The sequence below is a fragment of the Protopterus annectens genome, chromosome 7.part0 (genome assembly GCF_019279795.1).
Source record: "Protopterus annectens isolate FY-2018-M chromosome 7.part0, PAN1.0, whole genome shotgun sequence".
Classification (NCBI taxonomy): domain Eukaryota; kingdom Metazoa; phylum Chordata; order Ceratodontiformes; family Protopteridae; genus Protopterus; species Protopterus annectens.
This window is the reverse complement of record NC_056739.1, coordinates 1,343,999,145-1,344,071,233: the sequence shown is the minus strand read 5'-3', so window position 1 is coordinate 1,344,071,233 and position 72,089 is coordinate 1,343,999,145.

Below are 72,089 nucleotides of genomic sequence, written 5' to 3'. Positions count from 1 at the left end.
AGTACATGCAGAATAATGATTTTGTGGAGGAGTGAGAATTAATGGAAGGCAGGAATTGAGCAGTTTATGTAATGATGGATTGTTGATGGTTACACAAAAAACATATGTGATGTGTAATGTTTGTAACTAGGGACATGTTAATATGGTTTGTTTGCTTTTATATAAACATATACTTGACTATGACTTGGGTGATAATTCATTATAGGTGTTAAAATGTTATGAATTTGACAATTTACTCCCAAACTTTGCTTAGAATTTATTACTACATTTTTCCATAAATGTTGTTACTGGTAAATTTATGTATAACCTGGTGCCTTCAACTGTAGTAGAAGTCCAATAGTGAGCAACTTGCCTCTGTTTGAGTTCATGCTTCATTGCTTTTATATTCTGCTTATCATTTTCCTGCTTAAAATTATATTATGTGTCTGCCCCATCCCACAATAACTCATTAAGTTAAAGTTTCTTATAGAGCTCCAATATTCATTATTTGATTGGATGGCTCTGTAACTAGCCTTTTTGCTTTTCTCTAGCTAGCCTGCTTGAAAAATGTTCCTAATGCTCTCATGCTTTTGTTGTGATGGTTTTATATGGCTGTGTCTCTGGCTTCCACCTCTTATGGCAATCTGGTTTCCAAAGTTCCTCCCTCCCCTCTTTCATTGCTATTCTCTGTTGTATAAGTTATTTATGTACTCTTCCCACCCACTGTTTTCCATAGATCTATGATACTGAGTGCCCACCCAGGAAACCAGTATTACTCTTGAGAAAACCTCCTTTACTTACATATTGTCTCTTGTTCATTTTCCTAGAGCTTAGCAAAGCTTGGAGTCCTAGCCTGTGTTTCAGAAGTGTTTTACTTGTATCCAGTGCCATCCAAACAAAGTTAAATACCTTTGACTGCTAAATTGTACTTGTTTAAGTTATTTTGAGTAATTTCTTCTGTTTCTTGCTTTTATGTGTGCATTTCACTGTATTTTTTGTAAACAATTGCTCTTTCTCTGTACTGCTGTAAAACTGTATTGAAACCACCTTCAGCAAGGTATTTCCAGCTAGCTGTTTAACTGGTTTGTGGTAGCACTGCACTCATAGGTCTCTTCTACTGTTAGAAGGACTGGGTTTTTTCATGTTGTGGTAGGAGGTGTTTGCCTTTTCTATCTAAGTTGGAAAATACACAAAAAGACTCATAGTGTAGAAATTTTCTAGGCCAGAAGGCTCATTAGTTACTTTTCATTTTTTCTGTACTGCTATAAATGTTGCACGTTTGCATAGGTCAGTGGTGGCCTGTATAGTAGCAAACACCTAGAAAGCAAATGTTCCCTGTAGAACATGCCATAAAACTGTTCTATGTCAAACAAAAATATAGAGCAAATACAGCAAGAGGTTCTCCTGTTCGATTCTCGGCTGGAGTGCCTTCTGTGTGGAGTCTGCATGTCCTCCCCACAGTCGAATGGAGTTCGAAAGACATGCGTGAATGGGCATGCCTTCACTGAAGGGTGGGCGCTGAGCTGGCAAATCGGCACCATAAAAATCTACTGCCAATCATTAGTGGACCGGAGTTCCGCTGTGGCGACCCCTAACATGGAAAAGCCGAAAAGACAAACAACAACCTTGGGCATCAATAAACTTAAAGCAGCTAGGTAGGCATTGAGTGACGATACTTACAGATTTAGTAGAATTCAGTATTCTGTAAGCATTAAAGGTAGTAGAATTTTAGTAATTTTAAGCATAATCTGCCCCAAGAAAGCACCCTTAGTAGCCTTCTAACTACAATACACCATCCCCTTTTAGCTCACCCTCAAAGGACTGGACAGGATGGATATGCAATTTTTTAACTTTTCTGTAGCCAGCTTGGTGGATATGGGCATTTTGAGACAATCTGAGTGCAGGAGTAATCACGACAAATGGAAAGAAGTATGTGAGATGTAAAAAAGTTTAATATCCCTTTGAAACAAGTATAGCTTAGTTAATAAACAACATGTAAGCACTTTCGTTTTGTGAAATATAAGACTTCATTAGACAAATTAAATCAATTAATTAAAACATTTAAATACTTCATTCAAAAAATTGTCAAACAAAAAACAACTGAAGCTGAATTTTTGTCTGAATGCGAGAACCTTACAGCAATGTTTTTAAGGCGAGAGTATCCCCTTGAACTAGTTTGTATCTTAAAAGAAGAGGTGGTATGGAAGAGAGAATGTGGGTTCTATAAACCAGTTCTGGATCAGAAATGGAATAATTCATTTAACATAGTATTAAAAGTTAGTGATGGAGAATGTTTTGGGCACTCTTTTGTGACAACATTTAATATGGAAAGTGACACCATAAAATGTATAATTTTTAAAAACTGGGAAATTATTAGGAATGACTTGGAATTAAGGGACAAAATGGATATTAGACCCAGCATTATTTATGGAAAGGGTATAACTCTAAAAACTATATTAGAGCGTCCTATCCCACATAAGAAAAGTATAGTAATTAGAGCTATGCAAAATGGGGCCATTGTGGGTATTGTAAATATATTTTAGTATGTGAAAATCTAACTATCTGTGATAACACTGTATTGAAAAATAGACATAATTGTTTAACCAAGGAATTGTATATACTGCAGTCTGTCAACAGTGCGCTGCCTTTTATATTGGAAAGACAGAGCACATGTTAAAAGAATGTATATATGAACAGATGTATGACATAAGAAAGCAAAAAAAAACTAATGCCCTAGCGAAGCACATTTTAAAGTATAACCAAAACACCAAACAGGAGACAAATTCACCCTAAACGCACTACTAATAACTTGTAAAAACAGGGTGAAGAGAGTACAAAAATGCAGGCTGTAATCAAAATGCTTTATTCACACCACTAACTCATTAGTTAGTGGTATAAATAAAGCATTTTGATTACAGCCTGCATTTGTTGACTCTCTTCACCCCTGTTTTTACACATTTTAAAGTAGACAGACCATCATTTTAAATTTACTGTAATTCAAAAAATTGACCATAGTATAAGGGGAGGCCCTTGGACAATTTTTTTTTTTTTTTTAGAAAGAGAGGAATTATTTTGGCAGTTAGCATTGAACACAACTGAATACCCAGGCTTAAATGAACATTGTTCTATAAATAGTATTTTGAAGTTAAAAGCATTAAAGAGATGAAAATAGTCTTAATTTGTACCCCTTATTTTTATTGCATCAAATTAGTAACCTTAGTTGTGCTATGTATTGTGTCTGTAGGTGACTGGGTAAAAGTTGGGGGTTTGGCTTTTATAATGTTTTATGACTGGCTAATATAGTGGACTTGTCTGTTTAGTTTGGTTTTACTTGATCTGATGGGTTGTTTTTTGTTTGATGATTTTTGAATGAAGTATTTAAATGTTTTAATTAATTGATTTAATTTGTCTGATGAAATCGTGTATTTCACAAGATGAAAGCACTTACATATTGTTTTTTAGCTAAGCTGTACTTGTTTCGAATGGATATTACACTTTTTTATGTCTCACACAGTTCCTTCCATTCTGCGTGATTACTCCTGCATTCTAATTGTGTTTTAGCAGTTTGTGGTGTGTTGCTTCTTGGTTTCATCGGTAGTATTGTACTTGAGGTTATCATCAGTTCATTTCAAGCAGAAGTGGGTGTGTCACGAATTGAGTGACACATGCAGTGGACCCGGGCTGTGCAATAGTCTGTAAATTACGAAAAACTGGCCTGTGATGGTCCTATTCTCAAAACAATTATTTCACTGTGCGTTGAGTCAAACAGAACTAATTCAGGAAGTTTTATGAAACATCAATACTCGGTGGCTTTTACAAGTATAGCTGTATTAATCGCTATCATAAATAAGCCAGAGTTCATGCTACATTTTCAAAAGTCTTATCTATTACAGTTACCTTTATATATATGTTCCGGTCTGGTCTCAAAAGAAAAAAAAAGGTACGAATGTGTGTGTGTGTGTGTGTGTGTGTGTGTGTGTGTGTGTGTGTGTGTGTGTGTGTGTAAGCTGAAATAACCAGCAAAAAAAGAAGTGGACATAAGAGTGTGAAAGAAAGTACCACAGTCTTACCTAAAGCTTCTTCCTTGGGGTCACAACGTGGAGCACAGTGTGCTAATAAAATAACTGTATTCAGAATAAGCACAGATGTAATCATTTTTTGGTGGTATTGTACTTGTAAGGACTGCCCTTGTGAAAGTATTGTTTTCTTTTTACATTTTGTTGTATGTTCAGAGGGAATGCATATTCATGAATGACATATCACGGGGGTGGGTTTTGGGTGGGGCTGGCTACTGCGCATCTGGTGAGGCCCTCAAGTACAATATCGCCGTTTCATCTTGAGACAATGTAGCAATTATCTTATGCTTATCAACAACCACTTAATCCTTAAAGAAAAAGACACAGTATGCAAGCGGTGTACTTATATAATGACACTGGAGGCTAAACTCTCGGACACAAGAGTATATCAGGTTGTTGAAATCACATGCAAAGCCCTGCATCACAAAGCACACAACACACACACACATAGACTAAAGTATGCTCAGGCACTGAAAAGCAATCTTTCTAAACAGCAAAGATCACCTAAGCCCCATTGTCAAAGCTATTCCTCAGCAAAGACACTCAGAAAAAACAAAAGCACACATACTGTAACTCTCAGCATAGCCTCAAACACTAAGCCCCTAAATAACACACTTCAAAGGACACTTTTCATAGGGACCTTCATTGTAGAGTATACTAATGCCTTCTAACCAGGCTGAACAAGGAGAAGATACTGTTAGTTCTTTATCCAGAGCCAGGATCCTCCAAATCATGCATGAACTGAAGTCATTACACCGCAGGTACCAGTATGATTCCATCATAGACCGTGTAGGTGTGAATGACCTGACATGTACCTCCCTGGACTATATGAAGAGAGATATTATGGAGCTTTCAGGCTATGTGTCGCAGGCTGGTATGAGCCTATCACTGAGCAGCATACTACCATCACCGAGGATGATGCCACAATATGATCAAAGCATGATTGATTTCAATAACTAGCTGTCTTTATGGTGTCATTCTAAGAGGATCTAGTCTTTGTCAGATTGGGAAGACATGGTTAACAGAGCACATTGCTTTGGCAAGGATGGTCTGCATTGTATCCCCCCCCCTAGGATTTCAATTACTGGCTAAAACATTATCCAGCTCCATAGTGCCTCCTTTAGGTAATGCCTAATTGACAAACCTACCAACACAGCAAAATCCACTCAACCACACCTCAAGGTGTTGCTACTCGATGCCAAGAGCCTAAATAAAAAAACATCACTCCATCCAAGTCCTTCTCAAACTCAAGAATATAGATATCTGTGCAGTTACTGAGACATGGCTTAAAACATCAGAGAATACCCTGGGTAGTGCAAGGTTTCAGTGCCTTCCACACTTTTAGACCAGTAGCTGCACAAACAAGGGCTAAAGGTGGAGATGCTTCAATATACATCAGTAACAAGCAAACCTTTAAGGTGGTCAAGCAGGATGACATGCTGGAGTTCCTCCACATGCAGATCACCATAGACAAAATCCTGTATCATATGCTAGCTGGCTGTAGGTCATCCTCCATATGCCAAGAAGCTCACAATGCATACTTGGACCAACTGGATACGCTTACCATCCAACCTAACACCCTACTCATAGAAGACTTTAATTACTCCTGTATAGAGTGGGAATCTTACATGGCCATAGCTCTAAAGGTACAGAGATTCCTGGATTTTGTAAATACAAACACCCTTGACCAAATAGTGAATACACCAACAAGAGGGTCCAACATACTGGACCATGTGTTCACAAATGTGGAAGAATGCTGCCCCCCATGCCTCATCATCCTTGACAATGTCCAATCATAAAGCTGCCTCCTTCAAAATCAGAATCAACTTCATAATCCCATTAAAGCCTGTAACAGTTAGGAACTATTCCAAGGCAAATTACCTTTTATTTAGTGATGGTTTGTCAAAATTCAGTGCTCTTCCAAACCCCACGAACATAGCAGCCTATGCTGAATTCTTCTCACAAACTCTGTACAACATGTCAATGGCTGTGTAGAAGCTGCTGTACTGACCAGAAGTGAGCCCAGGACTAGTCCCAGAAACAAACCATCCTAGTGGCATCCCAAATGAAACAGGATATACAACAAAAGGAAAATAATTATAGTAAAAATCAGGAGGAGCAATTTCAATAAAGATAAAAACTCTCTTATCAAATGAAATAGGCAACTAAGAGGGATAATTAGGTTACACAAAGCCAGTTTTGAGGTTAAGATAGTCTCCCAGGTGAACGATTACCATAAAGGCCTTCTTTAGCTATCTTAGGAACCTCAAGGGCAGTGCACAGCAATGTGCTGAAATGGGGGTTAATAGTGCCACATTCAATGAGCTAGATGAAATAGAAAACCTGTTAATGGACAAATCCACTTCCAACTTTAACCTCCCACCCCCAACCATCCCGTCAAAAATACCTTCAACCACAACTCCACCAGCTTTAACTAGAGAGCATGTACTGGCTGTGCACATTAAAGCCATGAACACAGCTTAAATGAGCACCGATAACATCCCATGATGCCTTCTGAACAGTCCAAAATATGACTTATCAGAACCCCTGGAGTCATTGTTTAACTATAGTGTTAAAAGAGGCTTTATGCCATGTGAATGGAGGACTGTGATGTCATCCCCCTTCATAAGGAAGGACCTTCAACAGATCACAGAAACTACAGACCCATTACTCTGATTAGTGTTATTTGCAAAGCCATGGAAAGAATTATCATGGAAATGATCAACAAGGACATAGGAGACCTCCAGTCACTGGATGCATCTCAGTTTTGCTTTGTTAAAGGAAGCTCACGCTTACTAAATCTGGTGGACTTCTTTGAAAAGGTCACTAAGGTAATGGATAAGGGGAAAACTATGGTTACTGCCTGTCTAGATCTGGCTAAAGGATTTGATGCAAGAACTAGTTATGAACCCCTTTCTAACACACTGGATGGCTATCTGCCTCACTGATATGACCCAAGAGGATAGAAACAGTGAGGCCACCTCCACAAACAGGCCAGTCAACAGTGGAGTCCTCCAGGACTCTGTGCTATGCCCACTCCTGTTTGGCATCTACTTCTTGAATGTTAAAGCCAATGTCAAAAGCCTCTGGCTAACCAAGTTCGGAAATAATTACAAACTGGGAGCAATCATTGAATCCCCCCAAGATGAGAACACCCTTCAGGAAGGTCTAACAGACAAATGCTTGGTGCCAAAGCCACTGCTTAAAACTCAATACCAAGACCACAGTACCTTTTGGGAAGTTGGTCATCCAGGGTAACTATGTCACAGATAAAACACCCTTAAAAGTTGATTCACTAGTCAGGGATCTGGGAACTCATGTATATAGTAGATATAATTCATGTAGATAACCATTGGATAGTAAGAGAATCATTTTATGTTGATCAACTTATAAGCAAAGGGCATGGTATCTAAGTGCAAACAGGTCATCATAACACTATACTCAGCCCTCATCAGACCCATCATAAAATATAATTCCACCCTCAGTATGTACCTGGCCAGACATATGCAGCAACTGGAATGTCCACAAAGGTTGCTTACAGAAAGAATACAGAGAGAAAAAACAAGGTCCTACGTTTATCACCTCTTTACTTGGTATCATATAGACTTCTGAGAGGTGATCTTTGCCTGGCATACAAGGCATCTCAGGACCCTGTTTTATGAACGTTTTTGCATATCTGCAAAACAAACAGCATCAGAACTACTAGATTAAAAGACTTAAATTTTACTTGCAACATAGATAGGACATGTTGGGCAGCCAGATATGTTTCTTAGAGAATTCCCATTCTCTGCAACTGTCTCCCCCCTCCATTTGAAGCAGAGTTCCTCATTATCACTATTTAAGTGCAACTTAGACCAATGGATAGGTAACCAGAAATTAACCCCTGGTCTGGTGCCTATGTCTCTGATGGACACAGGCAGGCAGAAAATCACCCCTTATATAAAGCAAATTTGTGAGTCACATTTGGGTTACACGATTAGACTTATAAAGGCCCTTGAGGTCATTAGCTTAGTATATAGCTATGAACCAATGAACCAGACTGCTAGTAATGAGTCCAAATGTCCATCGGAATAGTGAGACAGAATATATGCTGGACAAATGTGTAGGAAGGGCAGTTTTAGTATTTACCCTTTCCAGCCAAATATTTACCTCATTCCCAAAAGCTAAACTGGTATTCCTGAAAACATTTTATCTTTCTTCCAAACCATATTAGTCTCTACTGCCCAAGGAATTCCTTAATCCTTGACATTTTCTCTTTATAACTCCCAAATTTTCTATCCTACATTTTTGACTTCCTTACCCAGTCACGTGTATCTTCTCACTTTTAGCTGTGGTAGGACACCTGCTGTTTCCTTATAATCACCTATTTGATCAGCACATCAGTAAGCTCTTGTTTAGGGAAATGGATAGCATGTTAGGGTTAGGTGCAGGGACTGGGTTAGGAACCTGTTTCTTCTCCGAATTTACAAAGCACCCAATAAGTTATCATCTCTGCCTTGTATAACAAAAGCAAGTGCTGTCTGAGTGAAGGACAGACGTTCATTACTTGATCCCATTGCCATCATATATGCAAATGTTTCCCCTTTCCTATACCACAGTTCCAGCAAACCTCTTCTTCCTATTAATCATCTTCCTTCATTTTCCAGAAAGTTCTATATCATCTATGTATCAACCTTATGTAAAAATGAATGATCATTCCCAACTTACGTTTTGAAGCCATCTAACTGCTTGCCACCATTCTTCCCACCACTCTTGCTTATGTTAGTCCTCACTTTCTTTAAACTATCTTTCAACATTTGCATAGTCGTGCAACTTCTTATAAAGTAAATTGAGTTGAGGAAAAGCCCCCTGCCCACCTGGGTAATGCTTTCTAACCCTAACCCTAACCTTATTCTTATCCCTCTGCCTAACCCTAACATGCAGCTTACCTGCAAAAACCCTTGCCATAACACTATCACTATTCAGACACATTTGAGCTGAATGTGGTCAGGTTATGGATAGTACATCAGAAAAGGAAATCTGTTTCCTTTTTTAGGGTACTGAGTGTTGATCTTTTGTACTGTTAATATAATGAATGGCTGACATGCTTTTTTCAATGTTTTTTGAGTCAATCATTTAACATGTTGACTATTCATTATATATATATATATATATATATATATATATATATATATATATATATATATATATAGGAGCAGCACAGTGATGCAGTGGATAGTGCTGTTGCCTCAAAGCAAGTGGTTTCCAGCTTTGATTCTTGTCTGCGGTGCCTTCTGTGAACAGTCTACATGCCACCGCTGTGTTCATGTGGATTTCCTCCCACATTCCAAAGACATGCAATAGGGGTATTAGACACTCTAAATTGGCTATAGGTGTGACTGTGTGTCTGTGTGCAGGTATGTGGTATAGAAGAACTATCGTGGCAGGGCTAGCCACGCGGCGGTGTAAACTTTGGTTCTAGATAATTGTCACTGTTGAAGTGACATCCCAATCCCATGTGCAAAATGGGAAAAAGGGTAGTATTTGCAACAGCATTATTTACATTATTTTATGTCAATTGCACCTCATTTTGATTAAGTACTTAGGATCCTTATTGTAAAGAGTCAAGCTTAGTCTATGGCGTACTATGAATTTGAAACTTTGCAGTGAGAGCACTGATCTATACAGCTTTTTATTTCAATTTACTGTTACCACTGTGAACTCCTACATGAGGAAGTACGATTTTAAATAAAGAGGGCACTCATCTGATCTCTAAGCATTCTCCCTCAGGAATTGAATGCATAGCTTTTGCTATAGTTAACTCAGAAAACATATTGAGTGCTGTTCCCCAGCAAAAGCCTGTGATACTACTGACCATTGGCTTTCCTTGGATGCATCAACATAAACTATAAAAGGCCTATTAAAATACAGAGATACTAAGAAAGTGTCTGAATACAACATTTCCATTAACAACTTGGAGGCATTGTCTGTCTCAAGGGCCCAAGTTTTTTAAGGGATCTTTCCTTTAGTCAGATCTATAAGAAGGCATACTATTGATATAAAACGGGATACCAACTTTTGATACCACCCAGCTAATTTCAGGAATACCTCACCTACTTCCTTGTACCTGGGATAGGCTACTTTCTCACTGCTTCTATTTTTTTTTTTCTAGAGCCTAACCATCTCACTACTTATTACATATCCTAAATATGGCACCTCTCTCATTTCCAGCTTGCTCTTGGAGGCATTAACATTTAACCTGGTTTGTCTCAGGGAGGCTGTTATATTATACACCTTAGTTAGATGGAAACCCTGGTTCTCAGTTTCTATTATGACATCATCTTGTTAAGCAGCAGCATATTTGTCATTTAACTTTTGGCTTCTGCTTATTAATCTTACTGAAATGTGCCTCCTTAAAATTCTGCCTTTCCCATGGCTTCAGCTGCTAGAGGGATTTGCCAGTATCCCATTGTTAGATCCAATGTTGTCAACCACCTTGCCTTTCTCAGCCTTTCTCTTATAGTTTCATAGGTTTTTATTAGGCTAGTTAACTGTGAGTATCATAAGAAGCCTAATATTACATTCCCATGTTAGCTTTTTGGCCCTTGTGTTTTGTGTATGAGTAATCCAGATGTGGGCAGAACAATGATATTTTGGGACATTTACTTGTTGCCCTTATCCATGCTATAGGTGGATTGAACACTCTAAATTTCCCCTAGGTGTGAGTGTGTGCATGTGTGTGCCTTCTGTGGAAGGTTGGGTGCCGGGCTGGCAACTCGACACTGCAAAACTCCACTGCCAATCATGAGCAGACAGGTGATCCACTGTGGTGACCCCTAACTGGGAAAAGCCGAAAGAAGAAGAAGAAGACTTGTTGCCCCTATCCATGAAGGACATGGGTGCTAAACCCTCAAGAGGAGTGAATCTGTGTTTTCAGATCCATTCATCCAAACAAAATTAATTCATCAGTCCCAGGTATTCAGTAGCTATCAAATTTTGAAATTTGTTTTGCTTTTTAAAAGCATTACAGAGCCTGATTTTCCATCAGGTCTTGGAACTAACACTATGGGGCTTTCCATTCACTTTTTGATTTCTCTGTCACTCACTTCTTAAGCACTTTTTTTACTTCCTCTTACACTGTCTTCCTCTGTAACTCTAATACTTTGTATGGCTCTAACTTGACCTTTCTACCTGGAACGGTCTCAATATGGTGCTTAATCAGGTTTGTTCTGCCAAATATCCCTGAAAACACTTTTTCTTAACAGAGCTTCCCTTACTTCTTTAATGAAGTGAAACAGTCCTTCCCACACCTTTCCATAAGTTCATGCACTTATATTGCTTCACTTAATTTTGACTTCAATGTCATTGTTTACTTTCCAGTTTGAGCAAGAAAGAGTGCAGTAATTGTAAGTCTCTGGACAGTCCTGCTACAATCACTCTATGGTATAATAGTTTCTGTCGTTGTTGCCCCAACGTAATGCCTATCTCCTGTAGTTTCTGATTTCCAGTGTTGTCTAACAGTTGCATCTTGACTATTTAAATGCCCCAATACACAGTGCACTATGGAAGTTAAAACCTCCAGAGTGTGGCAGATTGTTTTTATATCCTTCACAGTTGCAGAAGCGTCTTCTGCCATCTTGAATTCAAACCCATGAGGAGGAAAGGTCAGAAATGTTAAGGTACATAGAATACCTATTGTACCTCAAAAGTTCCCCAAACTGACATTTGTCAGCAGTCTGGGAATTTGTGTACAAAATCTACCCTAAGTAAACTCCATCCTGCAAATTAAGAGCAGGTTTTAGACAGTGTATTGTTCAGAGTGAATAGAACAAATCTGTTGCCTTGGACATTCTCTTGTGCAACCAGCCACCCATATCCCCAAATAAACATTTTCATAGATGTTAGTAGAAAGATTTAAATACTTTTTGAGTCAATCACTATCTGATTTTTAACTTTAGTATGATCAGTAATATTTTGGGGCTTATCCTGTTTGAGAAAACTGACTAAAAGTTTGGAAGACTTTTGACCCATTCCCCAAAATTTGAAAACATCTTTTGTTTGAAATGTGAAAGATGGGTAATATGAATGAATGAATATCCATTTAATAGGCATATTATTGATATTATTTAATTATGTAATTAAAATTTGAACTGAATATTGGAAATAAGCAGCTGAATCTTATTTCTATATTTAGAATCTTCTTAATTCTACTCTTGGATTTATATGAGGCAAAACCAATTAGATGACTTTGATTGTGTCTTTTAATGCAGCCCATTTGATGTCAAAATGTAGGTGTGTATCTAAGGCAGTGATATGAAGTAGATTTAGATGATTCTATGTATTCTGAATAACTCTGTGATCTTTTAGTAGGGATGCATTTGTGTGCCATCTGCTGCTGTTCTCCTGTTTTGAATTTAACTTGATATGTAAATAAGGTAGCAGTGTGAGAAGGTCCTGAATTCTAGTTTGATCTCATGTATCCCTGGAACAAAGGGGGTTCAGCAGAAGGAAAATGTCTACTGTTGACCAAGACTTACATAACACTGTAAAGAAAGCAAATTATTTGTTTGTGAGAAATTTAGCCCAGAACATGTGACCTGAAGTGTGAGCTGTCATGAGTTTCCTTCAATGTTATTGAATCTAAATTTTGTGAAATTACATCCAATAAAATAAAATATTCTAATGAAATATACCTAATGTTGATTAAGAGTCATGTAGTCTCAAACCAACATGAAAAGATGTTAATCAAATGTTTCAAGTAGTGAATCCAGCTAACATAAAAACTTTTGTGGGATTCATAACAGTTAACACAATGTGTACACACAACCCTAAAACAATGCTTTTGTGGTTTATTCAGTCAGAAAGGTTGCACAAAGTGTGCATGTAGTGTACACCTTGTGATAACCTTTATGCATGATAATTGTACGACGGGATACACAGTAGAACATCAATGTGTATTGTTTATGTAGCCATAAGGATATACATTCAACACAAATCAGTCTGTCTTCTTTGACATTGTAGATTATTAGTTATGCATTAAGAAATTTCTTAGCTATAATTATCACCCATTATAAATTACTGTTGGTTAAAAAGAACATTTGACTTATTCATTTCTTATTCCATTTTTTACTGCAGTCCAAATTACTTTATGTCTGTTTCATATAAGTAATATCAAGTTTTACATTAAAGAGAAGATACATGGAAAGTATTTTTTTGAGTAAATGAAAATCATTAAGGTAAAAGCATATAAACCTAATTTCTGTCATCAAATTTTTCAAACACATGAGAAATAAAATTAAAAATATTCAAGACACATTAAAAAGCGAATGAATGAGCACGCAATTGCTAATATTTGTAAATGTCATAACTCTAATAATTTGCTCATACAAAATGAATTGTGATGCTTGCATAAATATAAATGAACCATATAAAGACACAATGCTGACTTTATGCTAATGTAACAGATTTCATGCAAGACAAAACCATGGTGCTTAATGCTTTTTTCCTTTTTATTTCTATTCTATATGGTGCTGTATGTTTCATAGCTCTCATTTTGTCCTACCTATTTTTTAGGTTTCCACATATTCACTCATCTAAAATTTGTTAAACTTGCACTCATTTTTTGTATGCTTTCCATCTCTTATTATGCCCTTTCTAAATTAATATTCAATCATTTATTTTCTCACTCTGACTGACTTATCTAGCCTCAGTTTACTACCTCTCCTAGATTTTAACTCCTCTTTTGCCCTTTAATAAGCCATCTTTCTTATTTCTATTTTTTCTTCTTATATTTTTTCCTCATGTTTATGCTTCAGCTGAGGACTCTTTTCTCATTTACTTTCATCAACTCTACTGCTATATAAGCAGATACAAAATCCAAGATAGTTCCCGGGGTCAGTGGTGGCTCCCCCTTTGTGGAGTGGGATAACTGTTGCTGTGCACCATTCAGTGCGCACAAAGCCTGATGAGGGGCTATTATTGAACATGGTGCTTAAGTGGGAAGCCAGTTCATTCTGAAGTTCGTGTAAAACTCAGCCTGGAATGTTGTCCGGTCCCATGGATGCTGTGTTTTTGGCTTTAGAGGGTGCAGCTTTTACCTGCGTAGTTGTGATTACAGGGACTCTGCATTCTTCCTCTATAGATATGGACCCTTTAGGGGGTGATGGGGCAGTAAAGTTTGCACTGAACCTATCTGCCAGGATGTTGGCAATATCAGTTGTTTCTGTAATTTTCATGCCATTGTGCTGTAATTCAGAACAGATCTGGGTGGTGCCATCGAGATTCTTGACATAGCTATAGAATGATGTTTTTGGTTGTCCTTAGAATTAGTGGCAATTTTGTTTTCATAGCTAGCTTTGAAGGATCTTATAAAGGATCTCAGCTTCTTACTGAGGCTGACCAAGGAGCTCCTCAACTCATGGGATTTTACTCTCTTTTGCAACAGTTTCTTCTTTCTGTTGTACAGTTTGTTTATGGCAAGAGACCACCAGATTGGCTTCCTTTTTTTGGAGGATAGTGTCTTGGTTCTGTTTGGGATAGCACAATCCATGCACTTGTGTAAGTGCTTATAGAGTGCATTTGTGTAGGATTCAGCAGTTGTAACTGTATTGTCCATCTGCATGGGTGTCATGAAGTTTACTACTTCTGTCTTAAGAAGCATGAAGTTGGCTTTGGAGAAATCTTTTACCGTGGTTTCCTTAATGGGGGTGGGGGCGGGATGTGGATATCAAGGGTGGTTAGCTTATGGTTGGATCGGACCAATAAGGAGCTGACTTCAGGTGTGGAACACCGGTCACTCATGTTGGTAATGACTAGGTCTAGGATATTGTTGCCCATGGTGGGGATGTGGATAAGTTGATCCAGGGCATTGGAGTTTATAAATTCCAGAAAGCGTTGAGCTAAGGAGTTGGTACACAAGTAGTTTTCCCAGTTAATGGTGGGGTAGTTGAAGTCACCCATTATTAGGGTGTTTGGTAACTGTTGGTCCTGTGCCCTTCCCCAAATATGTGCTCATTACCATTATGTGGTGTGTCACTTTTCACCTGTGCAAATGCTGATGGCTGGTCACTATGCCACTTTTATGTTTGCACTGCTGTGTGATCAGACTGTGCACTATGCTGCATAACCTTCAGTGGTTCTTCAATGGCATTTTTGATAATGCACACATCATTTTGTTTGGTATGATTATCTCTTTGTTGATATCATGATACATTGCTGTTCTAACAGAGTTAAGGCAGCCATGTAGGAGTGTGTGTGTGTGTGTGTGTGTGTGTGTGTGTGTGTGTGTGTGTGTGTGTGTGTGTGTGTGTGTGTGGGGGGGGGTGTTGTCTATCTCTGATGTGATCTTCGTGGTGGCTGTGAGGCCAATGACCTGCATGACTATGAGTAGCATACCTCTCAATAGTCCAGATTTTCATGAATGTTCAGATTTCTGCCTCATATTTTTGGTCTGTTTCTCATACAAATGTGTTATTTTCTATCAAATCACCAAGGATTGAAGTCACTAAAGGACTTTTAGACTTCATAGCCTTCAGAAAATGCATGCCAACACAGCAAAATTTATTCTAGTGACCTTCTAAGTTTAAAAGAACAATATTTAAAATCTATCCCTACTTTTGGGCCTTTGTCCCCCTATTATTTTAGGCTTTGTCCAGAGTTCTTGTACTAAGAGGTTGAGAGGTATAGGGTGTAGCTATATGTCCACAACCTGTTTGAATTGCATTTTAATAGCCATGTTGTAGATCATGGACTACCAACAAATATCTTCCTTGGCTTTTGAGCCCAAATACATATTCATCCTCAGCATGTGTCTTAGGATGGGTAGCACTATGTTGAAATCAAGCTTCAGGATGCTGATCTAGTATCATCAACCAAGGCTACAGGACACATCCATTATCAACTGAATGCAGTAAATTTTGCAGAAGATAGTTAATATAACTATATCTCAGGCATATGGGGGTGACTTTGTGGATTACTAGACACTATGATTCCAACACTTATCAACAAAATACATCCCTGATAAAACCTTCCTGCTAGCAGCAAACATGGAGGCTGTGCACTTACCAGATATGGGTGTCTTGCATGCTATTAACATATCATGTAAATGCAGTTGTTCCAATACCATCTACACTAAATACCACCTGGATGTTCAAGCAATTGTAGTATTTTCTGTTGACATGCACATTGTGACAGGGTCCATATGTTGCTTTAATTGTAACGTGCAATCACAGTGAAAATGGCTACAAGGGGAATGGTTCACTCTCTTGGGCTACCCCAGGAAATTACATTTACTGCTGTAAGTGCTACAGTAGACCATCCAGGAATATATCCATGATATTCAAGTCAAAAAACTCAAAAAGCAACTGTGCACCTCCTTTTGGATGCTGAAGAGTCCTTCTAGCCAGAATGGTTAAAGCAACATGTTCCATGGTGCCCGACAGAGTAAGGGAGCTACATAGATCCTGTGGGGTGACATATGTGGTCCTCTTACATTGCAGATGCTGTGTATAAATAATAGTCAATCCAGTAGCGCTTTATAAACTGCTGCTCTGACAAATATTAGTATTATTTTAGCTGTGCTAACCGCTGCAGACAGTGCTGTTGTGCTTCTCTGTTTCTAACAATTCTCTGGATTTCCAACATTGTAAGCAATGGGGTCATGTGAGCTTCTCCCACTGTTACTCTAATATTTCTTCTCTGCACATTAATCATTTTCCATGTGCTGTGCCAGTTTATACCTGTACATTAATGCAGAGAAATTTAATTCTGGGATGTTTCTATATCATCACACTTAGGTTCATAGGTTCATAGGTTTGTACTAGGCTAATGGCCCTGGAGCCTTTACAAGCCTAGCCCATAGAATTACCATGGCATCGTGCCACCCGACCTTAGTTTCCAGTGCCTCTGTCAAGTAGAGCCACTGGAGTGATCCCCGGGGTGAATTTTCTATTTCCCTTCCACTCATCAAGATTTCTCTTGATCAGGGCCAGTGAGGTGCTCTGTTTGACATGTATGGGAAGTCTATTCCATACCATGGGCAGTCTCTGGGTTATGAACCTGTCCCTCCAGCACTTTCTGTTGATTGTGATAATGAGGTTGAGGTCTCTGGAGCATGTGGTGCGGAGGGATTGGGATTTCTTTAGATGTAGCATTTCTAACAGAGCTGGGTCAAACATGGCTTTGTAAGTCAAGCAGAGATCCCCTCTAAGTAGGCGATATGAGACAGAGAATAGTTGGGTTTTTTTGAGTCTGTTCATATAGGACAAATGTTTAAGACCTAGAATCCTCTTTGTGAAGTAGTTTTGCAGCCTCTCCAGTTGTTACAGGTGTCTAGTGAGGTACATGCCAAATGGGGCATTGTACTCGATGATTTGCCTAATGAGGGAAGAGTAGAGGGAGACAATGACCTCTTTCTTCCTGGATGCAAAACCCTTAGTAATGAGATGTGCCACATAGAAGGACTTTCTCACCACAGTGGCAATGTGGTGGTCAAAAGAGAGGTTCCTGTCAATCTGTGTTCCCAGATCTCTTATAACGCCTTCTGTGTTCAGTGGACTACCATCGATGTGGTAAATTATGGGAACCGGTTTTTCCCAAAGGGGATGATGGCACATTTTTTGGCATTGAGCTTAAGGCCATGTGTTATGTCACTCATTTGCATGAGAATTATTTTGCGCTGCTCATGACCTAGATATCATGCAAAAAACACCTACATATACCTTGTTACCGAATCATCAAAATTCTGTGCATATTAACAAACTACAGAGATACAGCTTATATATTATAGGTTCATAGGTTCATAGGTTCATACTAGGCTATCTGCCCAAGGGCATTTATAAGCCTAGCCCAGAGTTTTGTGGCTTTCGCCACCCCTTTAGTTTGAAGGATACTATGCCCATTATTTTGCTGTGCCTCTGTCAAGCAGTGACACTAAGGTAATCCCTGGGGTATATCTGCGATCTCCCATCCATTGGTCAAGATTTCTCTTGAACAAGGCCAGCGAGGTGCTCTGCCTCACATGTACTGGGATTTTGTTCCACAGCATAGGGAGTCTCTGAGTGATGAATCTGTCCCTCCAGCACGTCCTATTAATAACCGTGTCAAGGTTTAAGTCTCCCGCCCTTGTAGTTCTGAGTGATCTAGATTTTTTGAGGTGAAGCATGTTCATCAATTCCGGGTTGGACATGGCCTTGTATGTCAGGCACAGGTCACGTCTGAGCAGACGGTAAGTGACTGAATAGAGCTGGAGTTCCTTCAGTCGGGCAGCATAAGACATATTTTTGAGACCCTTTATCCTTTTGGTGAGGAACTTTTGGGGCCTTTCCAGTTGCTGCAGGTGTCGGGTCAGATACATCCCGAATGGGGCATTGTACTCAATCATTGGTCTGATGAGTGATGAGTACAGGGGGATGATGACCTCCCTTGATCTAGATGTAAATCCCTTCATGATCAGGTGGGCAATGTAGAAGGTCTTCCTAACTACTTTGGCAATGTGAGTGTCAAACGAAAGGTTACTGTCAACCTGGGTCCCCAGATCCCTGATAACCTCTTCTGTGCTTAGTGGGTTGCCACCTATATGGTAGCTGGGGGTAACCTTGTTTTTCCCGAAGGGTATGACTATGCATTTTTTGGCGTTTAACTTTAGGCCATGGCTCTGGCACCAGTTATCCATTTCTATGAGACCCTTCTGAAGGATATCTGTGTCAGATGTGTTCTCGACTATGGCGCCCAGTTTGCAGTCATCTGCAAACTTTGTCAGCCATAACCCTCCTGTGTTTGCTTGTACTTCTGAGAAGTAGATGCTGAACAAGAGTGGGCCCAGGACTGAGCCCTTTGGGACACCACTTGTGACAGGCTTTGAGTCTGACATGGCGTCAGCAACTCTGACCCTGTGGGTTCTGTCACTTAGCCAGTTTGCAACCCATCTTGTGACGTATGAGTTTACATTTAAGCTGATGAGTTTTTCAATGATACCTGAGTGGGGTATTGTGTCGAAAGCCTTTGCCAGGTCGAGGTAGGCTGTGTGGACTGCCTTTCCCTCATCAATGGCCTTGATGACTGTTTCGAAAAAGTCAACCAAGTTTAAAAGGCATGATCTGCCTTTGACGAATCCAAACTGGGTTGGATCCAAAGTCTGCAAGTCCCCTATGTCTTTATTTATGAGTTCCATTATGATCCTCTCCATAGCTTTGCAGATCAGGCTTGTCAAGCTGATGGGATGGTAATTTCCAGGGTCAGTGGAGGCACCGCCTTTGTAAAGTGGGACCACAGTTGCCGTACGCCACTCCTTGGGTACATATTTATTTATTTATTTTTATTTTATTTAATTTATTTAACATTTGTTGACCGGGAATGTCCAACTAGGTTCCACAGATCCTGTTTTCAGCGGAGGCCCGGGGAGAAATGCTCCAAATGCATGTCTTTGGAATGTGGGAGGAAACAGGAGTACCCGGAGGAAACCCACGCGAACACAGGGAGAACATGCAAAATCCACACAGAAGGCACCCCAGCCGAGAATCGAACCGGAGAACCTCTTGCTGTGAGGCGACAACGTTAACCGCTGCACCACTGTGCCACCACATATCCTGAGGTGAGGCTAAGATTAAACAGCTGCCCTAACTGTGGGTTTAATTCCTCATTGAGTTCATGGAGCACACAACCGGGGACACCATCTTGTCCCATGGATGCTGTGTTTTTCGCCTTGGAGAGAGCAGTTCTCACCTGAGCTTTAGAGATGTTTGGGGGGCTACAATCCTCTGGTATAGATATCTCTCCTTTTGGGGGGGGGGGGAGTTTGCACTGAACCTGTCAGCCAGTATGTTGGCAATGTCTGTAGGTTCAGTGATTTTTACATCATTTTGAACTAATTCTGAGCATATCTGGGAGTTTCTTCCCAGGTTCCTAACATAGCTAAAGAAGGCCTTATGATTGTCTTTTGAGTCCTTAGCGACTTTTCTCTCAAAATTTGCCTTGGATGATTTTATGAGAGATCTTAGTTTTTTACTTATAATGATCAAAGGTGTCTTCCCTTTTAAGGATTTTGCTCTATCTTGTAGTAGCTTCCTCCTTTTGTTGTAGAGCTTGTTTATGGCTGGGGTCCACCAGACTGGACGCTTGCCTTTGGTACAAAGAGTCTTTGTTTTGTTTGGGATTGCCTGATCCATGCAGTCCTGTAGGTGCTGGTAGAAGGCATTTGTAAGTGATTCAGCAGCTTGAGTAATGGTTTCCGCAGGCTCGGGGGCCTTAAAAGAGTCCACACTAGTCTTTAGAAGTGTGAAGTCGGCTTTTGAGAAGTTCTTCACTGTGGTCTTTTGTATCTCAGGTGGGGGCGGGATGTGGACTTCCAGTGAGATTAGTTTATGATCTGATCTCACCAGTGAGGGGTATACTTCCGGTGTTGAACATTGTGACCCCATGTTCATGATGATGAGATCTAGTATGTTTTCTCCTCTTGTGGGGATGGTGACTAGTTGTTCCATGGCATTTCAGTTTATGAACTCTAGGAACCTTTGGGATAGAGTGTTGGGGCTTGAGTAGTGATCCCAGTCTATATTCGGGTAGTTGAAGTCACCTAGTATGATGGTGTTTGGAGATACATTTATCCCCTCCAGTGTTTTCAGGAAAGCTATGTGAGGTTCCTGAGTTTGAGAGGGTGGCCTGTAACATGCTACAAATTGCAGAGCTGTCTTGCCTATGGTTAATTGCCCCTGGATGGTCTCCGATGCATCGTGAGTTGCCACCAGCCTTGAGGTGTGGGTGTCCTTGATGAATATGGACACCCCCCCCTCCTTTCTTGGTGGTGTCTGGATTTTGGGGCTGGAACGCATGATATGAGGTAAAACCTGATAGTGCCGGGGTGCTCTCATGAGCCTTGAACCAGGTTTCAGTCACAGCACAGACATCGATGTTCTCCATACTGAGAAGGGCCTCGAGTGCGTGCATCTTGAGGTTGAGACTTCTGGCATTGAGCAGCATTACCCTTAGTTTTTTTCCTTTTTTGTGTTCTAGGGTGGTAGGTTTAGAATTTGAGCCTTGCCTAAAAAAGGCACTATGGGGGTGGCAAGAGCCTTTGCATCAACTTCTTCTGAATCCCACCAATGTTTTACTCAGATTATAGTTTTATGTTATAATTAGCCACTGTATTTGTGTTTTATAAATGCATATTTTTTTTAGTTTTGATAAATATGTTTTTGTGTACTGCTGAAATATGCAGCAATACATAAAACATATTTGTGTATTGTACACTGCTGAGATCTGCAGTTCAATTGGCACTAAAGGAAAAAGTGAAGGTCTTGATGTCACATGTCATACCCTAATGATTTGTTGCAAGTTTATAATTAAGATATGTATCTTATACACAATGATTTGCATAAACACACACACACACTCTATATGTATATATATATATATATATATATATATATATATATATATATATATATATATATATATAATTTATATAGTGCACTATTCACTCCTCTTAGTTTAGACAAAGAAGTAAAATATTATAACTGATAAGGCTGATTCAGGGTCAGATATGCAGTAACAGTCTGGTAGTGCTGGCATGTCACATGCATATTTGACTTACCTGCTGAGTACCTTTTCATTTTTCATTTGGTACACAGTGGGGTTCAAACACAGTTTTTTTCTATTGATGCTATTATTTATATTTAATTAGCATACTCATAGCTCTGTTTGCCTGGTGAAATGTTTAGAGAGAACTGTATTTTAAATTGTATTACTTGTATGTTGCACCACCAAGGGTCATTGCACCGCCTTTCTCTCAGAACCATGAACCGCTATTAATATGTATTGGGGATACAGCTGAGTGACGTCTCCAGGCGTTTCTGCAGTTACACCCTACTGCTCCTCTAGGCGTCAAATATTGCCTGTTTATATTTGCATTAATAATTCCAAAACCATGTTACATACAAGGTATCAGAAAATTTTATCTTGAAGCATACATGATAGCAAACACAATTGTTTTGATATATGACCTTTGTCAATGGGTATTTGTTAAAAATGTAAGGTGCTAACTTAAATTTTTAAATGTTGAAGCCACGCCCACTAGGAGTTAAAGGTACACACTCAAAAGAGCTCTACTGGAGGGAATGAGTTACTTTCCTCAAGTTCTGCAAATGCTAAATACAGAGGCACCTTAGCTATCACAGGGGAGGGGGAGTGCAGACGACGATTGAGCTACATAGAGTCATTAGCTTTGTATTAACACAGGCTGTAATGCTTTAGGCCCTAATTTATTACATAAATAGTCATAATGAAGATACCATTATAATATCTAAGACATACATTAAATGTTAAACAGTAAAGACAATAGTTACTTGCAACTTAGACTGGACACTTGAAAGTTGTTTGCAGCCAAAGCAACAACTGGAAGAATCTTCTCTTCCTAAAAGTGACTATTTGCTGTGGTTGCCATGATAACTACATTTGCATCAATCAGTAGTTACTTATTACATAGTTATTATAGTTGTGTAGAAAGATGTGAGATACCAGCCACGAAATATGAATACAAATGTTCTCAATGCAGAAACACGTAGTATATACTAGTAAAATCCAACTGCTGCAGAGTATCCAATACGTTTTATTGAAAAAACAGAAATGAGCGCTTTCGCGTGGTCCATCCACGCTTCATCAGATAACAATCATTAATTAACTATTATGCATTTATATATCCGCTAGCACGGGAAAACTCTCAATTAAAATAATCAATTAAAATATTTCATTGTTACAATTTGAAACTTCATTAAAATATGCATTCATCATGTGTCATATGTTTGTTAAAGCTTTTACCGCTAAATATAAAAAGCTTATATGCACCATAAAAAAGCGAATGCTTAATTCAAAATTTATTATCAAATCGCTCCGTATATATCAAGCTGCCTGAGTGAAGTCTCCTAGTAGATCTACATCTGTATCTAATTAATTTGCAATGTATCTATGTAGTTATTTATGTCAGTATCTTGTATATACATATAATAGATGTTATATATTCATCTTAAAATATTGGATGAATATATACATATATTCTTACGCGATGTATATTCATTTGCATATATTACTATGTCTATTTGCTATCGGATATGTATTCACATAGTTACTCTGATGTGCTACATACATAACTGAAAATACAAATGAAATATTCAAGACATAAGTTATGTACAATTTATGCAAGATGTATTTTAAAAAATGTTTTTAAATAATAAATATGTGATATGTTCATATCTTGCTGAGAATATATCTAAACTAGAGATAATGTATTACTGATGTGTGTAATATGTAAATAGAATTTTTCATTTAAATCATCATAAATCAGTGAATTAATAATCTAATAGTTATGTTAAAGTTAAAATTATAAATTCAATATGAATAATATATATTATATCAAATTATTCTAATTATGTATAATAAATAAATAAGTATAGTTTAAATATCTAACTTGAAAAGTATATAAATTAAACATTATATGTTCTGAATAATGTAAATATATGTGTAAAATAATGGCATACAATTGCATAAAAATAAGATACATTCAATATTATTATTTTCTGCCCAATAATGCCGGCTTAATTGATAGGTAGTTATTGATGCCTGGGGGGAGATGTGCTCCTAGTTTTAATATCCAATTCAATTCTGCTAATGCTAAGTCATTTTCTAAATCTCCACCTCTGGTATTCTGTGGTACTACTTGTAACACTCTGAAGCAAAATTGGTGTGTGGGATAATCAATAATATGTCTGGCTAATGCATTAGTTTCTACAGCCTTGCGGATGTCATACAAATGATTGTAGATTCTATCTTGCAATCTTCTTTTTGTTAACCCTACATAAAAAACTTGGCAGACTGTACACGTGGCAAGATAAATGAGATTGCGTGTATTGCAATTAGCATAGAACCTAGGAGTGAAGATGAAATCAGTAGTCGGATGTTTAAATGGCTGAATTTCTGTAATGTAATTACATCTATTGCACTGTTGGCATGCAAATGTGCCCTTATTTGATGATTCAGTGATATCTATATTGTTTTTATTCGTCACTGTGTGATGATCATTACATAGAATCCTTTTTAGATTCCTACTATTTTTGTATAGGAATCTGGGTCTGCTGCCTATAATTTCTTTTGTTCGTATATCCATAGTTAAGATGTTCCAATTGTTTTGGATAATTTGTTGTATATTATTAATGTTGCTAGTACATGTAATAATATAGTCTACCTTATTATTGGTTCTATTTGGCCTCTTATAACTTTTATGAATATAGTTGTTTTTGTATTCGGCTACATATTTATTCTCAATGAAATCTTTATCTCCCAAAACTTCATGTCTAATGCTCTTTACCATTTCTGGTTCGTAACCTCTATTAATAAATAAAATCTCCATAGAGTTAGCTTCTTTTAATAAGTCTTCAGATTTAGAACAGAGTCTAGATATTCTTGTAAATTGACTCTTGACTATGCCATAAAATGTGTGTCTCGGATGCATACTATCAAAGGTCAAGATAGCATTTTTCCAGACTGGTTTTCTATATAGGGAGGAGGTAATGATGCCCCCTGTTGTTAGATTAAGGGTAACATCAAGAAAGTGTATTTCCTTTGATGAGCTTTCTTTAGTAAATTTTAAAAAGGTAGTGGTAGTTTCAAGATATTGCAAAATGATTCAAAAGAATGTGAAGTACCCTCCCAGATGATTAATATGTCGTCCACAAAATGCTTATAAAATCTGACAGACTTAAACATGTCGTTGCTGAACAGATATAACTTTTCCCACCAAAGTACCACCAGGTTGGCATAAGTATTCGCACAGGGGGTGCCCATAGCCACCCCCCATTGCTGTAGATAGTGTGTGTTGCCAAATAGGAATACATTATTTGTGAGTACTAGTTCAAGCAACTGACATATCAAAATGACTCTATCGTTGGTAAATGTTGTCTCATTTGTCAGAAGTTCCCTTATGTATTGTATACTGATGTCATTTGGTATTGATGTAAAAAGATTTTTTACATCCAGTGTTATTAATAAACTTTGTCGTGTATTATTTAATTCTAAAGTTTTTAGACTATTTAATAGGTCATATGTATCCTTTAGAATGGTAGGAAATTGATTCACTATTGGTCTCAGAGTATCTTCTAAGAAAGCTGAGATATGAGCAGTGGCCCAATTGTCTCCTGATACAATGGGCCTTAAAGGAATAGGAAAAATGTCCTTGTGTATTTTAGGTATCCCTTTAATTAATGGTACAGTGGGATACTGTATGGAAAAATACTCAAAAATTTCTAGACTGATTTGACGACACATGAGGAGGTCATATAAAACGTCCTTAACTGTTTGTATAATTTTAGTTACCTCTTTAGAAGTTATTTGAATATATGTGTCATCTCCTGACAACATATTAAGCATATTAGTTGTATATTCAAATGTATCTAGTACTACTACTCCTCCCCCTTTGTCTGCAGGTTTTACAACTATATCTTGATTCTGAATTAGGTTAGATAGGGAAAGTGATTCTACTTATGTGAGATTATAAAATCTTCCCTTCTTCACTACATTGTTAAAAAGTTTATAATATTCATTTTCACATATCTTTAAGAAACATTCCACATGTGATGGCATAGCTGGTGTGAAAGTACTCTTAGATTTGTAGCGTATAGTTTGCATTTGAACATTGGTTGTGTTAGTATCAATTTCAAATAGTAATTTTAGACTTAATCTTCTGCAGAAAAGTCTTAAATCAATCAATGTTGCACTCAATGTAGCTGGAGTTGCTGGAATAAAATTAAGTCCTCGATTCAGAACGCTAACACTTGAATCATCCAACACACAACTAGAGTAATTAAATAGCAAACAAGAAGTCAGTTCTTTTTTCTTCTGTTTTGCGTAAACTGTTCCGCTGAATATTTTCTTTTGCGAGAGTCCCTGCTGTGGGACCGCCCTCTTGTTTGTTGTACAAACTGTCGTTTCTGGTATGGTAAAAAAGGCACCAAAGGTATAAGTGCATTAGAAGTGTTCTTAGGAATAGCTCCCGTTGTAGAAGCTAGCTGGTTCGTAAAGAATGCTTCTTGATTAGGAGGGGGTGTGTCGGCAATTGATACATTGCTACCGTTAGCTCCAGAAGTGGTTGCAATTAGTGTGTCTTTGTTAAACATAGACACTGGAGCTTGTGGTAATGGTTGAAAAGTTGTGGAAGTAGTAGATGTTTGCTTATATTTATTAATTGTAGAGGATGTCTCCAACTGTTGAGAAGAAGCCAAAGGTTGAGAAGCTTGATGTCTGGGCCAAATAAATACTTGACCCTTTTGAAAGTCATTGTGGTCACGTATAAGTTTCTTTTGTTTAGTGATTCTGAGCCTGTCACTGAACGCGTTAACCTGTGAAAATACATTGCTAATCTTATTCAGACAGTAATCCGAAACAAAGCGTTCAGTTAACTCTTTATAAATCGAGTCTGTTTTACTTCTTAAATCTGTTTCCAGAGGTAGAAAATATTTAAGCATGAGTTTGGCATAACTAAAGCCCAGTTCTATGTTCAAGTCTTGCCATTGTTTAAGTAATAAGGGATGCGAGTCCCCATATGTAGGCATGCAGAAAACCCGCATGCCTCTGGGGACTATTTTAAAATGTATACATGCCTCCAAGTGTAGCCTTTGCCAGGCATACCTTTGAAGTTGATATAAATTATCCTCTAAAGTTTTTAACAGTGAATGAAAGTCAGAAAGATTCTCACCAGTTTCATTTGGATAGACATGTCCAGGTTCACAGGAAAAATCCAGAGACAATAAAGGGTTGATATCTTGGTGTGTTAAACCATTCCATAATGTGGATGTATCCCTCAACTCCAGATTCTTGTGGGTTACAGGTTCCATTGTGTGCTGAGATGGCCAACAAAGATAAAAAGCAGCCAAAAAAAAGGAGAAGGCAACGTCCCCGCTGAGTGGTTCTCTCACCAAAGCACCAAAAATAATGTAGAAAGATGTGAGATACCAGCCACGAAATATGAATACAAATGTTCTCAATGCAGAAACATGTAGTATATACTAGTAAAATCCAACTGCTGCAGAGTATCCAATACGTTTTATTGAAAAAACAGAAATGAGCGCTTTCGCGTGGTCCATCCACGCTTCATCAGATAACAATCATTAATTAACTATTATGCATTTATATATCCGCTAGCGCGGAAAACTCTCAATTAAAATAATCAATTAAAATATTTCATTGTTACAATTTGAAACTTCATTAAAATATGCATTCATATTCATATAGTTATTATAGTTATTATACTTATATAGTTATTGTAGTTAGTTGAACTAACAATAGTCACAATACTTCAGTCCCTTTTCTCCCAGCAAAGGTATTTGATGCCTCTCAATGTATCAACTCAAGAACTTTCATTATTGCATATAACAGATTCTCTAAAGTTGCACAACATTCCTTCATTGTATCAAAACCATATAGAAGGTTACTTTGTTCCCATAATTTTAACATACTATATAGTTATGTCCAACTCTGCATACATCTGTAGAGTAATATGCTGCATTTCTAAACAAGTAAACAACAGAGTTCAAGAGAAATCTTGATGAGTGGGAGGAAAATAGAAAATTCACCCCGGGGGTCACTCCAGTGGCTCTACTTGACAGAGGAACTGGGAACTAAGGTCAGGTGGCACGATGCCATGGTAATTCTATGGGCTAGGCTTGTAAAGGCTCCAGGGCCATTAGCCTAGTGCAAACCTATGAACCTATGAACCTAAGTGTAATGATATAGAAACAGCCCAGAATGAAATTTCTCTGCATTAATGTACAGGTATATATATAATGCCAAATGGGGCATTATACTCGATGATTTGCCTAATGAGGAAAGAGTAAAGGGAGGCAATGACCTCTTTCTTCCTGGATGCAAAACCCTTAGTAATGAGATGTGCCACATAGAAGGACTTTCTCACCACAGTGGCAATGTGGTGGTTGAAAGAGAGGTTGCTGTCAATCTGTGTTCCCAGATCTCTTATAACAATGTCTGTGTTCAGTGGACTACCATCGATGTGGTAATTCATGGGAACCGGGTTTTTCCCAAAGCGGATGACAGCACATTTTTTGGCATTGAGCTTAAGGCCATGTGTTATGTCACTCATTTGCATAAGAATTATCTTGCGCTGCTCATGACCTAGATATCATGCAAAAACACCTACATGTACCTTGTTACCGAATCATCAAAATTCTGTGCATATTAACAAACCACAGAGATGCAGCTTATATATTACATCAACTGCTTCTGAATCCCAGCAATGTTTTACTCAGATTATAGTTTTATGTTATAATTAGCCACTGTATTTGTGTTTTATAAATGCATATTTTTTTAGTTTTGATAAATATGTTTTTGTGTACTGCTGAAATATGTAGCAATACATAAAACATATTTGTGTATTGTACACTGCTGAGATCTGCAGTTCAATTGACACTAAAGGAAAAAGTGAAGGTCTTGATGTCAGATGTCATACCGTAATGATTTGTTGCAAGTTTATAATTAAGATATATATCTCATACACAATGATTTGCATAAACACACACACACACACTATATATATATATATATATATATATATATATATAAAATTTATATGGTGCACTATTCGCTCCTCTTAGTTTAGACAAAGAAGTAAAATATTATAACTGATAAGGCTGATTCAGGGTCAGATATGCAGTAACAGTCTGGTAGTGCTGGCATGTCACATGCATATTTAACTTACTTGCCGAGTACCTTTTCATTTTTCATTTGTTACACAGTGGGGTTCAAACACAATTTTTTTTTTCTATTGATGCTATTATTTATATTTAATTAGCATACTCATAGCTCTGTTTGTCTGGTGAAATGTTTAGAGAGCACTGTATTTTAAATTGTATTACTTGTATGTTGCACCACCAAGGGTCATTGCACCACCTTTCTCTCAGAACCATGAACCGCTATTAATATGTATTGGGGATTTAAAGAACTTTCCTCAAGTTCTGCAAATGCTAAATACAGAGGCACCTTAGCTATCACAGGGGAGGGGGAGTGCAGACAATGATTGAGCTACATAGAGTCATTAGCTTTGCATTAACACAGGCTGTAATGCTTTAGGCCCTAATTTATTACATAAATAGTCATAATGAAGATACCATTATAATATCTAAGACATACATTAAATGTTAAACAGTAAAGACAATAGTTACTTGCAACTTAGACTGAACACTTGAAAGTTGTTTGCAGCCAAAGCAACACCTGGAAGAATTTGCTCTTCCTAAAAGTGACTATTTGCTGTGGTTGCCATGATAACTACATTTGCATCAATCAGTAGTTACTTATTACATAGTTATTATAGTTATTATACTTATATAGTTATTGTAGTTAGTTGAACTAACAATAGTCACAATGCTTCAGTCCCTTTTCTCCCAGCAAAGGTATTTGTTGCCTCTGAATGTATCAACTCAAGAATTTTCATTATTGCATATAACAAATTCTCTAAAGTTGCACAACATTCCTTCATTGTATCAAAACCATATAGAAGATTACTTTTTTTCCCATAATTTTAACATACTATATAGTTATGTCCAACTCTGCACACATCTGTAGAGTAATATGCTGCATTTCTAAACAAGTAAACAACAGAGTACATGATACAATATGTGAAGGAAGTTTTGGTTTTGCTCCAAATGAAATGAACATCTTTTGAATTCAGACAATGAATGATGGATTGGAGGTCTTCTCAAGTCCATTGTTATGACTTCAACTAGGTTATCTGCATATACTATAGTGATCGCATAACTTTAGATCCAAGGGCAAATAACTGAAAAAAACAAGAAGAAGATCAAGAACAGATCATTGAGGAATACCTTTTAGAATAGAATCTTTTGATGAATAGTTAGATTCTAGTTTAACAACAAAGGAATGGTTTGGAAGGCATTTCTTTAAACATTTTATAGAAGTGCATCCAAAAGGAATACAGCAGAGATAGTTAATTAGGGAGTTGTGATTAAAGCATTGGTCAGATCAACAAACAGAGCAGCACTAGGAATTCCCCAGACCAAAGCAGAGATAACAGAATCAGCAAGTAATAAAATGCATTGAGGATACTTCTGCCTGCAGTAAAATTAAAATTGTTATCTACTTAGGAAGTTGTAGTTGAAGATATGATCTAAGGTTTATTTAGAAATTGCTATCTCTAGTGGTTTAGAAGGGTAGGAAGAAGAGACACAGAGTTAAATTCATCTGTGCTTTTGAGAGATTTGTTGTTAGGGGGCAGATAACAATGGCACCTATTATGACACAGGACTGTACCATTTTAATCAGATAGATAAACAGGAAGTAGATCTGATACAGGAAGTAGTATTTATATATTGCAGTAAATGAAAGAAAAAGAAAGCTTGCTCCAAGTCTTTCCATGGTTGGGAAATATGCCAAGAAGTTAAACAGTTTCCTATACAGAGAACTTTTTAGACAGAAGAGAAAAATGATTTATCTACAGGAAAATGGTTTGAGGGAGTAGTGGTATGAATGGGGACAGTAAGATGATGAGTTCAGATGTGAAGCCACCTGCAGTGAATGCTGAATTTGATGGACATGGTTTGGATTTATTTTTTATTTTTGTTGAATTGTGTGTCAGAACATTTTGGCAGTTTAAAAGGCATGTGTTTATCTTTCACAATAGAAGATGGTGTCTTGCCTGCTGATGCTTTTTCCTTATTTGCACTGGTTTCAAAGAACAGTGCACAAAGATTTAGATGTGGTTGTTTGCTCCATTTGCCAAGTTTCTAATAAATTCTTCCTATTTTTCATTAGGTAAGTAATATCAGGAGTAATTCAAGAAACATGATTTGCTTTTCTGTAGTGCAATTTGGATAGAAGAACTGAGACTGCAGATTGAGTAGACTATTTGTTAGAGCTGCCCAGACAGTGTTAGTGCTTTTTAACTGATAAAGCTAGGACTAGTAGACAGCTCATTTTGGAGAGGATTTGTTTCAGATAGCATGGGAAACTTGAGTCTTTTAATAAAAAATGTAGGTCACAGCTTAAAGGAACTGTTTAATTGTAAGCACTTTCATTCATCAACATTCAACAAACTTCTTCAGATAAATTAAAATCACACAACCCTTCATTAAATCCTCATCAGCAATCACATGACAACATTCCCATTATATGCTAAACATCAATGCATATTAAAAGTACGTAAATGGTAATCAATCACTTAATAATTCAGCATTTAAAAGTAATTTAGTTGGTAGCAAAATAAATAAATAAATGAGAATACATCACAACAAAGCAAGCCATTCCTATTTCTGCATTACTAATCATATAGTATTAAAAAGCATGTATTTAATAAAACACTTTTTGCCTATCTAGACAAGCTCTTAAGTTTTAATAAACAGGCTATAGAACATTGGTCATTCAATCTTGGATAGGACTATGTGTTTAATGCAATTTGCCACTACAATTCCTGTCTTTCCAGAATTAAACCTAAATGACCACCTCTCAGCCCCAATTTAACCTGTTCAATTACTTTAAATATAAAATGATGCCCTGGGTTTTCTTGAACATGTCTTGCTAGGGTGTTTGTCTCCTTCCCTTTATTTATGCTATATATATGCTCGTAAATTTGTTCTCTTAATTTATGCTCAGTCTTTCCTATGTAAAACCCACTGAACTTTTGACATTTTCCTAAGTAAACAACACCTCTTGAATTACAATCAAATTTATTTGGTGTTTTAAATTGTTTGTTTCTAATAGTGTAATCCTGGCCAATGTCTATAAAACTACAGTAAGGACAGGCTTCACATTTATACATCCCAGGATTCCTACTGCCCCCTTTCTGTTCTCTCTCCAAATCTTTTTTTAGATTAACTCCTTTTCTATATATTATTCAAGGGAAATAACCAGTTTTGTCTCTAAGATTAGTATTCTCCATTAAAACACAACAGATTTTAGCTAGAATATCTGTTATAATCTTAGAGTCAATGGTATAGGTAGTTATAAAACTCACCCCAAATATGTCAACTACTTTACTATCAACTTCCTGTGCTTGAGGTTCATCTGAGGTAGACCCTAAAGTATAAGACCTCCTTAATATAGGTACAAAATAGCCTTCTCCCCCTTTTACCTGTACGTCATTAATCAATTCTTGAATGAAATGTAGGGGATAACCTCGTTTCAAAAACATTTGTTTCAGATTAGCACATTCAAGCAGGAGGTCAGCGTCCAGGGTAATCATCCTGGCTGCTTGAACTAGCCGACCCTTTGCTACCGACCTCTTCTGATGTAATGGGTGACTACTGGTGAAATGCAAGAATGAATTAGAATAAGTTTTCTTCCTAAAAATCTTAGTTACATAGGATGAGTTAACTCTGTCTTTGGTTAACTCAGCATCTAAGTAAGCAATTATTTCCTTATCAAAGGTGGAGGTAAATTCCAGGAAGTTGGTACTCTTATTCATCACTTCCACTAGTTCAATTGCTACCTTAGCATCCCCTTTAATAATCATAAAGATATCATCTTAAAATCAGGTATAATAACATATTTTATCCATCATTTGATTGTTGTTAAATATAAATTCATTCTCCCAAAATGGCATTACCAGGTTTGGGAAACTGGCTCCACAAGGGGAGCCCATCATTACCCCTTTCTTCTCGACATAGTAGGATCCTTCAAATATGAAAAAAAATATTTTTTTTAAATAATATCTAGCAATTGCTCTATTAAATTTAAGTCACTAAAGGGTGCACCTTTCTTTAGTAGAAAGTCTACTACACATTTCATCCCTAGTTCATGTGGTATTACTGTATAGAGGTCTTTAACGTCTATGGTCAGAAAGCTGTAATCATCATTAAACCGCTGTTGATTCATAGCCTCTAAGAAGGACCAAGAGTCCTAACAAATTTGTGACTCTTCTTCCACATATTGTTTCTAAATATTATCTACTATTTTTGCACAGGAATATGTAATAGAATTCCTTGCATCAATAGTTGACATAAGGGAGGGTCAATCAAGTTTTTATGGACTTTAGGCATACCAAAAATAATAGGGGTAATCGGTGCCGGTATCATTAAATAATGGTATAATTCAATATATATTTGCCTACAAATGAACAAGTCATTAATAAAATCTCTAATTTTCCGGTAAGCTTCATTAAGTTTATTGATTGATACCAATTCATAATTATCCATATCCTGTAGTTTCATCATTCTATTTTTATAATCTTCCTTCATCATAAAAACTAACACCCCACCCTTGTCCAGTTTCATCACCCTAATATTCGCTAATCTTAGGGCGTTCAATTCATTGTTCTCTTTTTTTGTTATATTTCTGTTAAGACCCTTTAAAGCTCTTCTGTTCAATTGATTCCTAAAATCTATTTCACACATACATTCAGAAAATAACAAGGTAGGGTGCAAGGGTGGGTTATATGTACTTGAAATGGCATACTCCTTTTCATGTTGTTAAACATTATTAAATAAAGTACCTAAATTCAGTTTACAAACAAAGAACTTAAAGTCCATCATAATATGTGCTAAATTGTCTGAGAAGGCGCAAAAGTAAGTCCCTTTGCTAAAATATCAGCAGCACTTTGTTCGACAGTCAAGGCTGCATCATTAAAAAATATTAAAGTCACCTTGCTTATTGTGCGCAATAACCAGTCCATTTCCGTCCTTTTCTAAAGTACGATACTGTTGCCCAGCATATTCTTCAGCAAGTTGTCACCCTGTAATTACCATAGGGATAGGGTTTGTTACCTCCATTGTTTGTTGTTCTTGTGGGTTCTGCTCCTCTGCTGGGACACTGGTTAATTCTTCTTGCCTGTTGCTGTTGTTGGGAGCCCAAAATTTGTTTGGGATCCATCGTCTGTATTTACTCTCATTTCCTGGGTTTGTAAACATTCACTCTGCCTAATTTGATTTTCTGGATCTTGATTGGCTGAATTACTATTTTCCTCTCCTAGATTGGTTTGCTCAGCTACTGCAAGGTGATTGGAGCCTTTATGTGGGATAGAAGTGGTATTTCTATTGTCCTGCCTATACGTGGGCAGGGGTTGAGGAAAAAACAATCTGTTCTTATAGTCCCTTTCATCTCTTTCTAGTTTTTTTTAATTTTTATGCTTTTCAGTTTAACCATCAGTTTTCTATACTGTCCAAAACTCTGATATACTCAAATTTATATCTAAAAAAATCAGAGTTAGCCTGTATTTTATTTTCAAGTCCTATTAGTTCTTCACTTAACACTTCATTTTCTTTTTTATATTTCATGACCATCAATTCTAACAAGTCTAATCCTTGTTGATTAAATAAATGAATCAATTCCAAGTGAAACTGAGAATTAGGTTCCAAGCCTGTTGGATAGCCTCAGACCCTTAGGTACCTGTTGTCTCTGCATACACTCTTCCAAGTAAATTACTTCAAGTTGGAGTTTATGAAATTTCAGTAGTTTACTGTCAAATACTTTTAAGTCATCAATAATGGTGTTCCCACCAGCTGGTTGATCTGGTACATTTCTTGTACCTTCAGTTCTCAGTTCTAGGGATTGCTACAGCCAGTCTGAGAAAGCTGGAATTCCAGAAAGCCTCAGCCATACTTCATCAGATTGAAAAGCATTTTGTTGGACCTAGGTACTAATATCATTATTTCTTCCTTATTGTTCATTAGTACGACAAACAGAGGCAAAAGATGAATACTTATTCAAATTTATGGAGCTAAAAGCCCCATTTGTCCTTAAATCCATAGGTCCCACTACATTGCCGCTATTGTTATGAATTTTTTGACTAAGGTCTCCCACCTTCTGGAAAGCATTTGTATGATGCTAGTCAAATTACTAATTGAATCAGAATACGAATTTCTTTCACAATCAGTCTGTGAAAATGAACCTAAGTTGCTCAGTTCTCCTTCAGAAGCCATGCCCTCTTTGAGACTTGACCACAAAGCAAAGTGAAAATGCCAACTAGAAATAAAAAAGGTAGGTCACAGCTTAAAGGAACTCTTTAATTGTAAGCACTTTCATTCATCCACATTCAATGAACTTCTTCTGAAAAATTAAAATCACACACACCCTCATTAAATGCTCACCAGCAATCACATGACAACATTCCCATTATATGCTAAACATCAATGCATATTAAAAGTACGTAAATGATAATCGATCACTTAATAATTCAGTATTTAAAAGTAATTCAGTTGGTAACAAAATAAATAAATAAATGAGAATACATCACAACAAAGCAAGCCATTCCTATTTCTGCATTACTAATCATATACTATTAAAAAGTATGTATTTAATAAAACACTTTTCGCCTGTCTAGACAAGCTCTTAAGTTTTAATAAACAGGCTGTAGAACATTGGTCATTCACTCCTGGATAGGACTATGTGTTTAATGCAATTTGCCACCACAATTCCTGTCTTTCCAGAATTAAACCTAAAGGACCACCTCTCAGCCCCATTTTAACCCGTTCGATTACTCTAAATATAAAATGATGCCCTGGGTTTTCTTGAACATGTTTTGCTAGGGTGTTTGTCTCCTTCCCTTTATTTATGCTATATATATGCTCATGAATTCATTCTCTTAATTTATACTCAGGCTTTCCTATGTAAAACCTACTGCATTTTTGACATTTTCCTAAGTAAATGACACCTCTTGAATTACAATCAAATTTATTTGGTGTTTTAAATTGTTTGTTTCTAATAGTATAATCCTGGCCAATGTCTATGAAACTACAATAAGGGCAGGCTTCATATTTATACTTCCCAGGATTCCTACTGGCCTTTTTCTGTTCTCTCTCCAAATTTGTTTTTAAATTAGCTCCTTTTCTATATACTATTCTAGGGAAACAACCAATTTTGTCATTAACATTAGTATCATCCATTAACACACACCAATTTTTTTTTGAATAGTATATGATTAAAAAGTTCCTTTAAGCTGTGACATACGTTTTTTTTAGTTGGCATTTTTAGTTAGCTTTGAGTCTTTTATTTCACCAGTAGACAGTTATTGGACATTGGTCACTGAATATTTTGTTATTTAAGATAACTATAATAAGAAGTGATTAAAACTATATGAATTAGCTGTGATGGTGTCATTCACTAGAAGTGAAAGTCCATGTGCTATAAAAATGCTAAGCAGATTATAATGAGAAGGACAAAGAAAGCTGACATTTATATTGCCTACTAAGAAATAATTAGTATTGTTGGTGAGGTGTGGTCAGACACATTGCAGTAAAATATTTTAGTTAAAGGAAGCAGAGAAGGAAGTAATATAGTAGCACTATTTTATTTTAGTAGTTGCCTCTGTAAAGAGATCTATGACTACCCAATTTGTGGGGAATTCATTTGCCTCAGAGGATGAATTTTCAGTATAATAAATCAAATGAGATTTGCACAGAGGTAGGAAACTACAACCAGTTTATTAGGCTTGTCTCCTAGAATGCATATTAAGTCAGAAAACTGGAAATGAAGGGGGTGTAAGTCTAGTTTTCACTAGATTTCACCTATAGCTAAAATGTCATTTTTGTTTATAGAGACAATCTGAAACTGCTGTTTTTTCACTTCTTTTCAGTAAGCTGAAATGATCGCCTTCGTTTAGAGAAGTATTCAGTATAGTTATTATAATGGAGTTTTTAATGATTCCTGGTCTTAGTTCTGTATCACCACCATGTAGTCATAGGATTAAGATGAAAATATTGTCTTGAAGGATTGTGGAAAGGTGAGCAGTGATAAGACATTAAGAGAGCCGATTCTGTATTGAGGACAATTGAAGGAGCATGATAGATAATGGAATTAAGATTGTAGGTGTGGCTTAAAGGATTGCTAAGTAAGGGAGGAGAGAGTGGAAGATTAGAGCTTGGACTGGAGAATGGGTTAAAAAAAGAAGGAAAAATTGAAGCACTTTGTGAATAATGAGAAGAGGTAGGTAAAGGAAATAAGAATTATTAGGAGGTGGTGCATAAGTACGGAGAACAGCATGCTAAATGCAGACTGCTATTGAAATATTAATGTTGCCAAGGAGATGTACTAAGATTATGGGACAAGTATGCTGCCACTAAAGGTAAATAAATAAACAGTTGAAAGTAATGAACAGGTGTTAACAGTACGGGTGACTGTTAACAGCATTTTCATCACTTTCACCTGCTCTACTCCCTCTTTATCTATTTCACTGACATGGTAGATTCACGTGTCGTAAAGTTAGGGTTACAGAAGTGTGAGAGCAGAAGCTAGGAGACAAATCTGGGAGTAAAAGAAAGAAAATATTAGAACAGAAGTAGTGTATGGTTTTGTTAAGTGTAAGATGTGTATGGGTGCAGGATAAATGAAAGGTTGTGGTTTTGAGGAGGTAGAGGTTTGAAAAGTTGATCAATTTGATTGAAATGGATATGCAATAGTTAAGTTATACATGTTTTATACAGCAGGTGTGTGTGAAAGATAGCTGTGTGTAAGGTTAAGGCTTTAAGGATGAATAAAGTATTAGGTTCTTAAGCAGCTCTGTATGAATATAGTAATGGGAATGAAAGAGATAAATTATTGTCAGATACATAAGGAAGATGAACAATAATTTGGTATATTTAATTATAACAATGTAGATTTGTGTAAGCGTATTTTATGAATATAGTTTAAGTAGTTAGATGAAGTTTTAAATTAAATATTCATTAAAAAGCATATTTTTGGTTAGATACTGTTGAAGGTGTAGGATTTTAAGATCAAAAGTCCAAAAACCGAAGATTATTAAATAAAACGACACGATTACAGGATTAAGCATGTTAAGTGAAAGACAGCTTGTGAGAGGGTTATAAATTTAATTTAGTGCAATCCTGGTTAGGGAACTGGGTTTGATTTAAGGGCCCCATTCTATCATGCTCAGCATGGAACTCTCAATTGACCTGCATACATGTCAGCTGGGTCAGAAGGAAAGATGGTCAGTTCCCAAGATAACACAACTCAAGTTATCTGTTTCACATTTGCTGCAGCAAGCACAGAGGGCTACAAAATGTGGGAACATCCACAGAAATATATTTATCACAATGAATGCATGTGAGGTGATAATAGTATCCCCAAGGCATAGACTGCTGAACATCTTCATCATCTTGCAAATATCCTGAAAGTCAGAAATGGAAAAGCTGCATAGCTGCATACACACTAATAAAAGGAAAAGCTGCATAGCTACATGCACACTAATGTAAGGAAATGCATAGCTGCATGCACACTAATAAAAGGAAACACATAGATGCATACACACTAATAACTAATAAAAGGAAAAGCTGCATAGCTGCATGCACACTAATGTAAGGAAATGATACATAGCTGCATGCACCCTAATAAAAGGAAACGCTGCATAGCTGTGTCCACACTAATAAAAGGAAAAGCTGCATAGCTGCATACACACTAATAAAAGGAAAAGCTGCATAGCTGCATGCACATTAATAAAACAAACAGCTGCATAGCTGCATGCACACAAATAAAGGAAAAGCTACATAGCTGCATACACACTAATAAAAAGAACAGCTGCATAGCTGTATGCACACTAATAAAAGGAAAAGCTGTATAGCTGCATGCACACTAATAAAAGGAAAAGCTGCATAGCTGCATGCTCACTAATTAAAGGAAAAGCTGTATAGCTGCATGCACACTAATGTAAGGAAATGCATAGCTGCATGCAGACTAATAAAAGGAAATGCATAGATGCATACACACTAATAACTAATAAAAGGAAAAGCCTGCATGCACGCTAATATAAGGAAATGCTACATAGCTGCATGCACACTAATAAAAGGAAATGCTGCATAGCTGCATACACACTAATAAAAGGAAAAGCTACATAGCTGCATACACATTAATAAAAGGAAAAGCTGCATAGCTGCATACACACTAATAAAAGGAAATGCTACATAGCTGCATGCACACTAATAAAAGGAAATGCTGCATAGCTGTATCCACACTAATAAAAGGAAAAGCTGCATAGTTGCATACACACTAATAAAAGGAAAAGCTGCATAGCTGCATGCACACTAATAAAAGGAATAGCTGCATAGCTGCATGCACACAAATAAAGGGAAAGCTACATAGCTGCATACACACTAATAAAATGAACAGCTGCATAGCTGTATGCACACTAATAAAAGGAACAGCTGTATAGCAGCATGCACACTAATAAAAGGAAAGCTGCATAGCTGCATGCTCACTAATAAAAGGGAAAGCTGTATAGCTGCATGCACACACATAAAGGGAAAGTTGTATAGCTGCATGCACACTAATGTAAGGAAATGCATAGCTGCATGCACACTAATAAAAGGAAATGCTGCATAGCTGTATCCACACTAATAAAATGAAAAGCTGCATAGCTGCATACACACTAATAAAAAGAAAAGCTGCATAGCCGCATGCACACTGATAAAGGGAACAGCTGCATAGCTGCATGCACACAAGTAAAGGGAAAAGCTACATAGCTGCATACACACTAATAAAATGAACAGCCGCACAGCTATATCCACACTAATAAAAGGAAAAGCTGCATAGCTGCATACACACTAATAAAAGGAAAAGCTGAATAGCTGCATGCACACTAATAAAAGGAACAGCTGCATAGCTGCATGCACACAAATAAAGAGAAAATCTACATAGCTGCATACACACTAATAAAATGAACAGCTGCATAGCTGTATGCACACTAATAAAAGGGAAAGCTGATAGCTGCATGCACACTAATGTACCAAGAAATGAAACATTGTGCTGTAGAACAGCTATGTGTAAACGTGTGTGCACAACAGGCATGCAAGAGTATAACTTCAGACCAGATAGTTACAATATAGCTGTCTTTTCACTACAGAACACTAAACCGCCCAAAGATGGAGTCAATAGGGAAACTATCATATCTTCAGCAATTTTCTAATAATCATTAGCCTGCCCATACTCACTGCTTTATTGCTTTATGCAGTCTTAATTTAACTTTAACTTCAAGCGTTTTGGTAAAGCCTGCCCATACTCACTGCTTTATTGCTTTATGCAGTCTTAATTTAACTTTAACTTCAAGCGTTTTGGTAAAGGGCAATCATTTCGAGATATTTAGGGAAATATAAATACTAAGACATTCCATATATTTAAATATATGAGCAAAACTAAAAGAAGTACTATGGTCAGAAATTGAAAAAGCATTTATTACTTATGTAATCGCTTCATTGCACCATTTATTTTTTACATTTCTTCTTCCTTCAAATGGTCTGATAGCTGTGTCCATATTGATGTGGTTTTATTTTATATATTTATTTATTTTTAGTTTTTGGTTGATCTTTTTCCTAACCAAAATGTATTATGTGTCTCAGCTAATATCACCCCAAACCCCTTCCCCTTGCAGGCTGTTATGTGTCAGTAAATCTTTCCAGAATCTTTCCCCATTTTACCTTCTTTCCTGTGTTTTAAACATATTAAGTATATTGAAAATTTCATGTTTCATTTTAAAATGGTATGTTATATTAGATTTTTGTGTTATAAAGCTAGGAATTAGTTACAGAAACTCCTCACTTACTCCGTGTCTTAGTGAATGGTACAAAGTTTCTCTATACTCCAACCTCATCTGCTTTCTGGCATAGCACATTAAGAGATACTGAATCCCCAAAGGTGAAGTAGGTTTATGGCCCTAGTGAGAAAGAAAGAGGGCAGAAGGCAGATGTGAATGACTGTATGCAATAAAAAAAGTTTTCATCCTCCTGGGACTTAAGTTTATAAACACAAATGTTAAGAAATAAGAAAGGTCTAAAAAACTTGCTATATATGCATACACTATTCAAAATCATAAAATGTGATGTGGGGTCCAGAAAAACAAACTCCTAAAGTATCCATTGATAGGCTTCTTCCAAAGAAAACACAGTGCACACTGAGAAAACTGAACATCACAGAAGTGCTACACAGTGCGAAGAATTGTTAAGCCAAGCTTTATATAGGGCCACTTCAGAATCATTTTACAGGAGAAAAATATTTTTTTGAAGAAAAATGCCATTAAGATGTAGCAGCCGGTTATCATCTCGCAAGTTTAATATATACTTTAAGTATCACAGGAAGATTTTTTGCTCATCAAATAAACTCTTAGTTGACATCAATTGGCAGCTTATACTTAATACGGTTTTGCATTTATTAACATAAATATGAAAATATTGCATTTTTCAGAGTGGGTGACATAAGCAGATAATATAATTTTCCCCAAATGATAGCAATGGTTTGAGGGCTTGATTTCATGGTGGTATGGTATCTGTATTTCATTGCCACTTTTTCCTTATTCATTTTAACCCCACCAGTCTCAGAGTCGCTAGCCGCCATTTCACATGCATACTTAACATCCTCCCCAACAGAAAATAGGAGGTGGAGCCTCATCATTTTTCCTTCACCTTCATTCACTGGTCTTCTGGGTCACTATGAGGCTTTTATACTACTGTGCCACCAAGAATGCTATTAATATAATTTTAAGGAAAGTGTTTGTATAAATTATAAATGATAATGACTACAAAAGGAGGTCTGTAAACTCTACAGCCAAGAATCAGGAAAAAGAAAAAGCAACATCTGTATAAAAGTACTAGAAGAAATGTAGGCAACCTTTTTTTTTTGTAAATTATATCAAGCCACTAAGCACTAACACTTCTTTTCAGGGTAATCTGGCTGCACTGGCTGGTTAAATGACTTGCTCAAACTGAAAAACATGAGAGTTCAACCGAACACCCTTATACTGGGTGATTTCAACTACCCAAACATCAACTGGGAAAACTACAGAAGTACTAATACCTTTGCTCAGTGCTTCCTGGAGTACATCAACTTTAATGCTCTGGACCAACTTATTAACACACAAGAGGTAAAAATGTACTGGACCGGGTCATCAACAATATGAGGGACAAATGCTCCACACCTGTGGTAAATTCCTCATTGGTCAGATCAGATCATAAACTCATCACCCTAGATATCCACATTCCACCCCCACCCCCCCACACCCCAAAAGAAACCATGGTGAAAAACTTCTCCAAGGCAAACTTTATGCTACTCAAGACAGAGGTGGCAAACTTCTCTATACCCCAGCAGAAAGCCAATATGATTGAATCTACTATATCCTACACAGAAGCACTCTACAAGCACCTACATGAGTGCATGGACCATGCTATCCCAAACAAGACCAAGAACCACTCCTCCAAAAACAGGAAACCAGTCTGATGGACCCCAGCCATAAATAAGGTCTATAATAGAAGGAAGAAATTATTGCAAAAAAGAGTAAAAACCCAGGAATGGAGGGGCTCCCTGACCAACCTTAGCAAAAAGCTAAGAACCCTCATAAAAAAATCTAAGGCAGCTTTGAAAAAAAAATCACAACAAACACCAAAGACAATCACAAAGCATTTTTAGCTATGTCAAAAACCTAAGTAACAACTTGTAGATCTGCTCTGAGCTACAGCATAATGGTTCAAAATTCACTGAACCAACTGACATCGCCAATATACTGACAGATAGATTCAGTGCAAACTTCACCCCACCCTCACCCCCAAAGGGCCCATTTCCATACCAGAAGATTGTACTGCCCCTAAAATCACAGACACTCAGGTGAAAACAGCACTCTCCAAGGCAAAAAACATAGCATCTATGGGAACAGACAACATCCCAGGCTGCGTACTACATGAACTCCAAAACAAATTAATCCCTCACCTTAATTCCATGTTTAACCACAGCCTCAACTCAGGCTATGTGCCCACAGAGTGGCGCACAGCAACAGTTACACCACTCCACAAAGGAGGTGCCACCACTGACCCCGGGAATTACTGCCCCATCAGCCTGATGAGTCTCGTCTGCAAGGCCATGGAGTGCATCATCATGGAACTCATAAACAAAGACATTGGGAACCTACAAACCTTTGACCCCACCCAGTTTGGGTTCATAAAGGGAAGGTCTTGTCTCCTAAATCTGGTTGACATTTTTGAAATGGTCACTAAAGCAATAGATGAGGGAAAGGTGGTTCATACAGCATACCTTGATCTTGCAAAGGCCTTCAATACCATTCCCCACTTGGGAATTATTGACAAACTCACCAACCTAAATATAAACCCTTCCATTACAAGATGAGTTGCTAACTGGCTCACGGATAGAACCCATTCAGTGAGAATAGGAAAAGCTAGATCCGACTTCAAACCTGTGAATAGTGGTGTACCACAGGACTCAGTTCTGGGACCCCTACTGTTCAGTATCTACTTCACGGAGGTACAAGCAAACATGGAGGGACTATGGTTAACAAAGTTTGCAGATGACTGCAAACTGGGTGCCATAATTGAGAACCCTACTGATGTAGATATCCTTCAAAAGGGTCTTATGGATACAGATACGTGGTGCCAAAACCACGGCCTCAAGCTAAATGCCAAAAAGTGCATTGTCATCCTCTTTGAGAAAAGCCAAGTACCTATGAATTACAACATAGGTGGTAGCCCACTTACCACGGAGAGTGTGATAACAGACCTAAGGGACTCAGGTGGATAGTAACCTCTCCTTCGACAACCATATTGCTAAAGTGGTTAGAAAATCCTTCTACATGGCTCACCTTATCAAAAAAGGGTTTGCATCCAGGAATAAGGATGTTATTGTCCCCCTCTACTCATCACTCATTAGACCCATTATTGAATATAATATCCTGTTTGGGATGTACCTAATTAGACATCTGCAACAACTGGAGAGGCTTCAAAAGTACCTCACAAAGAGGATAATGGGCCTCAAACAGTTGCCCTATGCCGTGAGGCTAAAAAAACTCAGACTATACTCTGTCATGTACCGGCTACTCAGAGATGATCTCTGCCTGACATACAAGGCTACATCAAACCCTGAATTGCTAGAAATGCTCCACCTAAGGAAAACCCAATCCACCAGAGCTACACGCTCAAGGGACATAAACCTGACATCATCAATAAACAGGACTTGTTGGAGGGACAGATTCATGTCCCAGAGACTTCCTTTGCTCTGGAATAAGGTTCCCACATATGTTAGGCAGAGCTCCTTATTAGTGCTCTTCAATAGGAATCTTGATGAGTGGATGGGAAACAGGAAATTCACCCCGGGAATCACTTTGGTGGCCCTGCTAGACAGGGGCACAGGAAACTAAACCACTTGGGAAGGAAGTGTAAGCAAAAAATGTTTTTGGCTAGGCTTAATTATGCCCTAGGGCCAATAGCCTAGTACCTACCTATGAAGCTATGAACATGCTGGAAGGATAGATTCCTGTCCCAGAGAATTTCCATACTCTTGAACAAACTACCTGTCTATATCAAACAAAGCTCCTCATTAGCACTCTTCAAGAAAAATCTTGATGACTGGATGGGAGATAGGAAATTCACCCCGGGGATTACTTCTGTGGCTCTGCTCAACAGGGGCACAGGAATATAATTTTCTTGGGTGGCAAAAGCCAGGGTACCTTTTTGGCTAGGCTTATATAGGCCCTAGGGCCAATAGCCTAGTACCTATCTATGAACTAATACAACAGACAAAAGGATACTGAGGGAGATAAACTCAGTATTATTTGAAAGAGCTCATTTAGTTGAATGTGATAATCTGCTGAACCACCAGAAAAGAACATTATTTTGTTTGTTTGTATGTGTTTATTATTCATTCATTCCATCATTAGTTTATTGTTTTTTTTGTTTGTTTGTTTGTTTATTTGCTTATTTTATCTAAATACCTCTCTGGCTGTCTATCTGTCTATATATATCTATCTCTTTGTTGGCAGTACATAAGACATAGAAAGAGTAGCATGTTACACAGCAAATGCTACATGTTTCAAACTTTGTTGAATATTTTTCCTTTATGCAGTGCCAATGGTAAAAACACTATAAGCTCCAGAACAGGATGCCAGGGAAATGATAAAAATAATAAAATGTTTTTATTGTACACTTTAAGCACTTTCATGCCTAAAAAGCACAAAGCAGGGACTTCCTCAAAACAAAGTGCAGTCCTCTTTCCAACCATTATATATACATATATAATGACCCTTGAATTACATTCAATTGAGTTGAATAACATTCAACTAACTTAAAAAGAAATTGTGCTTATAAAATGTATTAACCCCCACCCTTTTTAATACACTTAAAACAAAACCTTCTTTAACATAAAACAATCATTAATACAACCTCCATCCCTTTTATAACATTTACTGTAACTGTTTAAAAACATATTCAAAACTATTAGAAATCAAGAGCATGTTTTTTAGAATAGGCAAGAGTGAAAAACAATCATGTAAACCAGGGGCAATGGCTGCATTCAACCTAATAATCCAAAATAATTCCCTTACTTCTATTTTTAATTCCCACCACCCTCCCCTTGGACTCTGGTGATGCCAAATTTAAAATATGAAAAAGCTTGGCATACTTGTGTGTGTTTGTATAGGGCATTGTTCAAATTCCCTTTAAAAGAAGCATATCTGTGCTCATAAATTCTAGATCTTAATTTTCTTTCTGTCTTCCCTACATAATAATTTTCACGTTTGACAAATAGCAATGTAAATGACACCCTTAATATTGCAATTACCTCTTTTTAAATTTACCTTGTACAAGCTTCCCTTCAAATGTATACAGTCAACATTTAAAATGTAGGGACATTGATTGCAAGTACCAGACTTAGTCATGCCTTTCATAGTTATGGGGGGGGGGTGGATGTATGTGTGTTCAAATAATTTCTTAAGATTCCTACCTGTTTTAAAGACAAACCCTGGACTTAAACCAACTAATTCTAAAATTTCCAAATTTCCAATGGAAATAGTCCAATTTTTAGTCACAATGCTCTTAATATCTTTCTCACCTATACCACAGGGAATAACCATACTCAAATTAAATTTAGGACGCATAAGAGTAGTAGTCCTTAACTGTACTACCTCATCAGCTAAGCCTAGTAGTGGTTTGTACTTGGTTCCCCACCCTGCTATAATTTCATTAGTAATAGAAGTTAATAAGTCTGTGGGTAGCCTCTGTCATTAAACATTCCAGTGATGGTGACAATTTCAGTATTAAGATTATCAATATCTGAACACATCTTGGCTGCCCACACTAACTGTCCCTTAAAATATTTCTCTTTGTGTGACCAAGATTGTGGCTGTGGTAGTCTAAACAGCTGTTAGAAAAGGTCTTTTTCCTAAAGATCTTTGAAACAAATGTCCCCTTGATTTTATCCTTGAAAAGGGTAACATCCAAATAATTAATGTGAGTGTCCAAAAAGGTAGACGCAAATTTAAAATAAGAACCCACTTTGTTCAAATAATCCATAAACTGTGCTAGCATGGAAGATGTTTCTTTCCAAAGAATAAAAATATCATCCAAGAAATTGAAATATGTAAACCAGGATTTGCTAAATGTTGTTCCAGAAACATATTTAGACTCCCAATACTATACAACTGTTGGCACCCATTGCCACACCTTGTGTTTGTCTATAAAATTCCCCCTCAAAAGTAAAAAAACAAATATTTAACAGGATATACTCCATGGTAACCATAATAAAATTAATCTTCATATCATTAAAAGTAGTAAGCTCCAGTAAGGCACCATAAAATAATTCCAACCCTTCCTGATGACGGATGGATATAAAAAAAATCTACTATCTCTACAGCTGAAAAACAACAATTCTCAGTTTACCAACTTTCATTAATTTTAGCTAAAAAGTCCCACAGGTCCTTTAATAAATATTGAATAGGTACCAGTAAATCTATCAAAAGTCTGTCAATAAACCCCTTAGGGAATAAGTCAAACTATTTTGCGCCAAAATAATAATTCTAAATGGGGAGGGTGTTGTATATTTTTGTGAACCTTTAGAATACCAAAAGCTGTAGGTATCAATGGATGGTCAGTTTTCAAAAAGTTAAATAGCTCCTATGAAATTGCACCTTGAAATAGGGAATCTTCTAGAAAGAGTTTAATTTTCTTGTGTGCCAAAAGTGCCTCATTTCTAGAAGAAACCTGGTATTTACTGGTGTCAGAAAAAGAAGTAGATAACTGGTTAACATTATATGTTTTATCATAAATAACTATTCCTCTGCCCTTATCAGGTTTCATAACTCTTAAAGATTGGTTGTGCCTTAAGTCAACCATAAGCTTATGCTCATCCCTAGTTAAGTTAAATCTTTTGTTTTTCCTATTTACTGTGTTACCAAATATAGAGTGGATCTCTGTATCACATGTAGTTTCAAAAGCTTGTATTAAAAGGTGTAGTGGGGGATTAAAACAACTATTTTTTCTGGTGATCGAATTTATCCCACTAAGTACTTTGTGACCTGCATTGTCCATAGGCATCAATTGAAAATTAAATTTTCTCTTGAAAAGTTTTAATTCTGTAATCACGTCCACTAACCCTACCTTAAAAGTTGGTCCAAACTTAAATCCTTTTTTAAAATGGTGAAAAAAGTCCCGTTGATATCAATATTTGTATAATTAAATATATTAAAGCCTTGGTAAGAATTCAAAATACCCTCATAACTAGAAACTATTGAATTATTCAAATTTGTGTTCAATAAAATATCTTGTGTTAATTCTGCCATAGATGCCCTCTGCCCCTTCCCCTCATTCTCTTTGCAGACTGGGCCTGTGATAAAACAACTCTCTGTTTATTCCTGTTCTCTATATGTTCAGATCTCTTAAGTGGGGGGAATTGGGAATCATAATCTTGGTTTGTTGGCTCATACTCTTGTTGCCCATCCCAATAAGAACCTATAACTTCCTCATACTCTTCCCATTTATGTCTAATTTGTGAAAGGTCCTCTGAATAACTTGGGTTCATAAAAACATGTCTTAGGTACTGGATAAACATTCTTCTTTAAATAATCAGTTTCATCTCTATACATTTTTTTCTTTTTCTGTTCAGTGTTAATTTTCACATTCTTCTCAACCCTTTACAAAATGTTTTTGTACCTCCTGATATTACTCTCAAACAATAAATCATTCAAGATCTCACTATTCAATTTATCAAGCTCATCAAGCTATTTGTTAATATGTACATTGCTTGTCTTAATAATGAATTCCATTATTTCAAACCCAAAACAGTCAAACATATTAAATAATTCATCCATATTGCAATCTGCAGCCTGAATACCATTAGGAAATTTAAAAAGTCTCAAACCCTTTGGTACGCGTTTGTTCTTTAGGTTTTCACTTAAATATAAGTTGTCACACTGCAAATTACATTCCTGGAAGAGGTTCTTTTCAAAATCATTCAGTGTTGAATTGAAAATCTTAGGAGGCTGCCACAGTGTGAGATATTAGCTGTGTTTTTGGAAAGACACTTCTTTCCTAACCCAGTCCTTAAAAATTGAGCCCATTAAAGTCCCTTTGTTCTTGATTAATAACCTGCACTCATAACTGTTGAACAGTTGTTTCTTCAATAGTCACATAGTCTGTAAAATCCCCCTGGTTAATTATCTTAACTTGCTGTTAAGAAAATTATAGTCCTTCCCCTGTACTGTCTCAGGGGATTGTGGGGGTTGTAGTTGCTCAATCTTCTTTTCCAGATTCACAACCTGCTGTGTAAGCAGTGCGATTAGTTGTGTCAAATCTCCTTCAGTTTTATTGTTGCTGGTGGATAAAGGATCATGTGATCCTAACAAAACTTCTTGGTGGGCAGTAGATCTTCCTTTGCTCTATTCCATTATCAGAATTTGTGATCCTCTGGATTTGAAATGAAGGAACCAACATGTCTCAAGTCCTGGTGTCCACTCTGTTAATAACCCGACCAAACGGAAGGAAAAGACTTAGAAAACAAAACTCTGTTAATATGGTGCCATAGAAATTAGACCAAAGAAACACTATTATGCAGGGCCAAGGGTAAAAACACTATAAACTCCACACCAAGACCCCAGGGAAATGATAAAAATAGTAAATTATTTTTATTGTACACGTTAAGCGCTTTTGTCGCTAAAAAAACACAAAGCAGTGACTTCCTCAGAACAAAGTGCAAACCTCTTTCCAACCATTATATATACAAATACAATGACCTTTGAATTACATCAATTAACTTAAAAAGACATTGTGTTTAAAAATATATTAACCCCCCCTTTTAATACACTTAAAACAAAACATTCTTCACCATAAAAGAAACATTAAAACAACCTCAAACCCTTTTATAACATTTATTCTAACTGCTTAAAAACATATTCAAAACTATTAGAAATCAAGAGCTCATTTTTTTAGAATAGGCAAAAGTGAAAAGCAATCATTTAAAGCAGGGGCAATGGTTGCATTCAATCTAATAATCCAAAATAATTCCCTTACTTCTATTTTTAAAATTAAAATCCAAAATAATTCCCTTACTTCTATTTTTAATTAAAAATAGTAGTAAGGGAATTATTTTGGATTATTAGATTGAATGTAACCATTGGCCTTGGTTTAAATGATTGTTTTTCACTATTGCCTAATATAAAAATGAGCTCTTGATTTCTAATAGTTTTGAGTATGTAAATAGTTAGAATAAATGTTATAAAAGGGATGGAGGTTGTTTTAATGATTGTTTTAATGATTGTTAGTGCCTCAAGGTTCTACCCTAGGCCCACTTCTATTCTTTAAATTTACTAACAAACTCCATCTATCAACCACACATGCATCCAATATGCAGACAACTCCACAGTGATCTGCTTTGCACCCTCTCTGTTGGATCTACAGACTCTAACTCAGAAAGCCTTTCATGACGTAGAATCCTGGCTCAAAAAACATTAACCTAATCTTAAACCCTAATAAAACCAAACTAATGGTGTTCCTGCCTAATAAAACTTCTCCCCCCTAACACCTTCTTCATCTCCTCAATTAACAATATTATCATCACTCCATCACCACACACTAAACTATTAGGAGTAGAAATCAACTACAAACTTAAATTTGATATTCACATTTCCCAAACGGAGAAAAAGGTGCATAAAAATAGGTACTTTATATAGGAATAAACACTACTTTATCAACAATGCCAAAATAATTATTGCCCAAACATTTGATATCCAGCTTATTATATGCAGCCCCTATTCTCACTAATCACAAGAAATTTGAACTACAAAAACTTGAATCCTGCTATAATAAAATTGCAAGATATTCCACAAATTCACCAACTAGATCACACCACTGCCTCACACTCAAGCAACTGAACTGGCTACAACAACACATCTCCTACACTATACACAATTGACAATGGTCCACAAACTCTGCTCAAAACCAGGCAAAATACCATTGTTACAAACCCTTCTTCAACCCTATGTTACTAATAGACTACTACGTTCCTCCAACAAACAACAAATAAAAACCTACTTATCTAGAAGCCAAGCAGGGGATTCCCTATTTGCTAACTACAGAGGTAAAATCTGGAATGAACTGCTAGTAAACATTACCTCCATAGCATCCCTACCTCTATTCAAAACTAGCCTAAAACAACAATTTCTTACCAAGTCACTCTGCCCATGTTCCACCGCCACTTGCCAGATAGCATCTCACTCTCAGCTGTCTCCTATACAAATCTTCCTGGCTAATTAAACTCTCAGAAACTATAACTTTTAACATCATAATATAACCGACCTTCTAATCACCTACTTTTATTCATCATTGCCTAAATGCTGCTGACACACACTTTGGGATCTTGCTTATACTGCAATCTTTTCACTGTCTTACTATCTATATCTTCTCATGCCTGCATAAAATTCCTCTAATGTACTATTAGATTGTATAATTCTTGTGAGCATAGCACACTGCATACCAATGTACTACAAACTACTGCTATCTCATCCTCTACTGATGTATATAAGTCACATTTAAGTTATGTAATGCAACTACTGGCAGTTGTAATTTGACATGTCTTGCCTACATATCTGGATGTTATTCATATTTGTATGTATATGTACTAACTGGAGCTTTTCGCCCCAGGCCTCCACTGAAAAAGGACATGTGTCCAGTCAGACTTTCCTGGTAAACAAATGTAAAATAAAATAAGTTTTACGGTGAAGAAGATTTTGTTTTACGTGTATTACAAAAGGGGGATTTAATATATTTTTTAAGCACAATGTCTTTTTAAGTTAAATGTAATTCAGCTCAACTGAATGTAATTCAAGGGTCATTCTATTTGTATATATAATGGGTGGAAAGAGGTTTGCACTTTGAACTGAGGAAGTCTCTGCTTTGTGTTTTTTAAGGATGAAAGCGCTTAACGTGTACAATAAAAGCATTTTATTATTTTTATCATTTCCCTGGCATCCTGGTGTGGAGCTTATAATGTTTTACCCTTTGCACTGTATAATAGTGCTTTTTGGTCTAATTTCTATGGTACCGTATGAACGGATTTTTGTTTTCTGAATATTTTTCCTTCATTTTCCTGTTCTGACTTCATAAATGTTCTATTCTTCTCGGCTTCTTTCAGATGACAGAACAAACAATAGTACATGGCTAGCATCACTTGACTGATAGTACAGAGACACTGTGAGGCAGCTCTAGGACTGAATGAACTAAGCAGGAAGTTCAGCCAATAGGGAGGGGAAGCGAGCATTAATTTTCAGTTAACCTTATACAAGTCATGGCTCCCAGTTTATGCATGCCTACTCTTCCGTTGTATGACTGACATTCAGTTGATGGTTGAAACAGCTACACAACACATAAAGAAATGTGTTACTAACTTTATATGACAGTGCATGATGCAGGTTCATCAGTGAATATGATGAGGGTTCAACAGCAAATAGCAGATAAGGATGTACAAAAATGGATAGGTGCTGAGGTCAGACATGACAAGGGCATATGGTATCTCGCTGCAGGATAACTCCAGGTCTACACAGCATGGAAAATAACATTTTGAGAGAAAGAAAAGCCTCACATCCAGTTTATAAGTTTTGAAAAAGTAATAATGGTGCACCCAGAAGTACTATCATTAGAAGATGTCAGAGTGGTGGGGGATAGCCAGTCTTCAGAAAAGGCACTCCCTTGATTTATGTAGTGCAAATTTTAAGTAAGATAATCAAAAGTACACCTGACTGACAACTTTTGCCTCATGTTTCACTATATAATCATTAAAATAAGTGCTGCATGTGGTAATGACTGCCTTGCTAGGCACCTGTTGCCTTATCAGAGTAATGAATGTCATTATTATACTTTTTATAGAATTACTATTTATGGCTGTCACTCTAACCACATTAAATTCAAAACTTTTATTCACACTTTTTATTATGATCTCTATTAGTGCTAGTCTGAAGAGAGGTTTTACTGAACTGTATGTGTTGTTCAAATAGGGCTAGTGGCAGTTGCATTTGATTTCATAGTAGTTAACTTTTTCACAATCAGCATGCTATGTTATGCACTCAGACCTTGGGGTAGTAACCACCGAAAGTTGTTATTGTCCCTAATAAGAGCCATATGTATGCAAGGAGTGAATGAGACAGTGTGGCTTAGGAACAAATAAACAGCCTAAGATGTGAAAGGTCACTGTGAATATGTGCAACAGTTTCAAAAATGATAGCAGCCCTGTGACATTTCCAAATGATCTGAAAAGCTGTCGAGCTTGTTAGTGAAGGAATGCAGTCATCTGAGATGGCAGTGCATACTGTTACTGCTTTATTGTGCTTCAGTAACCATCAGTCGATAATCAAAATACATAAATAATGATATGTTATGGAAGAAATGCCATGTTGCTTCTTCAAGTGAAGATAATGGCATGTTTTTTTTCATGTTTATCATCGCCATTAAGGCTGCAAATCCATCAGCTTGACATTTATAACTGATTAATGCCTATTCACAGCAACTTCATGGTTAATGTAAATAGTAGCATTCCACACATGCTTTTACATGCATATGTGGCACATGTCAAAACAAGTCTTTTTTGTATTGTAAAAATGAATTATGCAGCTGTGAAAAGAAATACATGTTTTTTTGTTTCTCTCTGATGCATGTGTTAGGCTTGCGAATTATTGAAGTAATCATTTTTATATGGATTTTTATTTCTGTTTAATGAAAAGCAAGTGCGGCTGCAGAGACTACAATAGTGGGCACTCATGAAGAATGTGTTCTCTACAATGGTATTAGCATTTTAAATTCCATCCCAAGATGTGAAGAGATGTCATATAGGATAAATATGAAAAGTTTTAAAAGTGATCATGTTAACTGAGATACTCTTCATGGGTCATTTTATAAGTATATGCATTTCTGTGACATATTTCTTTACATGCTGCTGCATAATACTTCACAGCATGTTATGCATCAAACTAAAATAATATAAATGTTAAGAAACCAGTGTCATTTATTGTTCCTTATACTGCTCTTCTTTGTTGTCATTTACTACAGTATTGCAGCTCACAATGAAGCTAAATTAATAATGCAAAGTGAGTAAAAACTGTCATTAAAAATCAACACAGCTGGGGGCAAATAGAAATTGTAATAAAGAGAAGCCTGAACATAATATACTCAGCCTGCTCCTGCTATAGAAAATAATCTTTAGAAGAAAAATCATAAAAATTAGTCCCATCATTTTTCACACAGTTTTACAACTGTAACACTTATTGGACATAAATATGTATCTTGTAAAATTCATACTTGTCAATTTGTCCATTTTTTCATGATTACTGCTGGAGGTATCTCCTCAGCATTCCACTGAAAATTGAACTCCAAGCTAGATATTCCTGGGTAACAAATGTAAATAAATAAATACATGCATACACACATACTTATTATATATACATACTTAAATACATACATACCTAGATACTTTTTATACATACATACATACATACATACATAGATACTTATTGTACATACATCCTTAAATACATACATACCTAGATATTTATTATACATACATACATACATACATACGTAGATACTTATTATACATACATACTTAAATACATACATAAGTAGATACTTATTATGCATACATAAATACATACATAAGTAGATACTTATTATACATACATACTTAAATACATACATACGTAGATACTTATTATGAATACATAAATACATACATACATACATAGATACTTATTATACATACATACTTAAATATGCACATACATACATAGATACTGACTATACATACATACATACTTAAATACATACATAATTACATACATAGATACTTATTATGCATATGTAAGTAAATAATTGCATACATAGATACTTATTATACATACATACCTAAATACATACATACATATGTAGATACTTGCTGTATTATACTTCGTTTTTGTTCCATTGCCTCTCCCAGTTTTACTGAGATTTTTTGGCTATTTGATGTATTAATATTTGATGAAGAGTTGCAATAGGAAAGAAATGCACATTTTTTTACAATGGCATGTTTGCAAAGGATAAGATAGTGTTGAATACATTTAATGTGGATGGGGTTCATGAACACTGAGCCCCAAGGAGCAGGGCTAATATGAAATCCTTGTGTGATTCATAAAGAGGAATACACAATGTGGAATGATCTTATCCTACTGTGTAGTCATAGTACTCCATTCATTGTAAATAGATACAAATGTTCCCCCACCAACATTTGTATGCACTTTATAAGCACTGTATCAACTGCATATGGACTAGTCTTAATGAGGTAAATTACATGACTAGAACAAGTACCTACAAATAGTGTAGTGGTTTAAACCATGCTGACTCCCCTTTCTGTGCTAATGCACTGTAAAACTCAGCAGCAATATCAGTGCCTTAGTAACAAACAAAAAAACTCTTTTGCTTGGCAGGAAAAACCTCAATGACAGCAAAGTTTCCCGTAATGCAGAAAATGTGCTAATACAACACACTGTCCCTAACCTCACACAGAGAAGCTGTCAAGCTCCTGTTAGAGCAATGATCCCTTTTCTCTGCTATAGTGACTAATGAATGGAAGACCTTTTTGAAACAATATGTGGCATGACAACAGAGTGCAATAAAGCACAGCAGAGCAGGGAACAGCATGGACATCCATTATCCAGCAGCTGTTGCCTGTTGTGCTGGTAAGCTAAACAGCAATTCCTTCAACAGGGCACGTAGAACATCATGGTATCCTCTGTGCTTTTGGTGTGCTGTTTAAAGCTATGTCCATTATCTCATTGTTGCCTGTTATTACTGTGATCCATGGATGAGATTCATGAACATTTTACCCAATGGAGCATATCTGATATGTAGCAGAATTGTGTAACATACCTCAATGTGATTCATAAAGAAGAATCCTCAGTGGGATAAGACTTTCATGCAGTCTTTTATAATCGACTAGTCATAGTAATTCGCATGGTACACATAGAAAAAACACCCCCAGGATTGTACCTGCTTCAGAAGAAATATATCAATAACATATGGGCTGGTCATAGGTTCATAGGTTCATAGGTTCATAGGTAGGTACTAGGCTATCTGCCCGAGGGCATTTATAAGCCTAGTCAGAGTGTGTCAGCTTTCGCCGCCCCATTGATTAATTAACTGAGCCTCTGTCAAGAAGAGCCAATGAAGTGATCCCAGGGGTGTATTTCCTGTTACCCATCCACTCATCAAGGTTTCTCGGTTTACTATCAAAATTTCGAACTAAAGTCCACCGACTGTACTTTGTTTGAACACAGAAATTCAAAAACAGCAATATCAAGCATCAAAAGCCAAACTAGGAATGTGTTTTAACATGGGTCGAGATACGGGCTTGATGTCTAACATTGCCGTGTTCGAATTTCCGTGTTCAAACAAAGTGCAGTCGACGGAGTTCGGTTCAAAATTTTGATAGTAAACCGGTTTCTCTTGAAGAGTGTTAGTGAGGGGCTCTGCCTAATGTAGTTAGGAATTTTGTTCCAAAGCATGGGGAGTCTCTGTGACAGGAATCTATCCCTTCAGCATGTTCTATTTATTGTTGTGGCGAGGTTTGGCTCACTAGAGTGAGTGGCTCACAGTGACTTGGATTTCTTTAGGTGGAGCATGTCCATCAATTCTGAGTTGGACATGGCTTTGTAAGTCAGGCAGAGATCACCTCTAAGTAAGTGATATGCCACTGAGTACAGCTGGAGTTTTTCCAGTCGGGCTTCATAGGACATATGTTTGAGGCCAGTAATCCTCTTGGTGAGGTACTTTTGTGGTCTTTCCAGCTATTGGAAGTGTCTTGTGAAGTACATCCCAAATGGGGCATTGTACTCTATGATGGGTCTGATGAGTGACGAGTAGAGGGGCACTATAACCTCTTCATTGCTAGATGCGAACCCTTTAGTAATTAGATGGGCTACATAGAAGGATTTCCTAACTACTTTGGCAATATGATTGTCAAAGGAGAGATTACTATCTACCTGGGTCCCCAGATCTCTTATTACCTCTTCTGTATTAAGGGGGCTGCCACCTATGTAATAATTCATGGGTGTTTTGTTTTTCCCAAATGGGATGACTATATATTTTTTGGCATTTAGCTTGAGACCATGACTTTGACACCAGGTGTCCGTCTCAGTAAGGCCCTTTTGGAGAATGTCCATGTCAGCCAGAGTGTCAATTATGGCTCCCAGTTTGCAGTCATCGGCGAACTTGGTTAGCCATAGTCCTCCTGTGTTTGCCTCTACTTCTGAGAAGTATATTCCAAACAGTAGGGGTCCCAGGACTGAGCCTTGTGGGACACCACTTGTGACTGGTTTAGAGTTAGACCTGGAGCCCACTATTCTTACCGTGTGAGTTCTGTCTGTAGGCCAGTTGGCAACCCATCTTGTGATGTAGGGGTTTATGTTCAGGATGGTGAGTTTTTCTATAATTCCCGAGTGGGGAATGGTGTCAAAAGCCTTGGCAAGGTCAAGGTAGGCTGTGTGAACTACCTTCTCCTCATCTATGGCCTTGGTGACTGTCTCAAAGAAGTCAACCAGGTTTAGTAGGCATGATCTGCCCTTAACAAAGCTGAACTGGGTTGGGTCAAGTGTTTGGAGGTTCCCAATGTCTTTGTTAATGAGTTCCATGATGATGTGCTCCATAGCCTTGCAGACCAGGCTAGTCAGGCTTATGGGGTGATAGTTACCAGGGTCAGTTGTGGCCCCTCCTTTGTGGAGCGGAATAACCGTTGCTGTGCGCCATTCTATGGGCACATAGCCTGTGGAGAGGCTGAGAATAAACAGTGTGTTTAGGTGGGGGGTTAGTTTGTTCTGTAGTTCGTGCAAGACGCGGCCTGGGACACCATCTGGCCCCATTGATGCTGTGCTTTTGGCTTTTGAAAGGGCTGTTTTCACCTGTGCATCTGTAATTTCCGGGACACTACATTTTTCCGGGATTGTTGTGGGCCCTTTTGAGGGTGAGAGGAGGGTGAAGTTTGCACTGAATCTATCTGCCAGGATGTTGGCAACATCAGTGGGTTCAGTATATTTTGTGCTATTTTGCACTAGCTCAAGGCATATCTGTGAGTTGCCACTTAGATTCTTGACATAGCTAAAGAAGGCTTTGTGGTTATCTTTTGAATCCTTGGCTATTTTTCTTTTGAAGTTAGCCTTGGGGGATTTTATGAGGGACCTTAGTTTCTTAGGATAACTTATAGGACTAGAGCTATATACGTGCAGATGCAGTTGTACTTATGACCATAATGGCCTCCTAGCACCCTTCCCTGCTGATGCTAATTAAGTGATTAAATCATTCAAGAAATTGTCTGGGATCACTTTGATAGATCCAGACAATATTCCTTCAGTGATAATTCTTAAGTTAAAGGAGGAGTTGGGGTTGTTTTTTTCAGGTATATTTAAGTCTTTACTTAGAAAATCCATTGTCCCCAATTCTTGGAAACTAGCTAGTATTATGCCAATACATAAAAAGATGAAATAAGCAATTATATACCTGTTAGTTTGACTTTTATTATTGGGAATTGTTTCAAGAGATGTATTGCTAAGATTATAGAGCTGGACATTCAAGATAAACGATTATATGATATTATTCAGCATAGTTTTATGAAAAGGAGGTCCACCCAAACAGACTTCATTGAGTTTATGATTTAGCAATATCAGCAATTGATTTGGGAATGGAAATGTTGGTGATATACCCGGATGTACCCAAGTTATTTGATAAGTTGCCATTATCTAATATTTACAGTACTTTAGTTAAGAATGATTCTAATCTTTATTTTATTAATTGGATTATGAAATGGATGAGTGGAAGGAAATAATCAGTAGTTTTTCATGGTTGCAGCTCTGAATGTCTTACAGTGATGACTGGTATCATTCAGGGATCAGGCTTGGGGCCATTGCTGTTTAGTATAGTTTTTTCCACTTTCACTATCAAGAAAATTTGTTGGTATAACAAATAACCTGATGACTGTAAAATCTTTTTTTATAATAATTGATTCAAATGATTATTGCAATATCAATGTTTTTTTTTTTTTTGTCAGCTGTCACTATTTTGTCCAGACATTATAGGATAAAATTCAGTATAAATAAATGTAATATTATGCTTTTGGAAAACATTCTCTGTAAATCATTATTTCTTCAAAGTGCAGCATTATCAGCATTAAATACATATACTGACTTATATGCTTCTATTTCTTAAAAAATTTTCTTTTCTATACAGGCAGATTTAGTGATCTTGATAGCTGTCACATTATGAGACAATTTATATTTAGGAAATGTATACAAAACATTTCTTAGACCTATTTTTGGTGTATAATAATGTCTTTATTGTTTCCAAAAATACTCAGTTGAACAGGTTAGAATCAGTACAAAAAAAAAAGATTTTTTGAAAGAATTAAATCTTTGTTGAATTTATGTTATAAAGACATATGTATAAAGTTAGGTCTAGTCAATTCACTGTTTATTGCTAACACTTTAAATGTAAATTGATTCTGGCCTATAAAGCTTTTAATGATAGTACTTTACTAGGTATCTTGAAATTAAGTATTAATGATTGCACAAAAACTCACAAACATTCAAATTGTGCTTATATAATAAAGAGCCATAGAATGAGCATGAGAGGTCATAAATATATACACCATTATTTCTTCAAGATACAGCTTTATCAGAGATAAATACCTATAATGACTTAGGTGTTTCTAATTCTTCAAGTGTTTCTATACAGGGAGATTTAGTAGCATTAAAAATAAACAAGCAGATTGGGATACTGTTGAGAAATGTCACAATATGATATAATATATATTTAAGTACATTTATATAAAACATTTGTTAGACCTATTTTATACTATAATAATATCAGTTGAACAGGTTAGAGTCAGTACAAAAAAAAAGAAAAAAGATTTAACAAAATAATTAAATCTTTGTCAAATTTATATTATGAAGACATATGTATAAAGTTAGGTTTATTCACTATTTATTGGTACTTTATAAGTAAATGGATTCTAGCTTATAAGGATTTTATTGACAGTGTTTTACTAGGTACCTTGAAATTGAATATTAATGGCTGCACAAAAACTCACAAACATTCAAACTGTGCTTAAATAATAAGGAGTCATACAACAGGCAACAGAGATTCATGCATTACACAAAATTATCAATATTATGGAATAAATTACCATTATTTAACCCCTTATGAGTGTTCTGATACATCATAGTATACCCAAAACTTACCCAACTTCTCCCCCGGTGTTTAATCCTTTGTTCCTACCAACCTGTCTTAACCTTATATCTCGACATAAGTCATACCTACAAATAGTACTAGCTATGTTCAAAGCCTAGGTTTTGTTGTCAAGATGTAACAAATTTGTATATTGTTATGTATACTACATTTGTTTACTTTATTGATTATTGTAATGTGTGCATGAAAATTTACTGTCACTCATGGAGATTTCTTCCAGGGCCTCTGCTGAAAAAGGACTTGTGTCCAGTCAGACATTCCTAATAAACAAATGTTAAATAAAAAAATAAATAAAATTTACACCAAAGTCTATTTCCCTGAATAGTTTTAAATTCAATTTAGATAAATAGATTAGTGACTGGGTAACCCAGCCACTGGGGATGCATATGCCAGTGCATTTTTTTGTGCCGGTCCCAAGCCCGTATATATGGGGAGGGTTGCATCAGGAAGGGCATCCGGCATAAAACCTCTGCTAAATTACTTATGCGGAGAACATTTCATATTTCCATACTGGATCGGTCGAGGCCCGGGTTAACAATGACCTCCACCAGTACTGTTAGCCAACAGGGTGCTGGCGGAAATTGGGCTACGGTTGGCCGAAGGAGAAGAGGAGGGGGAAGGCATGCCCGAAGGCAGGAAGAGATGAGGAAGGTTAGGAGTATAGTAGTGAGGGTAGGAACTTTGAATGCTGGCAGTATGACTGGTATAGGGAGAGAGCTAGCTGATATGATGGAGAGAAGGAAGGAAGGTTGATATATTGTGCGTGCAAGAGACCAGATGGAAGGGAAGTAAGGCCAGGTGTATAGGAGGCGGGTTCAAATTGTTCTATCATGGTGTGGATGGCAGGAGAAATGGGGTAGGGGTTATCCTAAAGTAACAGTATGCCAAGAGTGTTTTGGAGGTAAAGAGAGTGTCTGATAGAGTGATGTTTATGAAGCTTGAAATTGATGGTGTAATCATGAATGTTGTTAGTGCATATGCTCCGCAAGTTGGGTGTGCTATGGATGAGAAAGAAAAATTTTGGAGTGAGTTAGATGAAGTGGTGGTGAGTGTACCCAAGGGTGAGAGACTAGTGATTGGAGTGGACCTCAATGGGCATGCTGGTGAAGTGAACAGAGGGGATGAGGAAGTGATGGATAGGTATGGTGTTAAGAAGAGGAATGCAGAAGGTCAGATGATTGTGGATTTTGCGAAAAGGATGGATATGGCTGTGGTGAATTCATATTTTAAGAAGAGGGAGGAGCATAGGGTGACATACAAGAGTGGAGGAAGATGCACTCAGGTGGATTATATCCTATGTAGGAGGGTCAGCCTGAAGGAAATTGGAGACTGTAAAGTGGTGACAGGGGAAAGTGTAGTTAAGCAGCATAGATTGGTGGTCTGTAGGATGACATTGGTCATCAAGAAGAGGAGGAGGAGAAGTGTGAAAGAAGTGCCAAGGATTAAATGGTGGAAGTTAAAAAAGGGTGATTGTGAGGTGGAGTTCAGGGAAGAGTTAAGACAGGCACTGGGAGGCAGTGAAGAGTTACCGAATAGCTGGGAAACTACAGCAGAGCTAGTAAGGGAGACTGCTAGAAAGGTGCTTGGTGTGACATCTGGACAGAGGAAGGAGGACAAGGAGACCTGGTGGTGGAATGAGGAAGTACAGGAGAGTATACAGAGGAAGAGGCTGGCGAAGAAGAAGTGGGATTGCCAAAGAGATGAAGAAAGTAGACATGAGTATAAGGAGATGAGGCGCATGGCAAAAAGAGAAGTGGCAAAGGCTAAGGATAAGGCATATGGAGAGTTGTATGAAAGATTGGACACTAAAGAGGGAGAAAGGGACCTGTACTTATTGGCTAGACAGAGGGACAGAGCTGGGAAAGATGTGCAGCAGGTAAGGGTGATAAAGGATAGTGAGGGGAACGTACTTACAAGAGAGGAAAGTTTGTTGAGTAGATGAAAAGAGTACTTTGAAGGGCTGATGAATGAAGAGAATGAGAGAGAAAGAAGTTTGGATGATGTGGGGATAGTGAATCAGGAAGTGAAACAGATTAGCAAGGAGGAAGTAAGGTCAGCTATGAAGAGGATGAAGAATGGAAAGGCTGTTGGCCCAGATGACATACCAGTGGAAGCATGGAGATGCTTAGGTGAAATGGCAGTGGAAATTTTAACCAGATTGTTTAATGAAATTTTGGAAAGTCAGAGGATGCCTGTGGAGTGGAGAAAAAGTGTTTTGGTACCTATCTTTAAGAATAAGTGTGATGTGCAGAGCTGCAGTAAGTACAGAGGGATAAAATTGATCAGTCACAGCTTGAAGTTATGGGAAAGAGTAGTGGAAGCTAGGTTAAGAAGGGAGGTGATGATTAGTGATCAGCAGTATGGTTTCATGCCAGGAAAGAGCACTACAGATGCAATATTTGCTCTGAGAGTGTTGGAGAAATACAGAGAAGGTCAGAAGAAGTTGCATTGTGTCTTTGTGGACTTAGAGAAAGCATATGACAGGGTGCCTAGAGAGGAGTTGTGGTATTGTATGAGGAAGTCGGGAGTGGCAGAGAAGTATGTAAGAGTGGTACAGGATATGTACGAGGGTAGTGTGACATTGGTGAGGACTGTGGTGGGAGTGACCGGTACATTTAAGGTGGAGGTGGGATTACATCAAAGATGAGCTCTGAGCCCTTTCTTATTTGCAGTAGTGATGGACAAGTTGACAGATGAGATCAGACAAGAGACCCCGTGGACTATGATGTTTGCAGATGGCATTGTGATATGTAGTGAGAGTGGGTTCCAGGTTGAGGAGACACTGGAGAGGTGGAGATATGATTTAGAGAGGAAAGGAATGAAGGTCAGCAGGGCTAAAACAGAATATATGTGTGTAAATGTGAGGGAGGGTAGAGGAATGGTGAGGATGCAGGGAGTAGAGTTGGTAAAGGTGGATGAGTTTAAGTACTTGGGATCAACAATTCAGAGTAATGATGAATGTGGAAGAGAGGTGAAGAAGAGAGTACAGGCAGGGTGGAATGGGTGGAGAAGAGTGTCAGGAGTGATTTGTGACAGACGGGTACCAGTAAGAGTGAAAGGGAAGTTCTAAAAGAGGGTAGTGAGACCAGCTATGTTATATGGGTTGGAGACGGTGGCATTGACGAAAAGGCAGGAGTCAGAGCTGGATGTGGCAGAGTTAAAGATGTTAAGATTTGCACTGGGTGTGACTAGGATGGACAGGATTAGGAATCAGTATATTAGAGGGTCAGCTCAGATTGGACAGTTTGGAGACAAAGCAAGAGAGGCGAGATTGCGTTGGTTTGGACATGTGCTGAGGAGGGATGCTGGGTATATTGGGAAAAGGATGCAAAGGATGGAGCTGCCAGGTAAGAGGAAAAGAGGAAGGCCTAAGATAAGGTTTATGGATGCGGTGAGAGAGGACATGCAGGCAGTTGATGTGAAAGAGCATGATGCAGAGGACAGGAAGAAATGGAAACAGAAGATCCACTGTGGCGACCCCTAACGGGAACAGCCGAAAGAAGATAAAGAGATTAATGACTGGGTATTTGACCAAACTTTTAGGGAAATCGTGTTCCACAATGGCCTTCGGACTTGAACACTGGGAGGTGAACCTATGAACATATGTGCTACGTATCTAACAGAGCTGTGCAGCAACATATTTGCTTAATTTAAAAAAGAGAAACAAAATACTCAGTTGCACTTTACATGGTAGGAAAAACCCTACCGGGAATGTCATTACCTGTTTTGCAGACAAAATTACCACCACCAAACTCTCCCATACCCTCATAGCGACACTGCCAAGATCCCACCTAGTGCCAGTTATTACAAGGTTAGGATAAGAACTCTAACATTGCTGCCATGCCTAATGAATAGACAGTCCTTTTAATTAATGTGAGCTAGGGAAGAGAAACTGAGTTGTTAGACATGAGCATTCCTACACAGCAGCTGGTTCCTGCCATGAAGTGTTGTGCTGACAAGCTATGCAGCAATTCAATCATAATAGCACTTTATACATAGAGGTGTACAATGTGCTCTGATATTAACATTAAATATGTATATTTATTAATTAATTTGTTAATTTCCATTTGATAAGAGGTTTAGTGGCCTAGTTGATGGACCCTTTCTAGTCATGACTCAGGTTCCAAGGCAGCAAAAATGACACAAAATTAATATAGTCAGAAAGTGGGGAGAGCAACTGGAGATATTACATTGTACAACTTAGTAAACTGTACTGATTATAATAGGGCAGATAATGCAATCAGAGAAGAAACATCATAACAACAATATTTAAAACTCTGATATTTGCAACATTTGTTACAAATCTGCACATCTAGGATGAGTTTTTTCATCTGGTTATGTATTTCAAACAAATCAGAGTATTGTAAAAGTCAGAGTATAATGAGCAAATTCTTTGTTATTCATTATTTGTGAAATGACCTCAAATAATATTTTATATAATTTGTACACATTCTGTAATAACTGTGATCCATGTCTTCAAATCATGGTAATGTCATTCAGCATACAAAATGTAGTTCACAGAATGCATGCATGTATCTGCATACTGCATTTATGAATAGTCTGATCCATCTACAAATCAAAAGCACTAGTCAGCAATTGCAATAAATGCCTCCACTGCATCACTTAAGTTGCCTAACTGCTGGAATTGAACTTTAATTCCACTCTTGTGAGAGGAGTGAGAGCCAGGCAAGTTCAGAAGTCATGATTGCTTTAAAACCAGGCTATTCAACAATAGGACCAAGTGTCTGAAGATTTTTTCAGCTTCCGGCCCTGTTCTTGTTGTGTTCTTTTAAACTACTGTTGGTTTGAGATTACTGCAGTTTATTCAACATTTATTTGTTTTTACATTCAGTTTAACATTATGTATCTGTTTTATACCTTTTTTAACCATATCATCAGTAATTCCAGTAAATAGCTGCAATACACTTTTGCCATTTAAGCAGTCAAATTGCTGGAAATAAACCCTGGTTTATTTCTTGTGAGAGCAGTTTGAGGCAGGCAAGTTTATGAGTTATAATTGTTTTAAGGTAGTTCCAGGCTATCCAGCAACTGAGCTAAGTATCCGAAAAATGTTCCCACCTTACAGTACTGTTCTTGTTGCATTCTTAAACCCAAAGCATTTCTTGCTGACTGCCACTTATATAAATGTAACCACTAAATTCCCTTCATCTCCGCTTTCAGTAAGTACAAGAGTATACTTTTGTGAAGTCACTCCCCTTATGCTAGTTAAATCCATTTGTCACTCTTTTGTATTCAATGGCTCTAGAACACTGAATTTCCCCCAAGCCAATCCTTGTTGCTCTTTTAAAATTCATGGCTCTTCAGTTTCTTTTCTATAATATAAAGTTGCCTTTTGAAGCTCCTCCCAGTCTCATCTCATCTGTTCTTTTTAGTGAGTACCAGATGATCAAACTAAAAAGTTTCTCCCTTCGACTGCTAAAGTTTGAGGTACCCTCTCTTTCATACCTCCTTATGTACTTGGTAGCATTAACTTTGTTTCCATCTTACTTTTAAAATCTGCAATATCTGGGATAAGACTACCAGTCGCTGGTGCTCCTTTTGTATATTTTGTGTATTCTATCATAAATACATATATCCTCTGTTGCATTTACTTTACTTAACTAAACACCACAGTACTGGACAATAGTGACAATCAGCCTGCTAGTTTCACCTCTGTTGCCAGCCTTTTAGCATTATATCTTCAAGATGGTATATAAACTGCCTTACACACACAGATAATTAACTTATACTCAACACTAAAAATTATGTCTGTGAGAAAAAAATGTAAATGCCTAATTAAGCTGGAGGCTTCTCTCTCACCTAACAACTTGCTGTGTGAGATTCATACACCCTCATCACAATCTCTCACTAATCACACCAACTTGTCTTCTGCTGAGGCTATACAATAATCTGTTGGAAAGCCTCCTAGAATAAGAAGAGGAAGTCTCAGTAAAAAAAAAATCAGACCACTCATCCACTTCTTACACACCTCCCGTAAAGCTATAACACTTCAAATCTACTACTTTGAACCACAGCAACAACAGAAATGTTCTAGTGCTAAGTGAGTGCTAGGTGAGTCTATTGTCTGACTCACTGACTTATCACTCACAAGGCTGGATGGAGAGGGTTATAGTGAATTGTCTTTCAGACTCTAGAGTCTCCGATGTTACGAGGGCTCTAATTATGCTTTCTTTTGACAAATATGATTATGACATGGTAGTGAACAACTTGATATGTAAACCATGAGTGACAGACAGAAAGACATCTCAGAACATTCTATGCCTGTTATAAATACAGGTAAGATTCCAGTCCTGAATGGAATCCTTCCTTCACCTTGAATGATGCCTAGATATAAAGAACCGATAACTGGTTTTAATAATTGTTAAATAGCTGATGTTATTCCAGGTGAATCCAACATGTGTCAGTGTCAGCAGGGGATGAGATGCTGGACAGTCCAACTTGGTTTGTTAAGAATCGTAGAAGAAATTCTTCGATAACCACCACGGCTAAACCAAATGGTACAATAAAATAAAAACTTTAATAATGTAGTAAAATTTGTAGAGACCAAGTTTCTGTAGATAAGCACTTTCAGCTTAGTTAGTCTTCATCAGATTGAAATTGTGATTTGTGCTCTCTAAAACTTAAAACCAAGATCAACCAATTGCTGTCTTCTTTTAACACACACCTTCCTTCATCGGCCTACCATAACATTATCCAATCAAAGTTTCAGCGTTAGGTGAGCCTCCACGGCTTAGACCGATCGTCCTCTAGCCAATCTCTATTTCAATTCTTTGCTGAGTGGGCAATAGCGCTATCATCAGTCCAAAGTGTAGACCTCCGTTCTTTAACCAATTACATATCTATTTCCTGATTCCATTGTCCTATCAGGTACTGAGTAGACTTCTACCAATCACCTTTTGACATTGCAATACAACTTGTTGCCATCCATTCAAAATACAGAGTCCCTCTTCTGAGCCAATCACTTATTCTCTTCTGCATTGTCCTTTGGTTTAGAACCAATCCTTAGTCTTCTGGCTTTTAACACTGGTTTAAGCAGAATTACGCTATTTAGACCAGGAGAGCGATTTGCTCTTAGGTTAGTTAGTCAGCTGATCTCTCAAACTTCAGTTTTATTGTGCACATCCCCTTCCCTTATATTCCAGGGAATTACTTCCATAACCTTAAACCTAAAATAATGTGACGGGTTACTCAAAACATGCACCGCAAGTGCATTGTTTGGGTCTAGTTTCCTAATATCCCTTAGGTGACGTAGGATACGGTCTATTAGACGTTGATCCATCTTGCCTACATAATAGGCAGTAGAATGGGAGCAGCAGGCTAAATAAATCAAATGTTGTGTATTGCAATTAGAAAAAAACATCAAACTCATAGATGCGACTGGTGTTTGGATGTTTAAAAGTGCTGTCACTATCTATAGAAGTACATGCTTTACACTTGTAACATCTAAATGTGCCTTGCCCATTGGTGGTTACTTGTTTATCAAACCCATCCTTATTGCAGAATAATCTTTTTAATTTTTTTTTCTATTTTTAAAAGTAAAGTGTGGTGATTCTCCTGCAATATTCTTTATTTTATCATTGGCTGTCAATATTGGCCAAATTTTTTTGATAATATCACAGATTCATCTGTTGTCCATGCTGTATGTTAAACTGCAATTGGTATACTTTCTTTGGGTTAGAAGATATAACCAGGCTGCATACTTATTTTTATGCTCAAACCTGTTTCTGGATGCATGGAAATCCTTACATCCAGCAAATCAATGGTCCCATGTGCCAATAGCTACTCGAACCTAGTGTTAGCACACTGGGAAAAGGAAAAAGTACTAAGTAGTCTCAATCCATGGAAAAAGCATGTATTTTATTATGGACGTTTCATGGATGATATTTTCACTCTCTTATTCATGTTATGTGAATTGGTTCCTGTATGAGAGAAGTACGGACAGTCTCCTCCAGCTCGAATCATTTAGACTAGTGGCCACAATGAGATTATTTTCATTATAGCCTCTAGATTGCAAATTAGACCTTAAGCCAGTAAATTCTATATTGAAATCTGTATCATCCGTACAGAGTCGGGAGATTCTTACTGCTTGGTTTTGAAATATATTATTGAAGACATAACCAGGCTGCATACTTATTTTTGTGCTCAAACCTGTGTCTGGATGCATGGAAACCCTTACATCCAGAAAATCAATGGTCCCATGTGCCAATAGCTACTCGAACCTAATGTTAGCACACTGGGAAAAGGAAAAAGTACTAAGTAGTCTCAATCCATGGAAAAAGCATGTATTTTATTATGGACGTTTCATGGATGATATTTTCATCCTTTGGAAGGGAAATGAAATGCAACTGAATGAGTTTACCCACTATCTAAACTCTAGTATGGATTTCTTAGAGTTGAAATCAGTTATTCTAGGGAGACCATTGATTTTCTGGATGTAAGGGTTTCCATGCATCCAGAAACAGGTTGGAGCACAAAAATATTTAGAAACTCTACATGGAAAAATCATTGTTTACATCGCTCAAGTATGCATCCTGGTTATGTCTTTAATAACATATTTGAAAACCAAGCAGTAAGAATCTCCCGACTCTGTACAGATGATACAGATTTCGATATAGAATTTACTGGCTTAAGGTCCAATTTGCAATTTAGAGGCTATAACAAAAAGAATCTCACTGTGGCCACTAGTCTAAATGACATTCGAGCTAGAAGAGACTGTCCGTACTTCTCTCATACAGGAACCAATTCACATAACATGAATAAGAGAGTAAGAACCCAGAGAAAGTATACCAATTGTAGTTTAACATACAGCATGGACAACAGACAAATCTGTGACATTATCAAAAGTTGGCCAAGATTGACAGCTGATGATAAAATAAAGAATATTGTAGGAGAATCACCACATTTTACTTTTAAAAACAGAAAAAAACTTAAAAAGATTACTCTGCAATAAGGATGGGTTTGATAAACAAGTAACCACCAATAGGAAAGGCACATTTAGATGTCACAAGTGTAAAGCATGTACTTCTATAGACAGCGACAATACTTTTAAACATCCAAACACCAATCTCCTCTATGAGTTTGGTGTTTTTGCGAATTGCAATACACAGCACTTGATTTATTTAGCCTGCTGCTACCATTGTACTGCCTTTTATGTAGGCAAGATGGATCAATGTCTAAAAGATCGTATCCTACATCACCTAAGGGATATTTTTTTTATTTATTTTATTTTATTTTGCATTTGTTGACCGGGCTAGTCCAACTGGATATATGTCCATTTTCAGTAGAGGCCCAGGGAGATAAGCTCCACATTAAGCTAATAAAACAGGACAGCAAAAACTCAAAAAATATTTCAATTCATTATTCATGAAGATTTTCATCAAAAAACTTAATTTTACAGAAAGTGAGTACAGAGTTTAGCACAGCAATACAGTACTATTTACATGGTAAATGGTATGACATTCAACCTAAAGTATGTTAGGAAAGAAAGTACAGATTGAAATGAAGTATTCAGGTTGTCTTAAAAATATAACTCTAAAAAACAAGAGAGTTTGGATATATACACTTAAACAAATATTACACTCATAGTAAAAAAGATAGTTGGTCTATATACAAGGTGTAGGACTTTTGGTCACAGCAGAATGAATGTACAAAGAACATACTCAGTGATATTTCCCTGGGAGTAAGAGACTAAAATGGGGGTAAGGGAAAGATTACTAATCCCACACTATGGGTTTTGGGTGAGAGGTATACAGTAATGTTGTACTGGGGAGTGTTAGTCAGGGTTAGTACATGGGCATAGCCATTGTGTTTTTAGGAGGATTTTTAGTTGTTTTTGAAGAGTGGTAATGATGACAGAGATGCAAGTTTGCTGGGAAGCCTGTTCCAAATCAAAGAATTTGAGAAAAGAGAATCACCTGCTTTGTTGTGAGATTTCTGGATGGTAACCAGTAGTTTATTTGCTGAGTAAGATTTATATAGGGGAGATGAGGTTACAGAGAATAGGAGTATTACTAGGATGGTACAGAATCTTATTGGTGATGGTGAGTTGTTGAAATTCTAGCTGGTTTTGCAGTTCTAGCCATCCTAGAAGTTTGAGATTTAGACAATGGTGAGTTCTAAACGGGGAGCCAGTGGCAAATCTGGCAATATTGTTATAAGAAGTAATTAGCTTATTAAGGTTGCTTTTGGAAAGATTAGTATAAATGGGAGAGGCATAGAGGAGGGTAGAGATCAGAAGAGTATGGGCAATGGTAGTTTTGGCTTCAGGGGTGAGGAAAGGTTTTAACCTGTACAAGGAACCAAGTTTTCTGTTTACTGTTTTAATAGTAGACTTGATATGCGAGTCAAAGTTAAGGTTGTGGTCAATTGTTGGACCTAAGAGTTTGGTAGTTGGGTCAGGAGCTATAATCGTACCATTGTTGGATGTAATAGTGAAATTTATTGGGGAGGATTTAAGAGTTGGAGTAAATAGCAATAGTTTTGTTTTTTTTTTTTGGCATTTAGGAGGAAGCAACATTGTTGGAACCAGTTTTCGGCTAGGTTAAATACTGTTTGGGTGATGGATTGGAGTTCAGATGAAGAGGAGGCTTTACAAATCAATGTGGAGTCATCTGCATATTGTATGCAGGTAGCTAGAGGTAGATTTATATTAAGGTCATTTATGAATATTGAGAAGAGTAGAGGTCCCAGGATAGAGCCTTGAGGGATACCAAGGGTAATAAGGAGATGTTTGGATAGGTTATTGTCCCAAAGGACAGCTTGCTGTCTATTATGTAAGTAGGAATTGAACCATTGTAATGCCTGTGAGTCAAGTGAGAATGATTTGAGTATGTTAAGAAGTATTTGATGGTTAACCATTTCAAAAGCTTTAGATAAGTTTATGAAGAGTGCAGAGGAGAGCATGTTATTATTACGATGTTTATTAATGCAGTCAGTAAAGGATATGAGAGCAGTGGTGGTACTATGGAAAGGTCTAAAACCATGCTGACAGTCAGCTAGAAGGTTATTTTGGAGAACGTGGTCAAGAAGTTGTTGGTGGATGCATTTTTCCATGATTTTGGCTAGAGGAGAAAGTATGGCTATAGGCCGAAAGTTAGAGAGTTCAGATGAGTTACCACCCTTGTGAAGTGGGATTATGTGAGAGATTTTCCAAAGAGAAGGTATGGAGCCTTCAGTGAGTGTTCTATTAATTAGGATAGAAATGGGATAGGCAAGTACTTTTGCTGCAGTTTGAAGGTATTCGGCTGGTAGGAGATCAGCTGAGGGAGTACATGGTTTAAGTTTATGAAGAAGAGTATAGATGAGGGATGTAGGAACTGGTTTTAAATGAAAGGTAGAAGGTATGCTTGCTAGGGAGGATGAGAGGGTAGAGCTAACAGGTGGTAAGGTGTTGGCTAGAGATTGGACAGTTTCAGCAAAAAAGGTATTAAAAGCATCAGCAATCTGGTTGGGAGTGTTGAGAGAGACCTGATGGGGTTGGTGTTTTGGAGTGGACTGAGTGTAAAAGTCTATTTATGCCTGACCAGAAGGTTTGTGGTTGTTGTTGGTGCTTTTGCTGGAGTTTAAAGTAATAGATTTTTTCATCAAGAAGTATTGATTTTTTGGTTGCATTTCTTAGCTGTTTAAAGTATTTCCGATCAATTAGGTCTTTAGTGTTTCTCCACTTGGACCGGATTTTATTTCTTAGCAGGATTTGTTGCCTAGTCTCTTTAGTGAGCCATGGGGCTGCTTTACTTCTAGTTCTTATAGAGCGTGAGGGGGCATGGAATTCCAGGATTTGTAAGAATTTGGAGTTAAAATAAGATACTGCTTCCTCAAGAGGGAGTTGTTTTAAGGGTGACCAGTCACAGGCTTGAAGCTCTGCCTGGAAGTATGCTGGACTCAAATCATTTTTGTTCTGGGTGGTTTGGTTTGGGATAAAGTTTTTTTGTCTAGATATATAGTTAAGTGAGTAGTCACTAATATCATCAGGAAGGATACCTACTTTGTAAGAGAGAGGATGACTGTTAGTTATGATCCAATCTAAGGTTCTTTCTTTGCTACTGGGTTTATGGATTCTAGTAGGGGTGGTAATTGTTTGGGAAAAGCCATAAAGATTTATATGGGTTGTGGGTTTGTGTGAGGTACAGGTGTTCTAGTCTATATTAAAGTCACCGAATACAATGGTTTCCTGTGGGAAGGATGTAGAAAGCCAGCAGAGGATACATTGTAGGATGCTGATGTTATTGCCTGGAGGTAGGTAGGAGCATATTATATATGTATATTTATTAGCATTGACCTGGAGCTTGGAGATACGGATTTCAACCTTGCTATCTAGAGGTGGTTGTACTCCTAGAGAAGTAACCTGTAACTGAGATTTGTACAGAATTGTTACCCCACCACCCTTTTTGGTTGTTCGGTCTAATCTCAAGATATTATAACCAGGTGGGATTATTTCATTGCCCTTTGTTACTGGTTTGAGCCAGATTTCTGTTAAGCATAAGATATCAAATGAGTGTGTATCTAGTAGAGCGTGTAGTTAGCTAACTTTATT